At 49.0% G+C, this 69,774-nt stretch overlaps 1 protein-coding gene and 10 pseudogenes across 11 annotated transcripts; 6 read left to right on the top strand and 5 right to left on the bottom strand.

The window, feature by feature from the left end:
• The first annotated feature begins 1,683 nt into the window (after positions 1-1,683).
• On the top strand, positions 1,684-1,998 carry LOC306955916 (feather keratin 1 pseudogene; annotated as a pseudogene). Its single transcript has one exon. The product of its transcript is annotated as a feather keratin 1 pseudogene (transcript).
• A 3,893-nt stretch (positions 1,999-5,891) lies between these two features.
• On the bottom strand, positions 5,892-7,205 carry LOC306955848 (feather keratin 1 pseudogene; annotated as a pseudogene). The gene is made up of 3 exons: positions 7,155-7,205; positions 6,577-6,729; positions 5,892-6,227 (listed from the first exon to the last, which is right to left on the bottom strand). The product of its transcript is annotated as a feather keratin 1 pseudogene (transcript).
• A 2,287-nt stretch (positions 7,206-9,492) lies between these two features.
• LOC306955938 (feather keratin 1 pseudogene) lies at positions 9,493-9,807 on the top strand (annotated as a pseudogene). Its single transcript has one exon. The product of its transcript is annotated as a feather keratin 1 pseudogene (transcript).
• Positions 9,808-13,701: 3,894 nt separating this feature from the next.
• Positions 13,702-15,015, bottom strand: LOC306955849 (feather keratin 1 pseudogene; annotated as a pseudogene). Its single transcript has 3 exons — positions 14,965-15,015; positions 14,387-14,539; positions 13,702-14,037 (listed from the first exon to the last, which is right to left on the bottom strand). The product of its transcript is annotated as a feather keratin 1 pseudogene (transcript).
• Positions 15,016-17,302: 2,287 nt separating this feature from the next.
• Positions 17,303-17,617, top strand: LOC306955921 (feather keratin 1 pseudogene; annotated as a pseudogene). Its single transcript has one exon. The product of its transcript is annotated as a feather keratin 1 pseudogene (transcript).
• A 3,882-nt stretch (positions 17,618-21,499) lies between these two features.
• Positions 21,500-21,814, bottom strand: LOC306955866 (feather keratin 1 pseudogene; annotated as a pseudogene). The gene has a single exon. The product of its transcript is annotated as a feather keratin 1 pseudogene (transcript).
• A 3,582-nt stretch (positions 21,815-25,396) lies between these two features.
• LOC306955850 (feather keratin Cos2-3 pseudogene) lies at positions 25,397-26,569 on the top strand (annotated as a pseudogene). The gene is made up of 3 exons: positions 25,397-25,516; positions 25,716-25,868; positions 26,234-26,569. The product of its transcript is annotated as a feather keratin Cos2-3 pseudogene (transcript).
• An 8,821-nt stretch (positions 26,570-35,390) lies between these two features.
• On the top strand, positions 35,391-35,705 carry LOC306955779 (feather keratin 3 pseudogene; annotated as a pseudogene). The gene has a single exon. The product of its transcript is annotated as a feather keratin 3 pseudogene (transcript).
• Positions 35,706-39,550: 3,845 nt separating this feature from the next.
• On the bottom strand, positions 39,551-41,306 carry LOC306955851 (feather keratin 1 pseudogene; annotated as a pseudogene). Its single transcript has 3 exons — positions 41,159-41,306; positions 40,244-40,341; positions 39,551-39,886 (listed from the first exon to the last, which is right to left on the bottom strand). The product of its transcript is annotated as a feather keratin 1 pseudogene (transcript).
• A 2,723-nt stretch (positions 41,307-44,029) lies between these two features.
• Positions 44,030-53,703, top strand: LOC306955852 (feather keratin 1 pseudogene; annotated as a pseudogene). Its single transcript has 2 exons — positions 44,030-44,047; positions 53,374-53,703. The product of its transcript is annotated as a feather keratin 1 pseudogene (transcript).
• Positions 53,704-66,537: 12,834 nt separating this feature from the next.
• Positions 66,538-67,282, bottom strand: LOC306955714 (feather beta keratin-like; the record flags this gene model as incomplete). Its single annotated transcript, XM_079547070.1, has 2 exons — positions 66,538-66,842; positions 67,204-67,282. The coding sequence occupies 2 exons, from the start codon at positions 67,280-67,282 to the stop codon at positions 66,538-66,540; spliced, it is 384 nt and encodes a 127-aa protein (XP_079403196.1).
• Between the last annotated feature and the right edge of the window lie 2,492 nt (positions 67,283-69,774).

A 69,774-nucleotide genomic window follows, 5' to 3' on the forward strand; every position in this document is an offset into this window, starting at 1 on the left:
CCTTACTGAACTCCAGCAAGAATATATCCTGTTCTCTTCCCTGTCCACCAGGCTTTCTGTTTCACTGCAGACACATATCAGCTTGATCCAACCATGACTTCTCCATGGTGAATCCATGCAGATTACAGCATCCGATACCTTCTAACTACGTGTGCCAGGAAACAGTTTTTCAGGGTGCACTGCTCCAGCAGCTCCATACGACTGAAACGTACAGTCCAGTAGCTCCCTCGCATCTGCTTCTTGGTCTTCTTAAACAGGACTGATATGCACCTTCCCCCATTCTTGGAGGCACTTCTCCCAGTCACCAACCTACGTTGGTGATGAAGAGTGGACAGCTCCCTCAGCACTCATGAGTGCATCTCATCAGGGGACAAATGAGCTGAAGGTGTTAGAAATATGCAGTTTGCTCAGGTTTTCCTTGACCCAAAATTACATCTCGATAGCTCCCGTTTTTCAGCCTGGCCTCTGAGCCATGCGATTCCTAAAAACCACGCTTGCTGGATAAGAAAGAAAGAAAGAAGACAATCAGGACCTCAGCATTTTTGCTGTCCCGAGAAGCCAGGTCTCCTACTTACTTCAGGAGAACACTCACATGTTCTCTTATTTTCCCGTAACCACGGAGACCCCAATTGAAGCCTCTTTTGTTGCCCTTGATGTCCTTTGCCAGATTGTATTCTATCAGCCCTTAGGCATTCCCCACCTGATCACTGGCTGCATGGACACTATGGCTTTATTCCGCCCAGGTTACCATCCGTGCTTCCATCCTCCACATGCTTCATATTTCTTCATATTTTTGTTTTTGAGTATTTCCAGCAGCTTTGCTTTCCCCCGTGTAGGCCACCTGACACTTTTACCTGGCAGAAATCTTGGTGGCTGGAGGTTCTGGCTTGCTGCACTATTGCCTGTGACTGTCAGTCTTCAGTGAGAGGAGGGGAGTTGAGAGAACCGTGTAGCATGTCTGCAAGGATGAGAAGGTGCTAAGCTGCAGATGGTAGTGCGGTGAGGAGATGGCTCTCTTCCTACTAAGGCAGTTGCCAACCATTCCTCGGGTCTCTCGCCGGAGCACTTGAAAGAAGCTATCTTGGCAAAATAGTCATGACAGGAATGGGGAAATCAAATGGCAGAGTCAGGGGAATTAAAACCACCAAGTCTGCCATTAGGAAGGATTATTTGCATTTGAGGTGAGTCTCTGGGAAAATTACTGCTTGCTTAGAGTGACTGCTGGCCTCAGGCGGCACACAAGCAGTATAAAAGTGGGGCCATCTCCTCTCTCAGTCATTCGCTCCTCTTGCCTCCATCTCCCAGGGAACGAGGTGAGTGCAAAGCCCTTTCACAACCTCTTCTTCTTTGGGGATTTCTCTGGACATACAAGTGTCTCCACGTAATGTTGCGTTTTGGGAAAGCAGCCTACTGTGCTATGGGGAATGGGGCAGCACGTGCGAGCTGGAGAGATGCTGGGTCTTGCACGAGCTGTGCTACGGGCTAGGCATGAACTCGGTAGCGATTGGCTGTACCATTGGAGCTTTAGGGAAGAACTGGAAAACAGATTTCCTTACACAGCCTCCATACCCCCAGCCAGCACAGTGCCTCGGCTCTCTCCTGCTGGGATGGCGGGATGCTCCTGTCTCTCTTCTGTGTCCTCCTGACCCTCTGTGCCAACAGGTGCCCCTCCAGACACAAGACATGTCCTGCTACGACCAGTGCCTGCCACGCCTGCCCTGCCAGCCCTGCGGCCCCACCCCTCTGGGCAGCAGCTGCAACGAGCCCTGCGTCAGGCAGTGCCAGGACTCCAACGTCTTCATCCAGCCCTCTCCCGTGGTGGTGACCCTGCCCGGACCCATCCTCAGCTCCTTCCCGCAGAACACCGCCGTGGGATCCTCCACCTCCGCTGCCGTTGGCAGCATCCTCAGCTCTGAGGGCGTGCCCATCTCCTCTGGAGGCTTTGGCCTCTCTGGCATTGGCAGCCGCTTCGGTGGCAGGCGGTTCTTCCCCTGCTAAATCTGTTGCTGATGGCCCTGGAGGAAGATCCCCAGGATGCACAAAGTCTTTGTGGGACTTGAGACCAAGCAATGGAGCTAGTTCGATTGCACTGCAAATGTGATCCATGTCTTCCTTCCTTCCCCCTTTTCTCTCTCTCATTTCCTTCCTGTGCCATTAGTGATCACCATCTGCTCCTCTGGACAGTCAGACCCACAATACCAGCGTAGGGAGGACAGGATGGCCCTTCTCCCGCTGTGGAAAGGGCGGATGGATGGATGGATGGATGGATGGATGGATGGCAGTTCACCCATTAGATTCATGCATTGCGGGCTGTCATGTGTTTGTGGTGCTTCCTGAATGTGTGGCATCGTTTCTCTCTTTTGCCTCAATAAATTTGACTGCATCCTAATCATTGCCCGTGTTGTTATCCGTTCTCCTCTGGAGCCTGTGCCATGATGTCTCTGGGGAGAGATGTTTCTCTGTAGCCATTCTGGGAAGTGGTTCTGACTGCTGATCTGAGCAATTGGTAAGATAACTCAGGAATGTTCACTTGAACCCAGGGGCTGAAAGGCCTACTGCCTGCCTTGTCACGGGCATAGATTGATCTAGTTAAGTCCGTGACAGCTCTGAGAGTACGAAAGTTGTACGTGGAGTGAAGTCTGGATGGCATCAAGCCAGCAGCCAACCAGGGCTTTGACAGAACCTGTGTGATGGTGGCCAGCTGTGTCCTGTGACTATTCTGCAGGTCCCTTTCCTTGGCTGCCAGTCCCTCTGCAGCCTTTGCTGCTGGACACTGCACTTCGTTGGAGAGCTCCCGAATGGCCCCATAAGCCAGTGCAACGTCCCACATATGCAAAAAAGAACCCGCCAGAGTCTCGGTCGCTCCTCACTGTCGGTGATATAGAGATTACAATAGGAATAGGAGTAGGAGAAATGAGAAGAACTCACGTGTCAAAATAAGTACAGGGTAAGAAGCGAAGGAAAAACTAAAGCGGGAAAGGAAGGGGTGTGAAGACGGCCACTTGTCAGATCCTAGCAGTACAGCCCACTTCTGAGGAGTGGCTCCTTTGGGAATTACTCTCCCCGGTTTAATTGCTGTGCACAATTTGATGTGTCATGCAATATCCCAAGGGTCAATTTGGGCCATCCCCTGATGTGCTGTCCTATCATAGTCTTCTGTCCATTGTGGTGGTTTCTGACTGATAGCCAACAGAGGTTGATGGGACCACTCTCTCACTCGCCGTCCTGAAAGAAATAGGGGAGTGAGAAACCTGAATGGGAAGAGAAGGCTCAGGGGTTGAGATAAGATGAAGATAATTAAAGGCAAGCGAAATGGGGAAGCAAGCAGAGGCTTACTCTTAGAAGTAAGCAAAGAGAGAGAAAACAGGTATGTTCTTCTTCCCACCAGGAAGTGATATTCAGGCATGTCTGGGGATGCACGGCATCCAATTCCTTAGGAGTGGTAGGAGAGGGCAGATGTTTTTGCAAGAAGACTCTCCTGTCCTCCTTCTCTTTGCTCAGCCTTTCTTGCTCAGTGTAATGTGCCATGGCCTGGAATTGGCCTTGGATCTTTTGGCGTCAGCTGCCCTGTTGAAGCCTCCTCCCCACTGCTTGCCATCCCCCAGCATACGGGCTTTGATCTGAGATTGGAGAGAACCTTGATGCTGTGCCTGCAATGCTCTGCAAGATGCAGTGGTATGATATCGGTCAGAGATTCACAGATTTTCAGGGGTTGGTACTACATCTGGAAATCATCCGTTCCAAGCCCCTTGCTAAAGCAGATTCCCCACAGAAGGTTGCTGAGGAAAGTGTCCAAGACTCTGACTCACAAGAACGGGAGGAAGGAGGACCCGAGGAACTAAAGGCCGGTGAGTCTCACCGCTGTGCCTGGGAAGATCATGGAACAGATCCTCCTAGAAGACGTGAACATGAAGAAGGCACATGAGGGATGAGTGGGTGATGGCAGATAGCCATCATGGCTTTGCCGGAAGAAGGTTTTGTCTGACCATTCTGATGGCCTTCTGTGATGGAGTGATGTCATTGGTGAAGAAAGGAGAGTGGCCAATGCCATCTACGTGGGTTTGGGCAAGGCCTTTGACGTGGTCCCCCCTCCATATCCTTGTGTCTGAATGGGAGAGATACGGTCTTGTGGGGTGGACTATTCAGTGGGTAAGGTAATTGGTTGGTAGGCCAAAGACAGAGGGGTGTGGTGAATGGCACTATATCCAGGGGGAGGCTGATTATGAGCAGTGTTCCCCAGGGGCCTGTGTTGGTTCTGGCACTCCTCAACATCTTCATCGATGACCTTGACGATGGGCTCGAGAGTACCCTCAGCAAGTTTGCCAATGACACAAAGCTGAGTGGTGTAGCTGACGTGATAGAAGGAAGGGAAGCCATGCAGAGGGATTTTGACAAACTCAGCAGGTTGCCCGTGTGAACATAATGAGGTTCAACACAGCAGAGTGCAAGGTCTTGCGTGTGGGTCAGGGTAACCCCAAATACGTGTAGAGAGTGGGAGAAGAACTCTTTGAGAGTAGCCCTGTGGAGAAGGTCGTGGGTGTCCCGGTGGATGAAAATGTAAACATGAACCATGAGTGTGCTCTTGCAGCTTGGAAGGCCAATGGTATCCTAGACTCCATCAGAAGAGGGGTGGCCAGCATGGATGGTGAGATGGTTGTTCCTCTCTACTCCGCCCTCGTAAGACCCCACGTGGAGACCTGTGTCCAATGCTGGGGCTCCCAATACAGGAAAGGTGTGGAGCTGTTGGAGAGGACCCAGAGGAGGGCCCCAGAGATGATTAGAGGACTGGAGCAACTCCAAGACAGGCTGAGGATGCTGGGCTTGTTCAGCCTGAAGAGGAAAAGGCAGTGAGAAGACCTCATTGCAGTCTTCCAGTATTTAAAAAGGGGAATTATGAACAGGAGGGGAATCACCTTTTTACAAGGGTAGACTGTGATAGGAAAAGGGGGAGTAGTTATAAGCTCAAGGAGGGAAGGCTTTCATTGGATGTCAGGGGGCAGTTCTCTCTTTCCGAGAGAGTGATGAGGTGCTGTAACAGGTTGCCAGAGGATGCTCCATTCCTGGAGGTGCTCAAGACCAGGTTGGATGGGCCCATGGGCAACCTGTTCTAGTCCCAGATCTGGAGGTTGGTGGCCCTGCCTGGGGCAGGGCTGCAGAACGCGCTGATCTGTGTGGATCCTTGTGACCCAAGCCATTCTGTGATTCTATGATTCTGTGGCAGAGAGGCAGCAAAGCTTGACCTGAAGGCCAGGGAAAGTGTGGGACTTGTGGACGCTTTTGTCAAGTGGTAGTGGCAGTTCTCTCCCATGGGAGCCAACTGCTCACTGTTTTCCAGCTTAGTCCTGGTGGGGAAAGGGTCGCCACGTGCCTCACACGATCTCGGAAGTCTCCAGAGCAGCTGATGATGTCCTGCTGTCACCTGGAGTGTTTGCAGAGTAGAGTGATGATGCAGAGGCACAGACTGAGATGCGGCACAATTTTATTGAGAGAAAAGAGGGGAACAAAATTGCTCCAAGGGGTGGCCAACATTCAGGAATAAGCAGGGACAGAGTCGGCACTGTGTGGCCATGGTGGACGTCCCACCTGCTGTCCGTCTGCCTTTTCGGCAGAGGAAGAAGGGCCATCCTGTCCTCCCCGAGCTTGATTCCTGGGGTTGACAGACCAGAGGGGCGTAAGTGACAAACAAGGCATCAGGAGGCAAAGGAGAGAGTGGAAGAGGGGAAAGGCAAACATGGACAATGCTTCCGGAGCGTCCATGGTGGATCTGTTCATTTGCAAGAGTGTTAGCATTGCTTGTAGCCTACGAAAACAAGATCCTGATGGTCCAGTGCAGATCTGTGAATAAATTCTGGGTCCTGGGAGGTCTTTCTCCAGGGCCGCTGCCAGCAGCTTTAGCAGGGGAAGCACCGCCTGCCACCGAAGCGGCTGCCAATGCCAGAGAGGCCAAAGCCTCCAGAGGAGATGGGCACGCCCTCAGAGCTGAGGATGCTGCCAACGGCAGCGGAGGTGGAGGATCCCACGGCGGTGTTCTGCGGGAAGGAGCTGAGGATGGGTCCGGGCAGGGTCACCACCACGGGAGAGGGCTGGATGAAGACGTTGGAGTCCTGGCACTGCCTGACGCAGGGCTCGTTGCAGCTGCTGCCCAGAGGGGTGGGGCCGCAGGGCTGGCAGGGCAGGCGTGGCAGGCACTGGTCGTAGCAGGACATGTCTTGTGTCTGGAGGGGCACCTGTTGGCACAGAGGGTCAGGAGGACACAGAAGAGAGACAGGAGCATCCCGCCATCCCAGCAGGAGAGAGCCGAGGCACTGTGCTGGCTGGGGGTATGGAGGCTGTGTAAGGAAATCTGTTTTCCAGTTCTTCCCTAAAGCTCCAATGGTACAGCCAATCGCTACCGAGTTCATGCCTAGCCCGTAGCACAGCTCGTGCAAGACCCAGCATCTCTCCAGCTCGCACGTGCTGCCCCATTCCCCATAGCACAGTAGGCTGCTTTCCCAAAACGCAACATTACGTGGAGACACTTGTATGTCCAGAGAAATCCCCAAAGAAGAAGAGGTTGTGAAAGGGCTTTGCACTCACCTCGTTCCCTGGGAGATGGAGGCAAGAGGAGCGAATGACTGAGAGAGGAGTTGGGCCCGCTTTTATACCACTCCAGCAGTGCCCCAGGCCCACCGTCTCTTTACGCACACTGTAATTTTCCACAAGACTCACCTCAAATGTAAATTCTCCCTCCTAATGGCACAGGTTGGGTTTTTGTTTCTGTCAACCCTGACATTTCATTTCCTTCTTTCCGACCTTCACAAATTGGCTGCGCGGACACCTTTCAAGTTCCAGGATGACAGGCACAAGGAGTTTCCTTGCAGAAACACGTCACTAGGGGTGACAGATGCATCCCAAGTGCCCGAGGCATTCTGTGCTACAGGCACAGTACGTGTCTCAGGGGAAATGTCATGACTTATTTGTAACCACCTTATCAGCAAGGAAGGCATGTGCTCCTACCAGTGCAGCCCCTTTCAAGACACCCAGAGCCTTTGTTGCCTGCATTCCCATTTGGTCCTTCTCCCTCCCTGCCTGTCCCTCAGGCTGCTCATTCCCTCGAAAGGCAGGTGGGCAGTTCTGCTGCTTGCAAAGGCCTTTGCACACTGTTCTAGGAACACGATCGAATGTTCACTGGCCATCATGCACTCCCGTGGCAGTTTCTTGGTCATCGGTCTACCCATGCCATAAGCTTTTTTGTGGAACAACATTTCCTTCCCGAGCCTTGTTCTTTCACCAAAAGTCCCATGGAATCTGGCCACTCCTCTAGAGTAGATGGCTGTGCTGGTTTTCTTGTCAGCGCCTTGCTCCGTCTCCTCTAGGAATGGAGTTACTCCATGCGCGGAGGATCCCCCCATGGTGCTCAGGTCGGCAGACAGCACACACAGGGTGCCAAATGGGTGGCTCATAGCCCATCCAAAATCAGATTCAGAATTGCCAAGTGTCAGGAAAGTCTCTTCAGTAGCTTGGCATCTCAAGGTATTCTCTTGGTACTCTTGGAGCGCATCCCAGCTCCCTCCATGCCCGCAGGGCAGGGAAGTACTTAGTATGGGAGATCTTTTGTGGTGATGGCCTTTTTGATCACATCCGTTCCACAAACATCCCCAGCCATCTGACAGTTCTGGCATCTACCAGGTTTCACTTGTTTGACGAGAGGACACATGCCTCTCCAACAGAGCTGTTTTTTCACGAGGCAGAGAAGGCCTCATTCAGAACACTGTTCACTATTCTTCAACAGCCTCACTATGGCCATCTTATTGAGGACAGTTCCAGAAGCCTTACTGAACTCCAGCAAGAATATATCCTGTTCTCTTCCCTGTCCACCAGGCTTTCTGTTTCACTGCAGACACATATCAGCTTGATCCAACCATGACTTCTCCATGGTGAATCCATGCAGATTACAGCATCCGATACCTTCTAACTACGTGTGCCAGGAAACAGTTTTCAGGGTGCACTGCTCCAGCAGCTCCATACGACTGAAACGTACAGTCCAGTAGCTCCCTCGCATCTGCTTCTTGGTCTTCTTAAACAGGACTGATATGCACCTTCCCCCATTCTTGGAGGCACTTCTCCCAGTCACCAACCTACGTTGGTGATGAAGAGTGGACAGCTCCCTCAGCACTCATGAGTGCATCTCATCAGGGGACAAATGAGCTGAAGGTGTTAGAAATATGCAGTTTGCTCAGGTTTTCCTTGACCCAAAATTACATCTCGATAGCTCCCGTTTTTCAGCCTGGCCTCTGAGCCATGCGATTCCTAAAAACCACGCTTGCTGGATAAGAAAGAAAGAAAGAAGACAATCAGGACCTCAGCATTTTTGCTGTCCCGAGAAGCCAGGTCTCCTACTTACTTCAGGAGAACACTCACATGTTCTCTTATTTTCCCGTAACCACGGAGACCCCAATTGAAGCCTCTTTTGTTGCCCTTGATGTCCTTTGCCAGATTGTATTCTATCAGCCCTTAGGCATTCCCCACCTGATCACTGGCTGCATGGACACTATGGCTTTATTCCGCCCAGGTTACCATCCGTGCTTCCATCCTCCACATGCTTCATATTTCTTCATATTTTTGTTTTTGAGTATTTCCAGCAGCTTTGCTTTCCCCCGTGTAGGCCACCTGACACTTTTACCTGGCAGAAATCTTGGTGGCTGGAGGTTCTGGGCTTGCTGCACTATTGCCTGTGACTGTCAGTCTTCAGTGAGAGGAGGGGAGTTGAGAGAACCGTGTAGCATGTCTGCAAGGATGAGAAGGTGCTAAGCTGCAGATGGTAGTGCGGTGAGGAGATGGCTCTCTTCCTACTAAGGCAGTTGCCAACCATTCCTCGGGTCTCTCGCCGGAGCACTTGAAAGAAGCTATCTTGGCAAAATAGTCATGACAGGAATGGGGAAATCAAATGGCAGAGTCAGGGGAATTAAAACCACCAAGTCTGCCATTAGGAAGGATTATTTGCATTTGAGGTGAGTCTCTGGGAAAATTACTGCTTGCTTAGAGTGACTGCTGGCCTCAGGCGGCACACAAGCAGTATAAAAGTGGGGCCATCTCCTCTCTCAGTCATTCGCTCCTCTTGCCTCCATCTCCCAGGGAACGAGGTGAGTGCAAAGCCCTTTCACAACCTCTTCTTCTTTGGGGATTTCTCTGGACATACAAGTGTCTCCACGTAATGTTGCGTTTTGGGAAAGCAGCCTACTGTGCTATGGGGAATGGGGCAGCACGTGCGAGCTGGAGAGATGCTGGGTCTTGCACGAGCTGTGCTACGGGCTAGGCATGAACTCGGTAGCGATTGGCTGTACCATTGGAGCTTTAGGGAAGAACTGGAAAACAGATTTCCTTACACAGCCTCCATACCCCCAGCCAGCACAGTGCCTCGGCTCTCTCCTGCTGGGATGGCGGGATGCTCCTGTCTCTCTTCTGTGTCCTCCTGACCCTCTGTGCCAACAGGTGCCCCTCCAGACACAAGACATGTCCTGCTACGACCAGTGCCTGCCACGCCTGCCCTGCCAGCCCTGCGGCCCCACCCCTCTGGGCAGCAGCTGCAACGAGCCCTGCGTCAGGCAGTGCCAGGACTCCAACGTCTTCATCCAGCCCTCTCCCGTGGTGGTGACCCTGCCCGGACCCATCCTCAGCTCCTTCCCGCAGAACACCGCCGTGGGATCCTCCACCTCCGCTGCCGTTGGCAGCATCCTCAGCTCTGAGGGCGTGCCCATCTCCTCTGGAGGCTTTGGCCTCTCTGGCATTGGCAGCCGCTTCGGTGGCAGGCGGTTCTTCCCCTGCTAAATCTGTTGCTGATGGCCCTGGAGGAAGATCCCCAGGATGCACAAAGTCTTTGTGGGACTTGAGACCAAGCAATGGAGCTAGTTCGATTGCACTGCAAATGTGATCCATGTCTTCCTTCCTTCCCCCTTTTCTCTCTCTCATTTCCTTCCTGTGCCATTAGTGATCACCATCTGCTCCTCTGGACAGTCAGACCCACAATACCAGCGTAGGGAGGACAGGATGGCCCTTCTCCCGCTGTGGAAAGGGCGGATGGATGGATGGATGGATGGATGGATGGATGGCAGTTCACCCATTAGATTCATGCATTGCGGGCTGTCATGTGTTTGTGGTGCTTCCTGAATGTGTGGCATCGTTTCTCTCTTTTGCCTCAATAAATTTGACTGCATCCTAATCATTGCCCGTGTTGTTATCCGTTCTCCTCTGGAGCCTGTGCCATGATGTCTCTGGGGAGAGATGTTTCTCTGTAGCCATTCTGGGAAGTGGTTCTGACTGCTGATCTGAGCAATTGGTAAGATAACTCAGGAATGTTCACTTGAACCCAGGGGCTGAAAGGCCTACTGCCTGCCTTGTCACGGGCATAGATTGATCTAGTTAAGTCCGTGACAGCTCTGAGAGTACGAAAGTTGTACGTGGAGTGAAGTCTGGATGGCATCAAGCCAGCAGCCAACCAGGGCTTTGACAGAACCTGTGTGATGGTGGCCAGCTGTGTCCTGTGACTATTCTGCAGGTCCCTTTCCTTGGCTGCCAGTCCCTCTGCAGCCTTTGCTGCTGGACACTGCACTTCGTTGGAGAGCTCCCGAATGGCCCCATAAGCCAGTGCAACGTCCCACATATGCAAAAAAGAACCCGCCAGAGTCTCGGTCGCTCCTCACTGTCGGTGATATAGAGATTACAATAGGAATAGGAGTAGGAGAAATGAGAAGAACTCACGTGTCAAAATAAGTACAGGGTAAGAAGCGAAGGAAAAACTAAAGCGGGAAAGGAAGGGGTGTGAAGACGGCCACTTGTCAGATCCTAGCAGTACAGCCCACTTCTGAGGAGTGGCTCCTTTGGGAATTACTCTCCCCGGTTTAATTGCTGTGCACAATTTGATGTGTCATGCAATATCCCAAGGGTCAATTTGGGCCATCCCCTGATGTGCTGTCCTATCATAGTCTTCTGTCCATTGTGGTGGTTTCTGACTGATAGCCAACAGAGGTTGATGGGACCACTCTCTCACTCGCCGTCCTGAAAGAAATAGGGGAGTGAGAAACCTGAATGGGAAGAGAAGGCTCAGGGGTTGAGATAAGATGAAGATAATTAAAGGCAAGCGAAATGGGGAAGCAAGCAGAGGCTTACTCTTAGAAGTAAGCAAAGAGAGAGAAAACAGGTATGTTCTTCTTCCCACCAGGAAGTGATATTCAGGCATGTCTGGGGATGCACGGCATCCAATTCCTTAGGAGTGGTAGGAGAGGGCAGATGTTTTTGCAAGAAGACTCTCCTGTCCTCCTTCTCTTTGCTCAGCCTTTCTTGCTCAGTGTAATGTGCCATGGCCTGGAATTGGCCTTGGATCTTTTGGCGTCAGCTGCCCTGTTGAAGCCTCCTCCCCACTGCTTGCCATCCCCCAGCATACGGGCTTTGATCTGAGATTGGAGAGAACCTTGATGCTGTGCCTGCAATGCTCTGCAAGATGCAGTGGTATGATATCGGTCAGAGATTCACAGATTTTCAGGGGTTGGTACTACATCTGGAAATCATCCGTTCCAAGCCCCTTGCTAAAGCAGATTCCCCACAGAAGGTTGCTGAGGAAAGTGTCCAAGACTCTGACTCACAAGAACGGGAGGAAGGAGGACCCGAGGAACTAAAGGCCGGTGAGTCTCACCGCTGTGCCTGGGAAGATCATGGAACAGATCCTCCTAGAAGACGTGAACATGAAGAAGGCACATGAGGGATGAGTGGGTGATGGCAGATAGCCATCATGGCTTTGCCGGAAGAAGGTTTTGTCTGACCATTCTGATGGCCTTCTGTGATGGAGTGATGTCATTGGTGAAGAAAGGGAGAGTGGCCAATGCCATCTACGTGGGTTTGGGCAAGGCCTTTGACGTGGTCCCCCCTCCATATCCTTGTGTCTGAATGGGAGAGATACGGTCTTGTGGGGTGGACTATTCAGTGGGTAAGGTAATTGGTTGGTAGGCCAAAGACAGAGGGGTGTGGTGAATGGCACTATATCCAGGGGGAGGCTGATTATGAGCAGTGTTCCCCAGGGGCCTGTGTTGGTTCTGGCACTCCTCAACATCTTCATCGATGACCTTGACGATGGGCTCGAGAGTACCCTCAGCAAGTTTGCCAATGACACAAAGCTGAGTGGTGTAGCTGACGTGATAGAAGGAAGGGAAGCCATGCAGAGGGATTTTGACAAACTCAGCAGGTTGCCCGTGTGAACATAATGAGGTTCAACACAGCAGAGTGCAAGGTCTTGCGTGTGGGTCAGGGTAACCCCAAATACGTGTAGAGAGTGGGAGAAGAACTCTTTGAGAGTAGCCCTGTGGAGAAGGTCGTGGGTGTCCCGGTGGATGAAAATGTAAACATGAACCATGAGTGTGCTCTTGCAGCTTGGAAGGCCAATGGTATCCTAGACTCCATCAGAAGAGGGGTGGCCAGCATGGATGGTGAGATGGTTGTTCCTCTCTACTCCGCCCTCGTAAGACCCCACGTGGAGACCTGTGTCCAATGCTGGGGCTCCCAATACAGGAAAGGTGTGGAGCTGTTGGAGAGGACCCAGAGGAGGGCCCCAAAGATGATTAGAGGACTGGAGCAACTCCAAGACAGGCTGAGGATGCTGGGCTTGTTCAGCCTGAAGAGGAAAAGGCAGTGAGAAGACCTCATTGCAGTCTTCCAGTATTTAAAAAGGGGAATTATGAACAGGAGGGGAATCACCTTTTTACAAGGGTAGACTGTGATAGGAAAAGGGGGAGTAGTTATAAGCTCAAGGAGGGAAGGCTTTCATTGGATGTCAGGGGGCAGTTCTCTCTTTCCGAGAGAGTGATGAGGTGCTGTAACAGGTTGCCAGAGGATGCTCCATTCCTGGAGGTGCTCAAGACCAGGTTGGATGGGCCCATGGGCAACCTGTTCTAGTCCCAGATCTGGAGGTTGGTGGCCCTGCCTGGGGCAGGGCTGCAGAACGCGCTGATCTGTGTGGATCCTTGTGACCCAAGCCATTCTGTGATTCTATGATTCTGTGGCAGAGAGGCAGCAAAGCTTGACCTGAAGGCCAGGGAAAGTGTGGGACTTGTGGACGCTTTTGTCAAGTGGTAGTGGCAGTTCTCTCCCATGGGAGCCAACTGCTCACTGTTTTCCAGCTTAGTCCTGGTGGGGAAAGGGTCGCCACGTGCCTCACACGATCTCGGAAGTCTCCAGAGCAGCTGATGATGTCCTGCTGTCACCTGGAGTGTTTGCAGAGTAGAGTGATGATGCAGAGGCACAGACTGAGATGCGGCACAATTTTATTGAGAGAAAAGAGGGGAACAAAATTGCTCCAAGGGGTGGCCAACATTCAGGAATAAGCAGGGACAGAGTCGGCACTGTGTGGCCATGGTGGACGTCCCACCTGCTGTCCGTCTGCCTTTTCGGCAGAGGAAGAAGGGCCATCCTGTCCTCCCCGAGCTTGATTCCTGGGGTTGACAGACCAGAGGGGCGTAAGTGACAAACAAGGCATCAGGAGGCAAAGGAGAGAGTGGAAGAGGGGAAAGGCAAACATGGACAATGCTTCCGGAGCGTCCATGGTGGATCTGTTCATTTGCAAGAGTGTTAGCATTGCTTGTAGCCTACGAAAACAAGATCCTGATGGTCCAGTGCAGATCTGTGAATAAATTCTGGGTCCTGGGAGGTCTTTCTCCAGGGCCGCTGCCAGCAGCTTTAGCAGGGGAAGCACCGCCTGCCACCGAAGCGGCTGCCAATGCCAGAGAGGCCAAAGCCTCCAGAGGAGATGGGCACGCCCTCAGAGCTGAGGATGCTGCCAACGGCAGCGGAGGTGGAGGATCCCACGGCGGTGTTCTGCGGGAAGGAGCTGAGGATGGGTCCGGGCAGGGTCACCACCACGGGAGAGGGCTGGATGAAGACGTTGGAGTCCTGGCACTGCCTGACGCAGGGCTCGTTGCAGCTGCTGCCCAGAGGGGTGGGGCCGCAGGGCTGGCAGGGCAGGCGTGGCAGGCACTGGTCGTAGCAGGACATGTCTTGTGTCTGGAGGGGCACCTGTTGGCACAGAGGGTCAGGAGGACACAGAAGAGAGACAGGAGCATCCCGCCATCCCAGCAGGAGAGAGCCGAGGCACTGTGCTGGCTGGGGGTATGGAGGCTGTGTAAGGAAATCTGTTTTCCAGTTCTTCCCTAAAGCTCCAATGGTACAGCCAATCGCTACCGAGTTCATGCCTAGCCCGTAGCACAGCTCGTGCAAGACCCAGCATCTCTCCAGCTCGCACGTGCTGCCCCATTCCCCATAGCACAGTAGGCTGCTTTCCCAAAACGCAACATTACGTGGAGACACTTGTATGTCCAGAGAAATCCCCAAAGAAGAAGAGGTTGTGAAAGGGCTTTGCACTCACCTCGTTCCCTGGGAGATGGAGGCAAGAGGAGCGAATGACTGAGAGAGGAGTTGGGCCCGCTTTTATACCACTCCAGCAGTGCCCCAGGCCCACCGTCTCTTTACGCACACTGTAATTTTCCACAAGACTCACCTCAAATGTAAATTCTCCCTCCTAATGGCACAGGTTGGGTTTTTGTTTCTGTCAACCCTGACATTTCATTTCCTTCTTTCCGACCTTCACAAATTGGCTGCGCGGACACCTTTCAAGTTCCAGGATGACAGGCACAAGGAGTTTCCTTGCAGAAACACGTCACTAGGGGTGACAGATGCATCCCAAGTGCCCGAGGCATTCTGTGCTACAGGCACAGTACGTGTCTCAGGGGAAATGTCATGACTTATTTGTAACCACCTTATCAGCAAGGAAGGCATGTGCTCCTACCAGTGCAGCCCCTTTCAAGACACCCAGAGCCTTTGTTGCCTGCATTCCCATTTGGTCCTTCTCCCTCCCTGCCTGTCCCTCAGGCTGCTCATTCCCTCGAAAGGCAGGTGGGCAGTTCTGCTGCTTGCAAAGGCCTTTGCACACTGTTCTAGGAACACGATCGAATGTTCACTGGCCATCATGCACTCCCGTGGCAGTTTCTTGGTCATCGGTCTACCCATGCCATAAGCTTTTTTGTGGAACAACATTTCCTTCCCGAGCCTTGTTCTTTCACCAAAAGTCCCATGGAATCTGGCCACTCCTCTAGAGTAGATGGCTGTGCTGGTTTTCTTGTCAGCGCCTTGCTCCGTCTCCTCTAGGAATGGAGTTACTCTATGCGCGGAGGATCCCCCCATGGTGCTCAGGTCGGCAGACAGCACACACAGGGTGCCAAATGGGTGGCTCATAGCCCATCCAAAATCAGATTCAGAATTGCCAAGTGTCAGGAAAGTCTCTTCAGTAGCTTGGCATCTCAAGGTATTCTCTTGGTACTCTTGGAGCGCATCCCAGCTCCCTCCATGCCCGCAGGGCAGGGAAGTACTTAGTATGGGAGATCTTTTGTGGTGATGGCCTTTTTGATCACATCCGTTCCACAAACATCCCCAGCCATCTGACAGTTCTGGCATCTACCAGGTTTCACTTGTTTGACGAGAGGACACATGCCTCTCCAACAGAGCTGTTTTTTCACGAGGCAGAGAAGGCCTCATTCAGAACACTGTTCACTATTCTTCAACAGCCTCACTATGGCCATCTTATTGAGGACAGTTCCAGAAGCCTTACTGAACTCCAGCAAGAATATATCCTGTTCTCTTCCCTGTCCACCAGGCTTTCTGTTTCACTGCAGACACATATCAGCTTGATCCAACCATGACTTCTCCATGGTGAATCCATGCAGATTACAGCATCCGATACCTTCTAACTACGTGTGCCAGGAAACAGTTTTCAGGGTGCACTGCTCCAGCAGCTCCATACGACTGAAACGTACAGTCCAGTAGCTCCCTCGCATCTGCTTCTTGGTCTTCTTAAACAGGACTGATATGCACCTTCCCCCATTCTTGGAGGCACTTCTCCCAGTCACCAACCTACGTTGGTGATGAAGAGTGGACAGCTCCCTCAGCACTCATGAGTGCATCTCATCAGGGGACAAATGAGCTGAAGGTGTTAGAAATATGCAGTTTGCTCAGGTTTTCCTTGACCCAAAATTACATCTCGATAGCTCCCGTTTTTCAGCCTGGCCTCTGAGCCATGCGATTCCTAAAAACCACGCTTGCTGGATAAGAAAGAAAGAAAGAAGACAATCAGGACCTCAGCATTTTTGCTGTCCCGAGAAGCCAGGTCTCCTACTTACTTCAGGAGAACACTCACATGTTCTCTTATTTTCCCGTAACCACGGAGACCCCAATTGAAGCCTCTTTTGTTGCCCTTGATGTCCTTTGCCAGATTGTATTCTATCAGCCCTTAGGCATTCCCCACCTGATCACTGGCTGCATGGACACTATGGCTTTATTCCGCCCAGGTTACCATCCGTGCTTCCATCCTCCACATGCTTCATATTTCTTCATATTTTTGTTTTTGAGTATTTCCAGCAGCTTTGCTTTCCCCCGTGTAGGCCACCTGACACTTTTACCTGGCAGAAATCTTGGTGGCTGGAGGTTCTGGGCTTGCTGCACTATTGCCTGTGACTGTCAGTCTTCAGTGAGAGGAGGGGAGTTGAGAGAACCGTGTAGCATGTCTGCAAGGATGAGAAGGTGCTAAGCTGCAGATGGTAGTGCGGTGAGGAGATGGCTCTCTTCCTACTAAGGCAGTTGCCAACCATTCCTCGGGTCTCTCGCCGGAGCACTTGAAAGAAGCTATCTTGGCAAAATAGTCATGACAGGAATGGGGAAATCAAATGGCAGAGTCAGGGGAATTAAAACCACCAAGTCTGCCATTAGGAAGGATTATTTGCATTTGAGGTGAGTCTCTGGGAAAATTACTGCTTGCTTAGAGTGACTGCTGGCCTCAGGCGGCACACAAGCAGTATAAAAGTGGGGCCATCTCCTCTCTCAGTCATTCGCTCCTCTTGCCTCCATCTCCCAGGGAACGAGGTGAGTGCAAAGCCCTTTCACAACCTCTTCTTCTTTGGGGATTTCTCTGGACATACAAGTGTCTCCACGTAATGTTGCGTTTTGGGAAAGCAGCCTACTGTGCTATGGGGAATGGGGCAGCACGTGCGAGCTGGAGAGATGCTGGGTCTTGCACGAGCTGTGCTACGGGCTAGGCATGAACTCGGTAGCGATTGGCTGTACCATTGGAGCTTTAGGGAAGAACTGGAAAACAGATTTCCTTACACAGCCTCCATACCCCCAGCCAGCACAGTGCCTCGGCTCTCTCCTGCTGGGATGGCGGGATGCTCCTGTCTCTCTTCTGTGTCCTCCTGACCCTCTGTGCCAACAGGTGCCCCTCCAGACACAAGACATGTCCTGCTACGACCAGTGCCTGCCACGCCTGCCCTGCCAGCCCTGCGGCCCCACCCCTCTGGGCAGCAGCTGCAACGAGCCCTGCGTCAGGCAGTGCCAGGACTCCAACGTCTTCATCCAGCCCTCTCCCGTGGTGGTGACCCTGCCCGGACCCATCCTCAGCTCCTTCCCGCAGAACACCGCCGTGGGATCCTCCACCTCCGCTGCCGTTGGCAGCATCCTCAGCTCTGAGGGCGTGCCCATCTCCTCTGGAGGCTTTGGCCTCTCTGGCATTGGCAGCCGCTTCGGTGGCAGGCGGTTCTTCCCCTGCTAAATCTGTTGCTGATGGCCCTGGAGGAAGATCCCCAGGATGCACAAAGTCTTTGTGGGACTTGAGACCAAGCAATGGAGCTAGTTCGATTGCACTGCAAATGTGATCCATGTCTTCCTTCCTTCCCCCTTTTCTCTCTCTCATTTCCTTCCTGCGCCATTAGTGATCACCATCTGCTCCTCTGGACAGTCAGACCCACAATACCAGCGTAGGGAGGACAGGATGGCCCTTCTCCCGCTGTGGAAAGGGCGGATGGATGGATGGATGGATGGCAGTTCACCCATTAGATTCATGCATTGCGGGCTGTCATGTGTTTGTGGTGCTTCCTGAATGTGTGGCATCGTTTCTCTCTTTTGCCTCAATAAATTTGACTGCATCCTAATCATTGCCCGTGTTGTTATCCGTTCTCCTCTGGAGCCTGTGCCATGATGTCTCTGGGGAGAGATGTTTCTCTGTAGCCATTCTGGGAAGTGGTTCTGACTGCTGATCTGAGCAATTGGTAAGATAACTCAGGAATGTTCACTTGAACCCAGGGGCTGAAAGGCCTACTGCCTGCCTTGTCACGGGCATAGATTGATCTAGTTAAGTCCGTGACAGCTCTGAGAGTACGAAAGTTGTACGTGGAGTGAAGTCTGGATGGCATCAAGCCAGCAGCCAACCAGGGCTTTGACAGAACCTGTGTGATGGTGGCCAGCTGTGTCCTGTGACTATTCTGCAGGTCCCTTTCCTTGGCTGCCAGTCCCTCTGCAGCCTTTGCTGCTGGACACTGCACTTCGTTGGAGAGCTCCCGAATGGCCCCATAAGCCAGTGCAACGTCCCACATATGCAAAAAAGAACCCGCCAGAGTCTCGTCGCTCCTCACTGTCGGTGATATAGAGATTACAATAGGAATAGGAGTAGGAGAAATGAGAAGAACTCACGTGTCAAAATAAGTACAGGGTAAGAAGCGAAGGAAAAACTAAAGCGGAAAGGAAGGGGTGTGAAGACGGCCACTTGTCAGATCCTAGCAGTACAGCCCACTTCTGAGGAGTGGCGCTCCTTTGGGAATTACTCTCCCCGGTTTAATTGCTGTGCACAATTTGATGTGTCATGCAATATCCCAAGGGTCAATTTGGGCCATCCCCTGATGTGCTGTCCTATCATAGTCTTCTGTCCATTGTGGTGGTTTCTGACTGATAGCCAACAGAGGTTGATGGGACCACTCTCTCACTCGCCGTCCTGAAAGAAATAGGGGAGTGAGAAACCTGAATGGGAAGAGAAGGCTCAGGGGTTGAGATAAGATGAAGATAATTAAAGGCAAGCGAAATGGGGAAGCAAGCAGAGGCTTACTCTTAGAAGTAAGCAAAGAGAGAGAAAACAGGTATGTTCTTCTTCCCACCAGGAAGTGATATTCAGGCATGTCTGGGGATGCACGGCATCCAATTCCTTAGGAGTGGTAGGAGAGGGCAGATGTTTTTGCAAGAAGACTCTCCTGTCCTCCTTCTCTTTGCTCAGCCTTTCTTGCTCAGTGTAATGTGCCATGGCCTGGAATTGGCCTGGATCTTTTGGCGTCAGCTGCCCTGTTGAAGCCCTCCTCCCCACTGCTTGCCATCCCCCAGCATACGGGCTTTGATCTGAGATTGGAGAGAACCTTGATGCTGTGCCTGCAATGCTCTGCAAGATGCAGTGGTATGATATCGGTCAGAGATTCACAGATTTTCAGGGGTTGGTACTACATCTGGAAATCATCCGTTCCAAGCCCCTTGCTAAAGCAGATTCCCCACAGAAGGTTGCTGAGGAAAGTGTCCAAGACTCTGACTCACAAGAACGGGAGGAAGGAGGACCCGAGGAACTAAAGGCCGGTGAGTCTCACCGCTGTGCCTGGGAAGATCATGGAACAGATCCTCCTAGAAGACGTGAACATGAAGAAGGCACATGAGGGATGAGTGGGTGATGGCAGATAGCCATCATGGCTTTGCCGGAAGAAGGTTTTGTCTGACCATTCTGACGGCCTTCTGTGATGGAGTGATGTCATTGGTGAAGAAAGGGAGAGTGGCCAATGCCATCTACGTGGGTTTGGGCAAGGCCTTTGACGTGGTCCCCCCTCCATATCCTTGTGTCTGAATGGGAGAGATACGGTCTTGTGGGGTGGACTATTCAGTGGGTAAGGTAATTGGTTGGTAGGCCAAAGACAGAGGGGTGTGGTGAATGGCACTATATCCAGGGGGAGGCTGATTATGAGCAGTGTTCCCCAGGGGCCTGTGTTGGTTCTGGCACTCCTCAACATCTTCATCGATGACCTTGACGATGGGCTCGAGAGTACCCTCAGCAAGTTTGCCAATGACACAAAGCTGAGTGGTGTAGCTGACGTGATAGAAGGAAGGGAAGCCATGCAGAGGGATTTTGACAAACTCAGCAGGTTGCCCGTGTGAACATAATGAGGTTCAACACAGCAGAGTGCAAGGTCTTGCGTGTGGGTCAGGGTAACCCCAAATACGTGTAGAGAGTGGGAGAAGAACTCTTTGAGAGTAGCCCTGTGGAGAAGGTCGTGGGTGTCCCGGTGGATGAAAATGTAAACATGAACCATGAGTGTGCTCTTGCAGCTTGGAAGGCCAATGGTATCCTAGACTCCATCAGAAGAGGGGTGGCCAGCATGGATGGTGAGATGGTTGTTCCTCTCTACTCCGCCCTCGTAAGACCCCACGTGGAGACCTGTGTCCAATGCTGGGGCTCCCAATACAGGAAAGGTGTGGAGCTGTTGGAGAGGACCCAGAGGAGGGCCCCAAAGATGATTAGAGGACTGGAGCAACTCCAAGACAGGCTGAGGATGCTGGGCTTGTTCAGCCTGAAGAGGAAAAGGCAGTGAGAAGACCTCATTGCAGTCTTCCAGTATTTAAAAAGGGGAATTATGAACAGGAGGGGAATCACCTTTTTACAAGGGTAGACTGTGATAGGAAAAGGGGGAGTAGTTATAAGCTCAAGGAGGGAAGGCTTTCATTGGATGTCAGGGGGCAGTTCTCTCTTTCCGAGAGAGTGATGAGGTGCTGTAACAGGTTGCCAGAGGATGCTCCATTCCTGGAGGTGCTCAAGACCAGGTTGGATGGGCCCATGGGCAACCTGTTCTAGTCCCAGATCTGGAGGTTGGTGGCCCTGCCTGGGGCAGGGCTGCAGAACGCGCTGATCTGTGTGGATCCTTGTGACCCAAGCCATTCTGTGATTCTATGATTCTGTGGCAGAGAGGCAGCAAAGCTTGACCTGAAGGCCAGGGAAAGTGTGGGACTTGTGGACGCTTTTGTCAAGTGGTAGTGGCAGTTCTCTCCCATGGGAGCCAACTGCTCACTGTTTTCCAGCTTAGTCCTGGTGGGGAAAGGGTCGCCACGTGCCTCACACGATCTCGGAAGTCTCCAGAGCAGCTGATGATGTCCTGCTGTCACCTGGAGTGTTTGCAGAGTAGAGTGATGATGCAGAGGCACAGACTGAGATGCGGCACAATTTTATTGAGAGAAAAGAGGGGAACAAAATTGCTCCAAGGGGTGGCCAACATTCAGGAATAAGCAGGGACAGAGTCGGCACTGTGTGGCCATGGTGGACGTCCCACCTGCTGTCCGTCTGCCTTTTCGGCAGAGGAAGAAGGGCCATCCTGTCCTCCCCGAGCTTGATTCCTGGGGTTGACAGACCAGAGGGGCGTAAGTGACAAACAAGGCATCAGGAGGCAAAGGAGAGAGTGGAAGAGGGGAAAGGCAAACATGGACAATGCTTCCGGAGCGTCCATGGTGGATCTGTTCATTTGCAAGAGTGTTAGCATTGCTTGTAGCCTACGAAAACAAGATCCTGATGGTCCAGTGCAGATCTGTGAATAAATTCTGGGTCCTGGGAGGTCTTTCTCCAGGGCCGCTGCCAGCAGCTTTAGCAGGGGAAGCACCGCCTGCCACCGAAGCGGCTGCCAATGCCAGAGAGGCCAAAGCCTCCAGAGGAGATGGGCACGCCCTCAGAGCTGAGGATGCTGCCAATGGCAGCGGAGGTGGAGGATCCCACGGCGGTGTTCTGCGGGAAAGAGCTGAGGATGGGTCCGGGCAGGGTCACCACCACGGGAGAGGGCTGGATGAAGACGTTGGAGTCCTGGCACTGCCTGACGCAGGGCTCGTTGCAGCTGCTGCCCAGAGGGGTGGGGCCGCAGGGCTGGCAGGGCAGGCGTGGCAGGCACTGGTCGTAGCAGGACATGTCTTGTGTCTGGAGGGGCACCTGTTGGCACAGAGGGTCAGGAGGACACAGAAGAGAGACAGGAGCATCCCGCCATCCCAGCAGGAGAGAGCCGAGGCACTGTGCTGGCTGGGGGTATGGAGGCTGTGTAAGGAAATCTGTTTTCCAGTTCTTCCCTAAAGCTCCAATGGTACAGCCAATCGCTACCGAGTTTATGCCTAGCCCGTAGCACAGCTCGTGCAAGACCCAGCATCTCTCCAGCTCGCACGTGCTGCCCCATTCCCCATAGCACAGTAGGCTGCTTTCCCAAAACGCAACATTACGTGGAGACACTTGTATGTCCAGAGAAATCCCCAAAGAAGAAGAGGTTGTGAAAGGGCTTTGCACTCACCTCGTTCCCTGGGAGATGGAGGCAAGAGGAGCGAATGACTGAGAGAGGAGATGGCCCCACTTTTATACTGCTTGTGTGCCGCCTGAGGCCAGCAGTCACTCTAAGCAAGCAGTAATTTTCCCAGAGACTCACCTCAAATGCAAATAATCCTTCATATTGGCACAGGTTCTGCTTTTTGTTTCCGTCAAATCTGTCATTTCATTTCCCCATTCCTGTCATGAATATTTTGCCACGTTAATTCTTTCATGTTTTCGTGTGAGAGACCCGAGGAATGGTTGGCAATTGCCTTTGTAGAAAGAGAAACATCTCCTCATGCTACTAAAATCTGAAGCCACTCCTAAGGTTTCTCTTCCTTACATACGTGCTACATGGTTCTCTCTACTCCCATCTGTGAAAGAAAAAAAACATTTTTCTGTTTTGTCTCAAATCTTGCTTTGTGTGGTTTTTCTGGTCATAAGACTGACAACTGAATTATCTAGGGGGGTGAGTGCTGGGTGTCACAGTGCCACAGTACCTCTGCTTATGGTTGCAAAGATAAGCAGAAGTGGGACAAGCTGTCTTTTTCAGGGAGCAGTTTGAAGGAGCTTACTGCTGAAAAGGTGGTAATGCTTGCGTGTGGCAAGGAAGGCACCACTTCCTGCTGGTTTATCTGTTGGGTCAGGTATGTCACACTAACAGACAGAAAGGAAGTCTAAAAAAAACCCAGAGATGGGGGATAAAAGGACCTCACTAAGCTAAGGACTTTGGAGAACTCCCAAAGAAACCTTTGACAGAGAATTCCCTGAGGGGAAATCCTCTTTCGATTTCCTGCCAGGGTCTACTTGCAGTGAAGTTTCCTGGCTTTCTCCCAACCCCCACAGTGACCAGACGAGTTCCTGAGATCAGTGTTCCTACTGCGAAACTTGCTGGTCCCTCAGTGGTGACTGTCTCACTCTTGCTTTCTACAAAAACTCCTTGTTTTTATTTCATATCTCTTTCCTATCACCTGTCTTCCCTTCCCCATATCCCTAAGCAACTAGGATTTGTAATAAACTGGTTTGGCTAACGTTTGTCCTGTTCTATCTTAATCTCACCATCGGGTACATATTATAAGGAACTTCTTCTCCCTCCTATAAATTGGTGTGAGACACCATCCTCTCCAATCCCACAGTCACTGGCCATTGTGCAGCAGGCTCCACATTTCCAGCCACCTTGGTATCTGCTGGACGGTCAACTCATCAGGGCATTCGCAAACCAGGAGATTTGTCATCTGATTTGACACTAGCTTCCTTCTCCAGGACAGAGGAGCTCCATCTGAGACGTGGTGTTTTTCAGGACCCCATCCTCACTGAGTATGATGGGCTTATGTTGAATGTGAATGTGAAAAGCAGCACTGGCTTCATTGTTTATGAAATGCAGGTGTTCAGTGTCCTAAAGGAAGCCAAGAGGACACAGCAAGATCACAAACCTGGAATTCTGGAGAGCAGACTTTGGCCTTTTCAGGAATTTACTTGGTAGAATATTCTGAGATAAGATCCTGGAGAGAAGAGGAGCCCAAGGAAGCTGGTTAATATTCAAGGATCACCTCCTGGAAGCTCATGAGTGAAGTATCCCAAGAAAGATACTTGCATTGTGGAACAAAAAACTGTTGGCCAAATGCAATCTGAAGATTATGAAGCTTCTGGAGGATGGCAGCAAAGATGTGTAGTCTGAGGGGAATACAGCCATAATGTCTGTCCAGCCAGAGGTCAAGAGAGGGAAGCTAAGGACCTGATAGAATTCAGTCTGGCAAAGGACACCAGGGGCAGCAAAAAAGACTTCAAAAAAGATCTTAAAGGAAAAAGGAAAATAAAAGAATGTGTGAGTGTTCTCCTCATGGAAATGGGTGACCTGTAAATCGGGCATTGAAAATATTGAGACAATGATTGTCTTCTTGTTTCTTACTCGTCCAGCAAGTGTGGCTTTCAGGAATCCCCTGGCTCAGTGGCCAGGCTGAAAAACGGGAGCTTTCAAGATGTACCTTTGGGGCAAGGAAAGCTTGAGAAAACTGGATATTTTTAATACATTAGGCTTATTTGCTCCATGGTAAGATGTGACCATGAGTGCTGAGGGAGCTGTCCATTCTTTATCACCAATGTAGGTTGGTGACTGGGAGAAGTGTCCCAAAGGCTGGGGGAACATGGATATCACGCCTGTTTAAGAAGACCAAGAAGCAGATGCGAGGGAGCTACAAGGACTCTATGACTCATTCCTATGGAGCTGCTGGAGCAGTGCATCCTGAGAATTGTTTCACGGCACATGAAGGGTGAATGTATCAGATGCAGCAATCAGCATGGATTTACTGTGGAGAAGTCATGGTCTGATATACCTGATAAGTGTCTACAATGACCTCGTAGACGGGAAAGAGAACAGGACATATTCTTGCTGGAGTTCAGTAAGGCTTTTAACATTGTCCTCAATAAGATGGTCATACTGAAGCTATTGATGAGTGGTCTGAATGAGCCCTCCTCAGCCAGACCAAAAAACACCTTTGTTGGGGCAACATGTGTGCTCTCCTCCAATGAGCAAGGACTGCTGGGTCCTGGCGCTGTTGGGTAGTTGGGGATGTTTGTGGAATGCGTTGTGATCAAGAAGGTCATTGTTACAAAACTCTCCCCAACACCATGAAACAGGCAAGGTATAATTGCTGCATGAAGAAAACACTTTCCTGCCCTGCAGACATGAGGGGAGATGGGATGTGCTCCAAAAGTGCAAGAGAATATGTACAGAAACCAGGCTTCCTGAAGAGTGTCTCCTGAGAGAAAGCAATTTTGAATCTAATTTTGGATTGGCCATGAGCCACCCTTTTGGCATGAGGCCTCCCCAGCAGGCGTGTTGTTTGCAGGCCTGAACACCACACTGGGAAGAATCCTACTCAAATGTGGAAAATCCATTCTTGAGAAGAGGGGAACCTGCGCCCTGTCCTGAAAAGCAGCACATCCATCTACTCTAGAGACCAGATTCCACAGGGCTTTTTGGGTAATAACAGGGCTCAGGAAGGCAGTGTTCTACTTACATCAAACAGCTGATGGCATGGGTTGGCTGATGACCCCAGACACAGTCATGAGAGCAGAATTATCAGTCAAGCAAACATGTTCCCAGAACAAACACCTTTGTGTGGAAAAGAATTTGCAAGGCAGCAAAACTGCCCAATTGCCTTTCCAGAGAGATGAGCAAGGAGGGAAAAGGGCAGAATGAGTTCCCAGACAAAGAAGGCTCAGAATGTCCTAGACAGGGCTGCACTGACAGGAAGATATGCCTTGCTTGCTGATAAAGTGGTTACAAATAAGGTCATGACATTTCCCCTGAAACACGTACTGTGCCTGTAGCACAGAATGCCTCGGGCACTTGGGATGCATCTGTCACCCCTAGTGACGTGTTTCTGCAAGGAAACTCCTTGTGCCTGTCATCCTGGAACTTGAAAGGTGTCCGCGCAGCCAATTTGTGAAGGTCGGAAAGAAGGAAATGAAATGTCAGGGTTGACAGAAACAAAAACCCAACCTGTGCCATTAGGAGGGAGAATTTACATTTGAGGTGAGTCTTGTGGAAAATTACAGTGTGCGTAAAGAGACGGTGGGCCTGGGGCACTGCTGGAGTGGTATAAAAGCGGGCCCAACTCCTCTCTCAGTCATTCGCTCCTCTTGCCTCCATCTCCCAGGGAACGAGGTGAGTGCAAAGCCCTTTCACAACCTCTTCTTCTTTGGGGATTTCTCTGGACATACAAGTGTCTCCACGTAATGTTGTGCTTGGGAGAGCAGCTGCTCTGTTACAGGGAATGGGGCAGCATATGCAACATGGGGAGATGTTGGGTCTTGCCAGATGTGTCTCTTGAGGAACGGGATAGGCATTGACCTGCCTGAGCCTGACCACTCTTGTCTGTTTCTATGGAGCTATGGGGAGAGAGAAGGACCGTAGGCTTCTTTACAAGGCGTCCATACCCCCAGCCAGCACAGTGCCTCGGCTCTCTCCTGCTGGGATGGCGGGATGCTCCTGTCTCTCTTCTGTGTCCTCCTGACCCTCTGTGCCAACAGGTGCCCCTCCAGACACAAGACATGTCCTGCTACGACCAGTGCCTGCCACGCCTGCCCTGCCAGCCCTGCGGCCCCACCCCTCTGGGCAGCAGCTGCAACGAGCCCTGCGTCAGGCAGTGCCAGGACTCCAACGTCTTCATCCAGCCCTCTCCCGTGGTGGTGACCCTGCCCGGACCCATCCTCAGCTCCTTCCCGCAGAACACCGCCGTGGGATCCTCCACCTCCGCTGCCGTTGGCAGCATCCTCAGCTCTGAGGGCGTGCCCATCTCCTCTGGAGGCTTTGGCCTCTCTGGCATTGGCAGCCGCTTCGGTGGCAGGCGGTTCTTCCCCTGCTAAATCTGTTGCTGATGGCCCTGGAGGAAGATCCCCAGGATGCACAAAGTCTTTGTGGGACTTGAGACCAAGCAATGGAGCTAGTTCGATTGCACTGCAAATGTGATCCATGTCTTCCTTCCTTCCCCCTTTTCTCTCTCTCATTTCCTTCCTGTGCCATTAGTGATCACCATCTGCTCCTCTGGACAGTCAGACCCACAATACCAGCGTAGGGAGGACAGGATGGCCCTTCTCCCGCTGTGGATAGGGCGGATGGATGGATGGCAGTACATCTACCAGCTTCATGTCCTGCAGACTGTTGTCTGTTCCTAGTACTTCTAGCATGTTTGATGTTGTTTCTCTTGTCTCATTAAATTTGACTGCATCCTAATCACTGCCTTTGTTGTTACCCATTCTCCTATGAAGTTTGTGTCGTGATATCTTGGGACAGGGATGTTTCTCAGTGATTATTCTGTGAAGTGGTTCTGTCCACAGGTTTTTTTTGACAGGGCAATGCTCAGTGCTTTCATCTCTGATATTGTATTGCTAGTGGGGGTGGCCACAACCCAGGTGCAAGACCTTGCATTTGGATTTGTTAAATCCCATTATGTTCACTTGAGCTCACAGTTCAAGACTGTCTAGGTCTCTGGGATGGCATCTTGTAGCATTAGTGTGTCAACTGCAAGACACAGCAAACTGATGCAGATTGCTGAGGGTGCACTTGACCATACTGCCAATGTCACTGATGGAGATATTAAAGAGTATCAGTCCCAGCACCAGCCCATGGGGGACACCACTCATCACCAAACCCAATGCAGATATTGGGCCACTGACCACCACTCTCTGGACTCAATCCTGCAGCCAGCTTTTCTTCCACTGAACAGTCCACCAACCAAATCTATGTCTTTCCAATTTGGAGAAAGTTTGTATTTCCTTTTGACTCTGTCCAAAGGCTTGTTGTGCAGCAATCCACTCAAAGTATTTTGCCTTTTGAGTCTCTTGACCCAGAGAGCTCTCAAGCTGACTGTGGGCTGGATGGTGCATTCTCCAGAATCCCACAGGGCCACGGATAGCTTTCTTCCTTAATAGCAAGAGGGGGAATAGATGCTACCTTCTTAGTCAAATCCATGGTGATACAGCAATGTGAATTCACCCTAGAAATGAATTTTATGTCAAAACCAACCTTCAGAAGATGAATGGATGATTTTTGTCCATTTCTCAAAATCATCCTCTGATGTGTTACCCTACAGGATATCAATGTGCAGGTGTTCAGGAGATTCCCAGCTATTCCTGTGCAGTCTTGATCATCAATGTGCATCAATGTGCAGGTGTTCAGGAGATTCCCAGCTATTCCTGTGCAGTCTTGATCAAGCAGTGGCAAATGGTAGGGTATGCTCCACCCCTTGGGCAGTCGATTCCAGGTTTACAGACAGCTGTTGGAATACCCCTATCACTGCAGCTAGACTGCTGAGTTCTCTGCTTTGGTGTCATGGTACATCAGGGTACATGGTACAGTTACATGGTAACATCAGGGTACACGGTGCACTTGTGCTCACCAGAAGCTTCTACACACCTGAGAGTCTTAGGTACCAATTCATCAGATCAGTGTAGTCCAACAAATTCAGTTGTCCATTTCCTCTTCCTGGCTGGAAGCAGGTACCCCTTGTTCCTGATTGGAGTATCCACCACGTATTTCTTCCAAATGCGAAGCAGAAGTCCCTTCACTAAAGGGGAAACTAGGTAGGAAACTGTAACATTCTGGCATTGCAGTGGACCTACAGAAATAAGAATATGAGAATAGGAGTGAGGGAGCACTGGATCAGGCAATTCAGAGAGGTTGTGGAGTCACATTTTCTGGATATATTCAAGACCCATCCAGATGTCTACCTGTATGACCTGCTGTGGGGAAAATACTTAAACTGGGTGGTTGGTCTCAGTGCTCTCTTGAGGGGCCTTCCAATTCAGTGAATATCCCCATGTGGAAGCAACCCAGGTCTTCTTTCAACCATGCTGTTAATATTTAAGGATTCCATACTTGTTTGGGGTGAAGTTCAAAATCATGGGAGGAGACAGCAGCGGCACACACCTGTCCATATCCCCCCACAGACTTGCCATCCTCTTTCACATTGCACTGGGGATGATTCTGGGGTAGTGCTCATAACTAACTCTTTAACCCTAGATAAACAAAACAATGCCTTCTGGAGAACAGGCAATAGGAGAATGTTGCCCAAGGATGTTCACAATAGTCCAAAGCAATTGCAGTTGCCCACAGAGAACAGAGGGGGAGGTACCACTTCTGATATCTTCTACCAATTGACTGCCACAGGAAAATAACAAGACTGTGTTACTTAATGTTCAATGTTTCTTAATCTCAGAGATGGTATAAATGTAGGGCATGAATACCAGATTAAACTCAAGACTGATGCTGAGAAAGACAGACACAAAATCTCAGATCTGATGTATAACAAACAAGAGAATGTGGCACAGATCACAGAAAACAGGATGGTAGAGAACAATCTCAGGAGCAAACCAGAAAAGACTATGATCAGCAATCATTAAAGGAGTATGATAATTGTAGTTTACCCCTCTGGTGCTGTGATAAAATCTGTAGCTATCTCAACCCACAGGAGAAACTGGGCTGTTGTGGGGCCTGCTGTGTAGAGGTGCAGAGGGGCAAACAGAGCAGGAACTGATGCTGTGCTAGAAGTGTGCTTGTGATGTGCTATGCCTGCTGTTTCAGCCACACCTTTGATAGACTGCACAATATGGGCTGCGGTGAAGAAAATTAGCTCCATTGCAGCTATATGGAGTGCAGCCTAGTTCTCTAACTCTCTTTCCTGCCTTGCTCTGGGGCCATTTTCAGCATAAGCTTCCTGCAACTCCAGGCTCCTCACTCAGGTCCATACTGGCCATCTCCTGCAGAATGTGCACTGAGGCCTTGAGGGCACGTCAGGACAGAGAGGCAGTGAAGCTGGACCTAAAGCCAAGGATACTGTGGGACAGATGGACACCTGTCTCACTCGGTCTTCAGTGGCAGCCAGGACTCGAATATTTCTCACGTCCCTGAACTGTGCATCCATAAAGCTCTAGGTGGGGACCTAGGGGAGTAAATCCTCCCCCAGTGTAAGGGCATAGCAAGTCCAAAGCAACCTCATGAGACCAAATGTGTATAAGTCCATGGGGCCAGATGGTATGCATCTCAGGGTTCTGAAAGAGCAGGCTGAGATGGATTCTGAGCTGCCCTCCACCATAATTGAAAAGTTGTGGCTGTCAGTTGAGGTACCATGTGAATGGGAAAAAGGGTCATGCCACTCCCATTGATAAGAAAGGGAGTAAGGAGGATCCAAGGAACTACTGGCCAGTGACTCTCACCTCTGTACCTCACCTGGGAAGATCATGGAACAGATCCTCCTGGACAACATGCTTGATCACATGAGGAATGAGCGTGTGATCTGAGACAGCCAACAAGGCTTATCCAGGGAAAGTTCATGCTGGACAAATCTGGTGGCCTTCTGTGACGGAGTGATGGCATTGGTGGACAAAGGCAAGGTGACCGATGTCATTTACCTGTATTTGAGCAAGGCCTTTGACAAGGTCCCTCACCACATCCTTACCTCCAAATTGGAGGGATGTGGATTTGATGGGTTGACCACCCAATGGATAAGGAATTGATTGAAAGGCCACTGACAGAGGGTGGTGATTAATGGTTCTGTGTCCAGGTGGAGGCTGGTAATGAACGACATGACCAGGGGTCTGTCTTGGGACCAGTGATCTTTAATATCTTTATCAATGACATCAATGATGGAATTGAGTGTGCTCTCAGCAAGTTTGCTGTTGACACCAAGCTGAGTGGTGCGGTTGACACAGTAGAAGGAAGGGAAGCCATTCAGAGGGACCTCAACAGATTTGCAAGGTGGGCCCAGGTGAAGCTAATGAGGTTCAGCATGGCAAAGTGCAACATTTTCTACTTGGCCAGAGGAATCCTAGGCATATATACAGACATGGTAGGAGCAGTCTTTGAGAGTAGCCCTGCAGAGAAGGACCTGGGAGTCCTGATGGATGAAAAACTTAACATGAGCTAGCAGTGTGCTCTTGCAACTCAGAAAGCAAATGGTACCCTGTGCTAAATCAGAAGAGGAGTAGCCATCAGGGGGAGGGAAGCGCTTGTCCCTCTACTCTGCCAATGTGAGGCCCCATCTGGAGTACCGTGTCCAGGTCTGGGGCCTCCACTATAGGAAAGACAGAGAGCTGCTGGAGAGGGTGCAGAGGGGAGCCATGAAGATGATCACAAAGATGACATAGTTGAGCACCTCCACTACAAAGACAGGCTGAGGGAACAGGGCTTGTTCAGCCTGGAGAAGAGAAGGATGCAGATTGACCTCACTGCAGCATTTCAGTATGTAATGTAAAGGGAGTCTATAAACGGGAGGAGAGTCAACTCTTTGAAAGGGTAGAAAACAGCAGGACAAGTGGAAATGGTTTTAAGTTGAGGGAAGGAAGAATTAGGTTGAATGTCAGGGGGAAGTTCTTTACTATGAGAGTGGTAAGGGGCTGGAACAGGCTGCCCAGAGAGGTTGTGGATGCCCCGTCCATCCCTGGAGGTGTTCAAGGCCAGGTTGGATAGGGCCCTGGGCAGCCTGGCCTAGTATTGGGGAGGATGGTGGCCCTGCCTGTGGCAGCAGGTTGGAGATACAAGATCCCTGAGGTTCCTTCCAATCCAGTGATTCTGTGATTCTGTCCCTTGCAATCCATGCCATTCTATGATTCTATGATTCTATGATTCTATGATGATTAACAGTGCTCTCCATAGTGAGCCACCTGCAAAATGTTCCAGGCTACAACTGGTGGGGAAAATGTGCTGATTACCCGTGTGTTGCACACCCTTGCTGCAGTCTTCAGAGCAATAGATATCCTGCTGGTACCTGGAATGTTTACAGAGTAGAGTGATGCATAGGCACAGACTGAGATGCAGCACAGTTTTATTGAATCAAAAGAGGGAGAGGAAGTTGCTCCAAGAGGAGGGCCTCATTCAGGAAGCACCAGGAACAGAGATAACACTGCGAGGCGATGATGGATGTCCCACTAATTGCCCATCTGCCTTCTCCTCTGAGGGAGAAAAACAGTCGTGTCCTTGTGGGCTGGATTCCCGGGGTTGATAGACCAGAAGAGCGTAGGTGACAAAAAAGGTGTCAGGAGGAAATGGGGAAAGTGGAAGAGGGGAAAGGCAGACACGGGCAGCGCATTCTGAAAGCCTATGCTGGACCTGTTATTTCGAAAGAGATTTTGGCACTGCTTGGCCTCTCTGAAAGAAAGATCCCAGTACTACACATCAAGCCTGCTACCAACTCCTGGGTCCAGAGAGGTCTTCCGATAGGGCTGCTGTCAGCAGCTTTAGCAGGGGAAGCACCGCCTGCCACAGATGCCGCTGCCAATGCCAGAGAGGCCAAGGCCTCCAGAGGAGATGGGCACGCCCTCAGAGCTGAGGATGCTGCCAACGGCAGCGGAGGTGGAGGATCCCACGGCGGTGCTCTGCGGGAAGGAGCTGAGGATGGGTCCGGGCAGGGTCACCACCACGGGAGAGGGCTGGATGACGACGTTGGAGTCCTGGCACTGCCTGACGCAGGGCTCGTTGCAGCTGCTGCCCAGAGGGGTGGGGCCGCAGGGCTGGCAGGGCAGGCGTGGCAGGCACTGGTTGTAGCAGGACATGTCTTGTGTCTGGAGGGGCACCTGTTGGCAGAAAGGGCGGAGCAAAAGCAGGGCAGAGTAAGAAGCAGCCTGCCTTCCCAGCACACGTGTTCCAAGGCTCAGTGCTGACTGGAGATGTGGAGTCTGTGCAAGGAAACCCGTGGCCTTCTCCTTACGTGTGGCCCTGCCAAGAGTGACCAGGCACATTCAGGCTGCTGCCTGGCCCATAGCTCAGGAGACACCTCCGGCAAGACCTAGCGTCTTTTGACACGTCACCAGCTGCCCTTTTCTGTCTCCCTGCACTAGTTGCCTTCCCAAGACCCAACAGAGGCTGAAGGCACTTGCATGTGCAGAGAAATTCCGGAGGAGGACAGAGTGAGGAAAGGGCTTCAGACTCACCTTGTTCCTGGGGTGATGGAGGCAAGAGGAGCGGATGAGAGGGAGAGAAGATGGACCCGCTTTTATACTGCACAGGCACCGCCCCAGGCCTACAGTCACTCACAGGAGACTCACCTCACATGCAAATTATGCTTGCCAGTGGTGCAGGTTGTGGTTTGTTTCCCTCATTTCCATTCCTCATTTCTGAAATGCCCATTCTTCCAGGCTGACCTCTTTCAGGTGTTGGTGTGAGAGACCTAAGGATTACGCCAGGACAACAACAACTCCAAAATGAACAGAACTGGATGAAGAAAATGCTGCTTGCCAAACACAAACGCAGCAATGCGAAGCTTCGTGGGGAAGAAAGCACAGTTGAGTAATGTGAGAGGAATGCAGCCATAGTGTGTGCAGTCAGGAATCAAGTGAGGAAAGCCATAGACCTAATAGAATTCAGTCTGTCAAGGGACGTGAAGGGCAACAAAGAGGGTTCCTACACCGATCTCAGTGGTGAAAGGAAAATAAGGTGGGTGTTGTCCCCATGGGAATAGGTGTCCTGTTTAGTGTGGACAGCAAAAATGCTGGGGTCCTGATTGTCGTCTTTGTTTCTTTCTTATCCAGCAAGTGTGGCTTTCAGGAATTCCATGGCTCAGAGGCCACGCTGAAAAGCTGGAGCAATCGAGATGTGGCTTTGGGTCAGGCAAACCTCGAAGAATCTGGATCTGTGGAACACATTAGGCTTATTTGCTCCATAGTAGAATGTACCCATGAGTGCTGAGGGAGCTGTCCCCACCACTTGATCAATGTAGGCTGGTGACTGGGAGAAGTGTCCCAAATACTGGGCAAAAGTATGTGTTACTCCTGTTAAAGAAGACCAAGAGGGTGGAAGCAGGGAGACAGGGGACCAGGGCCGTCAGGTCAGTCTCTTGGTAGGAGGCGGAACAGTGCATTCTGGAAAAACTTGGAGCTTGGAACCCATTTCCGTGCTCATGCAGGATGAAAACACCTGCAGTGTCACACACAGCGTGGATTCACGATGGAGAAGTCATGGATTGATGGAGGTGATTCATCAGAAAGAAACAACAAGCCTGAAGGATGTGGGAAGAGGACTGTGTACTTTCTTGCTGGAGTTCAGAAGGGCTTTTGACATTGTCCTCCATGAGATGGTCCTAGTGGAGCTGTGGAAGAATGGACTAAATGAGTGCTCCTGAGCACGGAGAAAAAAACAGCTCAGTTGAAGAGGCAAGCAAGTTTGCACAGATGAGCCAGGGCTGCTGGATCCCAGAAGTGTCAGGTGGCTGGGGATGGTCGTTGAATGGAAGTGATGAGCGTATGTTCACAAGTCTCTCCTAGACTCAATCAAAGAAGGAATGCATTGTTGCTGCATGAGCAAAACACATCTCTGCCCTGCTGACATAGAGGAGATGTGTTCTGGTGCAGAAGTGCTAGCTAATGTTTTTGTTCCTATGGAACACTTTCTGAAGAGACTATCCCTGTGCAAGGCAATTTACAATCTACTTTTGCATTGGCCACGGGTGACCCTTTTGGCATGGGTCCTCCCTATCTGTGCACACTGTCTGCAGGCCTGAGCATCACTCGCACCAGGCAATCCCTCCCCCGAGAGGAGGAGGAGCAAGGAACTGCAAAGGAAACCAGCACAGCCATCAACTCAAAAGGACGGACCTTATTCCGTGGTGTTTTTTAGGTAACAGCAGGGCTCTGGAAGGCAATAGTCTCCTTCCACAGAAGAACTGATGGTGTGATATCGTTTCTGTGCCTGGAGACTGTGATGAGAGTGTACGATGCGAAATAAACACAGAAATGTCTCTTGAGAAGAGTAAGCTGTGGGAGAAGACATTTGCAAGCAGCAGAACATCCCAGCTGGCTTCTTAGGGAATGAACAGAGGCTTGTGGAGTAGTCTGAGAGACAGCAAAATGAGTCCTCGGGCAAAGCAGGTCCAGGGTATTCAGAAGTGGGCCGCACTGACATGAGGATGTGCCTGCCTTGCTACAAAGGCGGTTACAAATGAGGTCCTGACATTTCCCAAGACACACATGCCATTCTGTGCCTGAAGCACAGCATACGTCTTCTACCCGCATTGACGTGTTTCTGCAAGGAAACTCCTTGTGCCTTTCATCCTGGAACTTGAAAGGTGTCTCCGTGGACCAATTGGGAAGGTCAGAAACAGGAGAATGAAATGACAGGGTTGACGAAACCAAACCCACAACCTGTGCCATTAGAAAGGATAATTTGCATTTGAGGAGAGTCTCTTGAACAATTACTGCCAGAGTACAGTGACTTTGGCCCTGCGGCAGGGCACGAGCTGTATAAAAGAAGGCCCATCTCCTCTCTCTCAGTCATCCATACCTCTCGCCTTCATCTCCCTGGGAACGAGGTGAGTCTGAATCCCTTTCACCATCGTCTGCTTCTCAGGGATTTCTTTGCGCGTATACGTGCCTTTATCCCCCAAGGTTGGATCTTGGGGAAGCAGGTTGCCCTGAGAGAGGGAAGGGGGCAGCCAGTGTGGCGTGATGTTGGGCATTACCTGAGATGTCTCCTTAGCTGTGAGCTAGTCAAGGACCAAGCTGTGCCTGTCTGCTCTTGGCCAGAACACTGAGGTCAAAAGGGAAGGAGAAGCCCATGGGCTTTGTGACACATCCACCGTATCCCCAGCCAGCACTGTGCCTTGGCTCTCTCCCTTCCTGAGATGGCAGGCAGCTTCTCACTCGCTTCTGAGCTCCTCCTGACCCTCTGTGCCAACAGGTGCCCCTCCAGACACAAGACATGTCCTGCTACAACCAGTGCGTGCCACGCCTGCAGTGTCGGCCCTGCGGCCCCACCCCGCTGGCCGACAGCTGCACCGAGTCCTGCGTCAGGCAGTGCCAGGACTCCAACGTCGTCATCCAGCCCTCTCCCGTGGTGGTGACCCTGCCCGGACCCATCCTCAGCTCCTTCCCGCAGAGCACCGCCGTGGGATCCTCCACCTCCGCTGCCGTTGGCAGCATCCTCAGCTCTGAGGGCGTGCCCATCTCCTCTGGAGGCTTTGGCCTCTCTGGCATTGGCAGCGGCATCTGTGGCAGGCGGTGCTTCCCCTGCTAAAGCTGCTGGCCATGGCCCTGGAGAAAGACCTCCATAGCCCATGAAGTTTGGAGAAGACCTGAGAGAGAGCACCGGGGCGAATCTCATCTCTCAGAAAACATGCTCCATGAGTTCTTTTCCCCTCGTTCATCCTTTTTTTTTTCTTTTCTTTTTTTTTTTCCTGTGTCCTCTGCGCTCACTGTCAACTTTCCTGGACTGTGACTGCCATTGAATCAGCCTCGGAATGTCTGACGGGCCCTGTGCCATCCACACAAAGGGCAGATGCACAGCTGGAAGCATGGCTGCCATGGCCATGCCGTTCAGACTCTCCTCTGCCCCCGGTGCTGCTGGCAGCAGGGCCTCCCCTTGCATGCACCGAGTTTTCAAATTTTCACTCATTAAAGATTTAATGCATTTGAATCTGCACCTGTGTGTTATCCTTTCCCTTGCAAAGGCTGCCCAGTGAAGGGTAGGGGAGAGATGTTTGCAAGTGCTGGTTCTGGGAAAGGGTTCTTCCTTCTCCTTTGAACAATTGGTACTACAGGCTGGCTTCTATTATCGTAGGCATGGCTGGGGTGTAATCACTTTACCCTCCGGTTTCTAAGCATTCTGGCTCATGTAGTAGCGGTCTCAAGGGTCTTTACTTGGACCAGCACTTTCTAACAACTTTTCAGAGATGTGTTTGTCTGGGGTAACACAGCAGAGGAAGTTTTTGAGAAAGGTAAGAAAACAGTGCAAATTCTTCTAATGGTCAGTTTTGATGTAAAGCGAGGGGAAGTCAGTGGTTCCAAGGAAGAGGTCCGTTTCTTCAGAATAAAACTTCAGGTAGCACTGTCCACATCGCTATGGATGAGAGCAAGAAGGTAGCAACTATGTCCCCAGCAGCTTTTAGGAAAGAAAGGCAAGCCTTCCCATGGTATTTCCTGTGGGGTCCTGGACAATGCACCTTTCAGCCCATAGTCAGCTTGAGTGCCCTCTATATGGAGGGAGTTCAAAGAGGGCCTTCTTTGTCCGGGGTCCTGAGCATCATCAAGCCTTTGAACAGATTAAACATGAGGAAACATTTGTGCAGTTGTTGTTGGGCCTGTCCGTGCAGCACCAGCTCTGCAAAGTGAGCTTTCTAGCACCACTGCGGAGAATGGCCTCACCTGGAGCCTCTGGAAGAAAGCCCAGGAGAAACTAGTGCAGCACTGACTGATGGAGCATTGGAACAGGCTGCCCAGAGAGGTGGTGAAGTCTCCTTTTCTGGAGATATGCAAAAGTCTCTTGGATTCTTTCCTCTGCAACCCAGTGTAGGAAACCTTCTTTAGCAAGGGACTTGGACTCCAAGTGGAGTGGATGATCTCCAGTGGTCCCTTCCAACCCCTGTGCTCTGTCATTCTGGGATTGATATCACACCATTTTTTTGTCCCTTGCAGAGCAGTGCAGGCACAGCATCGAGGCTTTCTCCAAACTCTCTCCAACAAAAGGCTGTATGCTTGGGGAAGGCAAGCTGTGGGGAGGAGGCCTCAAGGGGGCAGCTGACCTCAAGAGACTCAAGGCTGAGAGGTGGATTGTGGTTTTGGACTAGAAGCTTCTAAGAGCAAAGTTTGGCCTTTCCTAAGCCTTCTTATGAAATGCAGCATAGGATGCTTTTCCAGAAAGCGTCTGCGGCATAGACTAGCAGAAGCTATGTCAAATCGCATGCTCAAAAGCAGAAACTGGAGTGTTCTGAGTAACCCAAGAGAAGGCAAATCTGCAGGGCAGACATAGGAGAGGGCCGAATGACAAGGATTATTTTAATCCTTAGCACAGGGCAGAGCAAAGATTATATAAAGTTAACCTGTCAAATGAACGCAATAACCTTAAGAATTATTGCCCTTCTACCTCTATGGAGAAATACAACATATACTTAAAAACAAGAGATTGGAAGCGGATCTAATATTGAAATATTCCTTAGTGACTGCGTGGAGAAGATTGTGAGCCTGGGATACTCAAGCAGTGAGGAACTAGGAGAAATGGTAGCATGCATTTTTAGAAAGGTAAATTGCGGGGTGTGTTCTGCTGAGAAGGCGTGCAGTTTCTCTTTTGTCTCGAGAGTGTGTGTCTACCACTGCAATTGGGAAGGAAATACACTGCTTCCCTGTGTTCCTTTCTGGAGTCGAAATTATTGACTGAGAGTGTTTCCCACCTAAGGGGTACTACACACCATGTGACATCACACCAACAATGAAGGTGGAGAAGGGGAAGGAGGAAGGGAGTGTCTCGTTAGGAAAACTTCTGTCTTTTCTAACAACTCCTGTGCTTATGGACTCCCTGCATCCCATAGCGTGATAGAATATCACTAGTTGATGGGAAGTAGAGAGTGCTTCCTTTCTCTTTCTGCACTACCATGCAGCCCCCAACTGGACTCTGTTGCAAGAAAGACACAGGGCGAGTGGGGTGAGCTGTGTGGTGCTATTGGTAGTAGGGCTTTTCCTCCACCTTCCTTACTACTTGCTTCACGTTGCTGAGCTTATTGATAAAAAAGAAGTAGTGTGAACAGCAAAGTGGATAGCACCCACTGAACTGTACTGGATCCTTTTATGCAGCCCTAATTTGACTCATGAGGGTACAGCCAATTGACGGAGACCAGCTCAAGACGCCAGGGACAGACGGGCACTTTTTTTCAGGCCAGCCAGGTCTGTTTTGCTTAACAGTCTTCCTCAGCCAATCCTGTTGTTCATGGCTCCGAGAAACTTGCTAAAAAGCAGTGTTGAGAATAGAGACCGCTGAGATTTCTTCCCTTTTGTTCAGAAACCCTTTGAGAAGCACCTGCCAGGATCACTGCTGAGAAACATCTCTCTTCCCAGCCTTCATTGGAAGGGAAGGAGTAAGACAGACATGCTGACTGGGATGCAGGAGATGTTTGGTGGGTGAATATTTGGAGACAAGCTCATTGCAAGGGGAGGCCCTGCTGCCCGAAGGACCAGGGAGCCTGCGCTGCGTGACCACGGCAGCCATGCCTCCAGCTGTCCTTCTGCCTCATCCACAGACAGCATAGGGCCAGTGGGTCCTCCCTAGGCTGACTGGGTGGGGCACGCAGTCCAGGGGAGACATGCTGATCAGTGAGGACTGGGGATGGAAAAGAGAGAGTAAGAGAGGGGAATGGTAGAAATGGGTCACATTTTCTGAACGACCAAGCGGGCCCCAGTGCTCTCTCTCAGGACTGCTACAAGCTTCACAGCCTTTGGAGGTCTTTCTACAGGGCCATTGCCAGCAGATTTAGCAGGAAGGACCCTTTTGCCACAGCGGTCACTGTCAAAGCCAACAGCACACTTTTCCAGGCTGGGCCTGATGGGGAAAAGGTGACGGGTCCCCAGCTGTCACACACATTTGCTGAAGTCTTCAGAGCGGCAGACATCCTGCAGACACATGGAGCGTTTGCGGAGTAGAGTGAGTGATGCAGAGGCGAGGCACAGACTGAGATGCACCACAACTTTATTGAGTCAGAAGAGGGAAAGAAAGTTGCGTCAAGGGGAGGACATCAAGCAGGAAGCAGCAGGGACAGAGTCTGCACTAATGGACATGGTGGATACCCCGCCAGGCGTCCGTCTCCCATTCTTCAATAGTGCGAGAAGTACCAACAGCTCCTCCCCCGGCTGGTCTTCTGGGTTTGACAGACGAAAGGAGCAGAGGTGGCAACTATGAAGTCAGGAGGTAAAGGCGGGAGTGGAAGAGGGGAAAGGCAGACACGGGCAGCGCATTCTGAGAGTTCATGCTTGCCCCGACGTTTTGCAAGAGGTGTTGCGTGGTCCCTTGGAAAGGAAGATCCCAGTGCTCTCTCTCAGGGCGGCTATGAATTCTGCGTCCCAAGAGGTAATCCTCCAGGGCCATGGCCAGCAGCTTTAGCAGGGGAAGCACCGCCTGCCACAGATGCGGCTGCCAATGCCAGAGAGGCCAAAGCCTCCAGAGGAGATGGGCACGCCCTCAGAGCTGAGGATGCTGCCAACGGCAGCGGAGGTGGAGGATCCCACGGCGGTGCTCTGCGGGAAGGAGCTGAGGATGGGTCCGGGCAGGGTCACCACCACGGGAGAGGGCTGGATGACGACGTTGGAGTCCTGGCACTGCCTGACGCAGGGCTCGTTGCAGCTGCTGCCCAGAGGGGTGGGGCCGCAGGGCTGGCAGGGCAGGCGTGGCAGGCACTGGTTGTAGCAGGACATGTCTTGTGTCTGGAGGGGCACCTGTTGGCAGAAAGGGCGGAGCAAAAGCAGGGCAGAGTAAGAAGCAGCCTGCCTTCCCAGCACACGTGTTCCAAGGCTCAGTGCTGACTGGAGATGTGGAGTCTGTGCAAGGAAACCCGTGGCCTTCTCCTTACGTGTGGCCCTGCCAAGAGTGACCAGGCACATTCAGGCTGCTGCCTGGCCCATAGCTCAGGAGACACCTCCGGCAAGACCTAGCGTCTTTTGACACGTCACCAGCTGCCCTTTTCTGTCTCCCTGCACTAGTTGCCTTCCCAAGACCCAACAGAGGCTGAAGGCACTTGCATGTGCAGAGAAATTCCGGAGGAGGACAGAGTGAGGAAAGGGCTTCAGACTCACCTTGTTCCTGGGGTGATGGAGGCAAGAGGAGCGGATGAGAGAGAGAGAAGATGGACCCGCTTTTATACTGCACAGGCACCGCCCCAGGCCTACAGTCACTCACAGGAGACTCACCTCACATGCAAATTATGCTTGCCAGTGGTGCAGGTTGTGGTTTGTTTCCCTCATTTCCATTCCTCATTTCTGAAATGCCCATTCTTCCAGGCTGACCTCTTTCACGTGTTAGTGAACATGAAGTAGCTCAGTTGAAGAACTCACACAAACAAGCAAGTTCTGCTTGGTCCCAGAATTTTCTGTTGGTTGGGGTTGTTCATGGTATGTAAACTTCCTTTGCAGCTTCCATGAACGATGGAGTTCTTAGCTTTCTGCTTCTGTACTTCCAGTCTATATGCTAAAGAGCTCCTTTGCTCTGAACAGTACACTTTCTTGCCCCGATTGTCTTCAAGCCTGCTTCACCAGACACTGCTTATTGCCTGTGTTGCTGTGTTGGCAGATTTGCAGCTGTGTTCATACATGTTCACCCAAGGCTTCCCCTTTTAGGGGAAATTTGCTTGTTTGTTTGACCTCATCCCATTTTGTTGGAGCCTTGATTTCATATGAGAATCCATATTGTGAGCTGTTTTTCAAAAGGATAATGTTGCCATTCCAGTTCCAGTGATTAATCATAGAATCATAGAATCATAGAAAGGTCTGTGTTGGAAGGCATCTTTTAGATCATCTAGTTCCAACCCCCTGCTATAGACAAGGATTCCTCCCTGTAGACAAAGTCACTCAAAGCCCCATCCAGCCTGGCCTTGAATGCCTCCAGGGATGGGGCATCCACAACCTCACAGGGGTTGTTCCAGTTTCTCATCACCCTCACAGGAAAGAAATTCTTCCTAATATTTAGTCTAAATCAACCCTCTTCCAGTTTACAGCCATTTCCTCTCATCCTGTCTCTATTTTCCCCCATAAGAAGTCCTTCCACAGATTTCCTGTAGGAATGCTTCAGGTACTGAAAGGTCACTATAAAGTTCTCCCAGAAAATTCTCTTCTCCAGGCTGAAGAGCTCCGACTCTCTCATCCTGCCTCATAGGGGAGATTCTCCAGCCCTCTGATCATCTTTGTGGCCCTTTTCTGGACCTGCTCCAACAAATCCATGTCCTTCTTGTGTTGCGGATCCGAGAACAGGATGCAGTAGTCCAGGCAAGGTCTCACAGGAGCAGAGTAGAGCAGCAGAATCACCTCCCTTGACCTCCTAATCATGCTTCTCGTGGTGCAACCCAGAACACATTTGGCTTTCTGGACTGGAAAAACACTGCTGGCTCATGTTGAATCTTTCATCAACTGGCACCCTCCAAATCCTTCTCCTCAGGGCTGCTCTCAAGCATTACTCAGAAAGCTATATGGAGTCTGATCCTTCCATACAGTTAAAGAGTGCTATATTGACAAGCAGCAAACCCAAAGTCCTGACCACTTGTGAAAAACATGCTGACCATCCTCTGAGCTGCCTGAACTGCTGGAGTGTTGGCAAGAAGGTCACGGTGAAAGGGGATAGCCACTGGGGCTGCCTGGTGCTATGTGTCAAGGCACGACGTGGTTCTCAGTACTGGTTTTCCCTGGGAAAAGATGAAGTTGTCCTGGCTGGTGGAGGAGTCCCCCCTATAATATACTCAGGCTTGCGGACAGCACAAACTCTGGTTTGACTGCTCAATGTCAAAAGGCTGGTCATGGCCACTCCAAAATTAGACTGTGACTTGCCATATATAGGGAGAGTATCTTCAGGAAACTTGCACTCTTGGAGCATGTCCCTGCTCCTTCCATGTCTTCAGGGCATGGAAGTGTATTGTTCATGCAGCCTCCCTGATGGAGTCTGGGAGATGCTTTTATGCCAAGGGTCCTCCTGAGCACACTATCTTCATGAACGCTCCAGATATGTGCAAGTGTGAGGTCCTGTCAGCCCTTGCTCCTTGGTCAGGAGTTTGCTTGCTTCCCCAGTAGTGTTGGATTTTTCTCTGGGCTAAGGAGGGCTTTGGAACATAACAGGGGAGATGTGCAGGCACTCTAATGCTGGGAGACAACTTAGACCCTTCTCTGTTTTCCAGGTGATAAGGCAGTTATCATTCAACCCATTTCTTTCCTTTCACAAAGCATTCATGTAACTTTCTAAACACAGCTCCATCTCTTTGGCCACAAAGTGAGGCCTGTGTATCCATAAACTTCTATTCTTGATGTCTACCCTGTATGTAGACCTTCTCAGAGGAAGTCCAGTGAGTTTAGGACCGTAGCGTAGTTCAGTCCCTAGTCTGTGGTGATTCAAGAGATTGTTCCTTCCTAGTTGTAGGAACTGTCATCTGCCTTCTATCTGTCATCCGCCATCTGCTAAAATGCCATGAGTTTCCTTCATTCCTCCAGCATGTTAAGGTCTCTCTGTTTGGCAGCATTGCCCCAGAGCTGGTTTCCTATTGCTGCCCTCTACCAACTTGATGGAAGCAGATTCTGCCACCACCCCCAAGTCATTCTACTCGTTCAGTAATACAGCTATTTACACCATCATATCTGCAGTTGGATATGAGATTCTTGCAAGAGACAGCACTGAAAAACTGAAGAGGTGCTGACCAGCTTGTTCTTACCTAGGAAGTCCTTTGGCTCTGTTCTGAAGATGGTTGAGACATCTACCTTTCTCCCACAGACTTGTAAAGGAGATAGAGAGAGGCCTTGCAAGGATGTTGGGCATCTCCTTCCACTCCCTTGGCTGCTGCACCATGTATTCATCTGGATTGTTATTTCTTTGACTGTCTTTCATCTGTTCCCCATAATTCTAGAGTTCATTTCCTTCTTGAACTGTTTCACAGGGCACAGAGTCTGATGAGACCTTGTAGTCGAAGACTAAGAGGACTATGGATAGTACAGGATAAGCTTCCTGGATTCCATGACTTTGAAAAGCAGCTAAGAGCAGTCTTGCACTGACATTACTCACCTACCTCATGTTCATTCCATCAGGTCCCATGGACTTGTATCAGCTTAGTTTGTTTAACCATTTCCATGCCTGATCCTGCTCTACCTAGAACAGCTTTCCTTGCTACAGACTTGCAATGTTGTGAGGAGCTTGGCTTCTTCCTACAAAAGAAGTCACCAGTTATTACCCTACAGCCCATTGAGTCCTTCCCTGTTCCCTGCTTTAATGCAACCATCCCAGTACCTGATGATCCTTTTTGAGCTCACTGTGATCTTTACTTCCTAGGTTTATCATAACAGCACTTGAAAGAAAATAGCATAGTCAGATAGGCATGTTAGAAATGAGGAAATGAAATGGCAGAAGTGATGAAAAACAGAAAAAAAAATAATTGGAGCTGAGGTATGCTGGAAAACTAATGCCAATGTAGAGTGACTCTGGGCCTGGGGTGGTGCCAGAGTGGTAAAGATGACAGAGGTGGTTAAGAATAAGGTCATGACATTTCCCCAGGCAAATGTCTCCTGCCTGCAACACAGAACCCCTCCAGCACTTTGAAAATGTCTTCTAGCCATACTGACGTGTTTCTGCAAGGAAATTCCTTGCACCTCTCATTCTGAAACTTGAAATGAGTCATCATGGCCAAACTGGGAAGGTCAGAAATAAGGAAATGAAATGGCAGAATTGACAGAAACTAAAAAATGAACTTGTGCCATTAGGAAGGACAGCTTGCATTTGAGATTATTCTTCCGGAAAATTGCTTCTTGTGTGAAGTGACTATAGGCCTGGGGTGGTGCTGGAGTGGTATGAACATGGGTCTATCTCCTTATTCTCTCACCCACTGCTTTTGCCTTCATCTCCCTGGGAACAAGGTGAGTGAAGCCCTTTCAACAACTCCTCTTCCTATAAGATTTCTCTGCACATATGAAACCCTACAAACAGTCTTGGAATGACAGCTGCCTTGTTAGAGGGAAGGGGGCAGCTGTTGTGTGGCATCAAGTGATGCTGGGTCTTGCATGAGCTGTTTCCTCTGCCACAAGATAGGCAGCAACCTGTCTGTGCCTGATTGCTCTTGGCAGGATCAATGGGGTCAAAGGGAAGGAGAAGACCATGGGCTTCCTTAGAAAGCCTCCATATCCTCAGTCAGCACTGTGCCTTGGCTCTCTCCTGCTGGGATGGCAGGATGCTCCTCTCTCTCTCCTTCCTTTGCATGGCCTTCTGTCCCAACAGGTGCCCCACCAGACACAAGACATGTCCTGCTACAACCAGTGCCCACCATGCCTTCCATGTGTCCTGTTGCTTGACTCCACTGGCCAACAGCTGCAACAAGCCTTGTGTCAGGCAGTGCCAGGACTCCAACATCTTCATCCAGCCCTCTCCCGTGGTGGTGACCCTGCCCGGACCCATCTTCAGCTCTTTTACAAGGAACACCACCATGGGATCCTCCACCTCTGCTGCTGTTGGCAGCATCCTCAGTTCTGAGGGTGTACCTATTTCTTCTGGAGGCTTTGGCTTCTCTGGCTTTGGCTTCTCCAGGTTCATCAGCCTCAACTGTGGCAGGAGGTGCCTTCCCTGCTAAAGCTGTTGGCCACTGCTCTCAATAATGTTCCCCAATGGACCCTGAAGTTGGTAGAGAACTGGAGACAAAGTTTTGGGATCTTGTTTTCCATGGGTTTGATGATATATAGCACCCCTTGCAATAGGAAAAGGGTAGGTCTAGCCTTGGCTAGGAACAAGCTACTGGCCCTTCTCCTTTTGTGGAGTGAGCAGGTGAATAGCTGGCTGTATAGCAGAGACTCTCATCTTTCTGTGGCGCCTCTTCCACTGTGGCCTCCAGTCACAGGAAAATTTTTACTTCTTTAAGTTAATTAAAGTTCTGCTTCATACTATCCTGGGCCTCTATACTTATTTTTCCCTTTAAAGACACTCTCCTACTTAAGCCTGGAGAGAAACACATTATTCTTCAGTAGTTCCGGAAGTGTGTTGATGGCACTGGTTTTGATGAGCAATAGTTAACACAGACTTGCATTGATTATGTTTAGTTGTGTGTACATTTTACTCTCTCTCTTCTCTCTCTTTTTTTTTTTTTTTTTTTCCCTAAGAAGTGACTTTCAATGCAGATATCTTGGGTGTCAGTACTAAGATCACTAAATTTTATCACCTTTGTCAGTGACATAGTTGGATTGAGCATGCATTTCTGAATTTTGCAGATGACACCAAGCTACATGTTGCTGTCAACTTGTTGGAGGGAAGGAATGGGAATGCCATCCAGAAAGATTTTGCAAAGCTCAAGAGGTGTCATATGTGGATCTCATGCAGTTCAACAAGACCAACTTCAAGGTCAACACCCGGATCATGGCAACTCCAAACATCAATACAGGCTGAATGATGAGTGTATGAAAAGTAGCTCTGCCGAGAAGTACTAGGGACTACTTGTGGATAGAATACTTGAGATGAGCCATAAATATGTATTTGCAGCCTAGAAAGCCAACAGTATTGGCTACACCAAAAGAGGGATGGCCACCAGGGTGAAGAGGGTGATTGTCCCCCTCTACTTTGTCCTTGTGAGGCTCCATCTTGGAATACTGTGTTCAGGCCTGGGGCCAGCAGCACAAGGAAGTTTTGGAGCTTTTGGAGTGTCCAGAGGAGGGGCATGAGGATGGTCAGAGGTCTGGATCAGGTTGAGAAATTTGGGGTTACTTTGATTATAGAAGACCCTGAAGAGACCTTATATCAGACTTTCAATACTTAAAGGAGGACCACAGGACAGGTGAGAGACTCTATCAGGGACTGTAATGCCGTAATGACAGGACAGGAGGACAGGACGAGGGGTAATGGTCTTAAACTAATAAAAAAAAAAAAAAAAAAAAAAAAAAAAAAGAGTTTAAATAATATATTAGAAACATGTTTGGTTTTTTTTTTCACAAAGAAGAAGTTGTTGAGGTGCTGGAACAGACTGCAAAGAGAAGTTATGGATGCGCCCACTTTATGAGTGTTCAGATTGGATGGGATTTTGGACAACTGGATCTAGTAGGAGGTGTCTGTGCTCTCGGAAGGGGTTTGGAACTATATGATTTTTAAGGTCCCTTCCAGTCCAAACTATGCTGGATTCTATTATTCTTTTTAGGACTGGACAGAACTATCCAATGTAACTCCAACACTACTATTCACTTTGCTGTACATGTTGCTTCTTTTACTCTAATAAACTCAACATTGTGAAGCAAGAAGTAAGGCAAGGGGGAAGAGTGTGTCATAGAGAAGGCAGGAGGCCAGAAATTCCTAGGAGAACACAGGAAAACTCATTCTAAGAACTAAGCAGATCAGATATGCAGGGCAATGAGAAGACCAGCTCCAAAACAAAAGCTTGATAACAATAAGGATCACAGATCTTGTTATCTTGCATTTTGTGACCTCTTCTGCCCTTCTACAGAGCTTCCAAAACATATCCAGAGAAGTGCCTAGTTCCTTGGCTGGGAAGCTGAGCCATTTGTCTAGTCCTGTCCCTAGCTGACAGTCACACAAAGATGGTCCAATGGCCATAAGGTCATAGCATAAATCAGGGTAGAAAGAATGCCTGGAAGTCTATATGTCCAACCGCTTGCTCCAAGTGTGCCATTGCTTGACAGTTCTTGTGTCCCTTTTCCTCCTATTCTGTGCAAACCTTAAGTCTACTGTCTCTTGTCTTCCAGTACTGTCACAGCACTGAGCCTTGTTCTGTCTTCTGGAAGTCCTCACTGCATCTACTACAAATGTGCTCTTAGATCTGCCATCAAAGCCTGCTCTTTCCCATGCAGAGCAATCCCACAGCCACTTCTCACTGGTTAAGTGCTCAAGGCCCTTGACTACTCTGCCTAAGCTGAGTAGAACTTGCTCTGCCTAGTGAATGTCTTTCTTTCAGCACAGCCCCAAGCTGGGCTTAGTATTCAAGATGATGTCAGATAAGAGCTGAATATACTGGGTTTATCACTTCCTAAAAGTTCGTGGTTATGCATGAGGTCATGTAGCCCAGGATTCTCTTGATGTTGGTGTCTGGAGAAACTGTTGGGAATCACATCTTTTTTGGTGAGTTGCCACAAAAGCAGTTCTTTCTGGCCTTTCCTTTGATCTGCTGTTATAGAGGGCTTGAAATATGTACAATTGCTGAATCATTAAGGCTGGAAAAGACCTCTAAGATGGCCATGACTAACCTAGTATTAACCTAGCATTGCCAAATCTACCACTAGATCATGACCAGAAGCACCACATCTACACATCTTTCAAATAACTTCAACTTGTTCCAATGCTTCACAAAGAGACATGAAGTCTGGGGTACAGCAGGAAAACTGCCAGTAAGGACTCACAGGGGTGAGCAATTCAGTAGCTCCAAATCCATAGATGCAAACCTCTCTGGAACCTTTGTTGCTGGCAACTGAACAATTTGGGAGACCATTTGGATGCCCCTTTGAAGCATTCAGAATGCTTCCCTGAATATCCTCCTGCCCGTATTCTCTTCCTGACCTCCCCTGCCCATAGATTTTACGAGGATGCCCAAGGCAGAGGTGGAAGTAGCAGGACATGAATTGCCCATATAGCTCAGTGGTGTTCTGACTGAAATAAAAAACATATGAGCACCCACAAGTTGCATGCTCACTCACAATCAGCAGGGGAGATAAAAGTAAAAACAAAGGTAAGAAAAACACTACGTCTGCATAAAGATAGTTTAAAAAAAAAAAGAAAAGAAAAGAAAGAAAAAAAAATGGAAGGGTAAACAAAAAGAAAAAACAGTGATGTCACATCAGTGTTTCCCTACCACCTGCCAGAAGGAAGATGAATGCCCAATCAGACTCTAAAGAACCGTTACTTGGGAATGACTGCTCCCTGTTTTATAGACGAACACGATGTGATGTGGCACACAGTATTCCCGTGGTCAATTTGGGTCACCCTCCACACTGTATGTCCTTTTAGTCTCTTTCTGACTCCTAGTCAGTTCTGTGCAGGTGCAGAATGGGAAACTGAAAAGACCTTGATGTTGTGCTAAAACCTTTTTGCGCTTCCTCTGCTGTTTAACAACACCTTTAGAACACAACATCATATGGGCTGTGGTGAAGAAAAATGTCTCCGCCTTAGCCAGTCCCAATACAGCCCGGTTCCCAAACTCCCTCTACTGACCTGCTCTGGGACTGTTTTCTGCCCAGTACCACTGTGTCAAGAGCAGAAGGAATTGCTGCTCCTGCTCTGCCCTCTCTCTCCTCAACAAGCTTCTGGAGCTCATGCCCTCGCAGGGCTTCCTGAAGCTCTGGCTCTGCAGTCAAGACCAAGAGTGAACATCTTCTGCATGGTGTACATCGAGGCCAAGGAGGCACGTCAGGACAGAGAAGCAAAAGGGTAGGTCTGAACGCCAGGGACACTGCAGGACTCATGGGCGCCCCCCTCATGCATGAGTGACAGTGATTTCTAAGAGAGCCAACAGCGGTGTCACCACCTTTAGGAAAGGTGTAGTGTTCCAATGTGCAAAGACACCTATTGAAATCCATAGAGCAGCACATTTCCTCCTGGCAGGTGTTGTCTGGAGTGTCCCCTGGGGAAGGACAAAGCAGAGGCACAAGCTGGAATGCAATAAAACTTTAATGTGGGAGAAAAAGGAAATGAGGTCACTCTGAGGGGAGGTCCTGGTGCAGGAAGCAGCAGGGGCAGATGACAGTCTGCACTGTGTGGCATGCTGAACACGCTGACTGCTGTCCATCTACCTGTTCCACACAGACAGAAGGACCAGCAGGTCCTTTTCGAAACACTACTCGGCCCTTTTTTACAAGATCCCAATGCTCGTTTCCCAGGATGTTACCATCTCGGTCTCTGGGAATCTTCCTCCAGGACCATCACCAGCAGCTTTAGCACACACGCCTGCCACAGATGCGGCTGCCAATGCCAGAGAGGCCAAAGCCTCCAGAGGAGATGGGCACGCCCTCAGAGCTGAGGATGCTGCCAACGGCAGCGGAGGTGGAGGATCCCACGGCGGTGCTCTGCGGGAAGGAGCTGAGGATGGGTCCGGGCAGGGTCACCACCACGGGAGAGGGCTGGATGACGACGTTGGAGTCCTGGCACTGCCTGACGCAGGGCTCGTTGCAGCTGCTGCCCAGAGGGGTGGGGCCGCAGGGCTGGCAGGGCAGGCGTGGCAGGCACTGGTTGTAGCAGGACATGTCTTGTGTCTGGAGGGGCACCTGTTGGCAGAGGGGTCCGGGGGAAGAATCGAGCTGAATGAGGAGCAGTCTGCCAGCCCTCACTGAGAGAGTTAAGGCACATGCTACCTGTGGAGCTGGAGGCCATGTAAGGATGCCAGCAGGTCTTCTCCTACACTTTGGTCCTCAAGGGCCTGGCCACTACCTGTCACTTTCAGTTAGGTCTCCTTCCAGACCATAGGTCAGGAGACACCCCAGCTAAGATCCAGCATCTCTCTGTTACACACCTGCTGCCCCACTCCTTCCCCTGTATTTAGCTGTCACCCCAATACCCAAAGTAAGATCGAGGCACAAGCACGTGCTGAGAAATCCCCAAGGATGGTGGTGAGTAGAATGAGGAGGAGTGTGGCCTTCAGACTCACCTTGTTCCCAGATCAGTGGAGGCAAGAGGAGCGGATGTGAGAGGGAGAAGAAGGGCCTGCTTTTATACTGTTCTGATGCAGCCTCAGGCCTAAAGTCACTTTAACGTGGGTAGTAATTTGCCAACAGACTCACCTCAAATGCAAATTCACCTTCCTAATGGCATAATCTTTGCTTTGTTTTTTTTTCTCAGTCTGCTAAGGCATTTCATTTCCTCATTTCTGACCTACTCATTTGCACACAGAGAGTCCCTTAAGTTCTGGGATGAAAAGTGCATAAATTTACCAGGCAGCAACACTACCGTCCTGGCAGATATCATAACCCAAGCCCTTTGATGGCAAGCAGGTGTTAGACGTCAGTGGAAGTATCTTGTTCTTCTTTGCAACTTTGTTGCAAAAGTGTACATATCCTCTGATCTGTTTTTTTCTGCAAATTCGCCTTCCTAATCACACAGGTTTTGTTTTGCTTGCTGTGAACTCTGCAATTACATTCCTCATTTCTGACATGCCTATTCTGTCATGTTGACTTTTTTCAGGTGTTGTTTTGAGAGACTCCACAATTAAGCAAGTAAAGTCACATTTGCATAGGCAGAAAAGGAGCCCCATGTGTTGGAATGGTCATTCCCCCCATTCTGGGGTCAGGGCATGGCTTGTGACACCATGCGGGAATGATTAACAATGTTAATCATTGATGATGTCCATCATTTTTAAGCGTTACTGTACTCAAAAGAACACTCAAGCTTCTATTCCTTAAGGACGTGTGGTAAGCCAAAGAGGCTTGTGGTTCATTATATTGGTCTCCATCTCTCTGTATTAAGATTTGGGACACAGTCGAGGTGTTGGCTGAGCAAGGCTTTGTTTTTATTTATTAAAATATGGGTGAGAAAGAGAGAAAAAAATAAAGAAGAGAGGAAATAGAGAAAAAAATGGAAATGAGAGAAAAGCAAGTCATCGCTGCAGATCCCTTGATGTCCTGAAGATCCATCCTCCTTCTTGTTCTTCTGGAGGTGGTTGAGGATTTGGTAGGATGAGCCCCACAGGCAGTGGGGTTGTCAATGCTTTTGATGTCATATGAAGATCCCTTACAATTGGGCCAGGAGTTATTGCCAGGCAGAGAGTATCCAGAATCATGTGCCATGCACATGCTGCTTCTCACTTTGCATGGTGGTTGTGGAGGGCCTTGGTTGTGTATGGGGGCAACAAACAACAACCCAAGACCACCTTAAGCAAAACAACTAACTCTTGGTTTCCTCTCGCAAGAGTGTTACAGTATAGTTTTCATTCTGAGGCCTCCACAAGATTGTTAGTTTTGTCTCTAGACAACAGTTAGATGCAAGTCCATCTCTTAACCAATCAGCAAGAATTCATAGTGTTACATTCTGTATAGTGTTGTCACAGAGTCTGAACCAGAAAAAAACATTGCACTTCATTCCCACAGACATACCACTTGGATCTTCCTTTTGCCTCTCTCTTGGCTCACTCTGACATTCACTGGCCATTGCCTTCACTGGCATCCAGGCTCTCCCAATGGATGTCCTACTCTTGGTCTTGTTAGCTCTAGGGAGAAAGCTTGCCAGTCTGTCTGAGAATGCAGTCTTGGCGTTCGGAAAGCCAGTGCCCTACTGAAGTTGAGTCAGGCAAAAGACAAGAAAAACATCAAGAAGAACTTCTTGGCAGATAAGTAATAAAATCAAGGTTAAGGCAAAGGGAGCTGCAGTACTGAAGAGGTGTCTTACTAGGGGACAAGGCACAAGGAAGAAGTGGAGGTGCTCAAAAGATTCTTGGCCATGGTTTTAACGTGAAGATTTGATCCAGGCAAAGTTTGACTTTCTTTTAGTAGAGGATCAACAGACTGGAGTTTAACTGGAGTTTAATGAATCTATTACACCTAATAGCACGCACACAAGTGATTGGCAGATGTCACTGCAAGGCTGCTCTTAACTGACTTTCAAAGTCATGAAAAGCAAAGAGTATACAAGCAGGTGATAGTGAGTGGTCAACATGGATTTAGGAAGAGGAAGTCAGGCCTGGACTGCCTCACAGTTTTACTACTGTCAGTCAAACTCAAACACAAAAGTATGAAGATTCCGAAGGATGGAAGTAGTGTCAGGTAACCTGGGAAGAGTACAGCCACAATGTCCAGGCAGATAGGGATCAAGTAAGGAAAGAGAAAAGCCTGATAGACTTCTCTTCTGATAGAGAAAGGCCATCAAGGGCAACTAGAAGGGCTTCTACAAGTAATTCAGTGGCAAAAGAAAAGCTAGAGAATATACGGATGCTCTCTTCAATGAAACAGCAGACCTGGTTACTTGGGACAGTAAAAAAGGTTAATTACTGAATGCCTTCTTTGTCTCTTATCCAGAAAGACTGACATTAAGGAATCCAAGGGCCCAGAGACCAGGGTGAATGGTTGGATGTAGCAAAATGTACATTTGGTGGAAGAGGATTAAGTCATGGAATATTTGAGCAAAATGGACATTTGTAAGTCCATGGATCTTGATGGGATGGATCAGTAAATGCTGAGGGAACTGACAAATGTAATTGCAAGACAACTATTAATAACCTTTATTCAACTGCAGGAGTTGGAAGATGTGCCTGGAAACTGGAGTAACTAGCAGAGACTGTACCAGGAGTTCAAAAAGGTGAAAAAATAAGCAAATATCTAACCAGAAGGAGAAAATTTTGGGGAGGGCATTTGCAAGCAGCAGAACACTCCAGCTGCCTATGAAGGGAAAGAACAATGACAGATGGAGCGGGTGTGAAGGTAGGCATGGAGGGAGAAGGACAGAATGCATTCACTGGAAAAGGAGTCCTGGAATATCCAAAACAGATCAGAGGATATGTACACTTTTGCAACAAAGTTGCAAAGAAGAACAAGATACTTCCACTGACGTCTAACACCTGCTTGCCATCAAAGGGCTTGGGTTATGATATCTGCCAGGACGGTAGTGTTGCTGCCTGGTAAATTTATGCACTTTTCATCCCAGAACTTAAGGGACTCTCTGTGTGCAAATGAGTAGGTCAGAAATGAGGAAATGAAATGCCTTAGCAGACTGAGAAAAAAAAACAAAGCAAAGATTATGCCATTAGGAAGGTGAATTTGCATTTGAGGTGAGTCTGTTGGCAAATTACTACCCACGTTAAAGTGACTTTAGGCCTGAGGCTGCATCAGAACAGTATAAAAGCAGGCCCTTCTTCTCCCTCTCACATCCGCTCCTCTTGCCTCCACTGATCTGGGAACAAGGTGAGTCTGAAGGCCACACTCCTCCTCATTCTACTCACCACCATCCTTGGGGATTTCTCAGCACGTGCTTGTGCCTCGATCTTACTTTGGGTATTGGGGTGACAGCTAAATACAGGGGAAGGAGTGGGGCAGCAGGTGTGTAACAGAGAGATGCTGGATCTTAGCTGGGGTGTCTCCTGACCTATGGTCTGGAAGGAGACCTAACTGAAAGTGACAGGTAGTGGCCAGGCCCTTGAGGACCAAAGTGTAGGAGAAGACCTGCTGGCATCCTTACATGGCCTCCAGCTCCACAGGTAGCATGTGCCTTAACTCTCTCAGTGAGGGCTGGCAGACTGCTCCTCATTCAGCTCGATTCTTCCCCCGGACCCCTCTGCCAACAGGTGCCCCTCCAGACACAAGACATGTCCTGCTACAACCAGTGCCTGCCACGCCTGCCCTGCCAGCCCTGCGGCCCCACCCCTCTGGGCAGCAGCTGCAACGAGCCCTGCGTCAGGCAGTGCCAGGACTCCAACGTCGTCATCCAGCCCTCTCCCGTGGTGGTGACCCTGCCCGGACCCATCCTCAGCTCCTTCCCGCAGAGCACCGCCGTGGGATCCTCCACCTCCGCTGCCGTTGGCAGCATCCTCAGCTCTGAGGGCGTGCCCATCTCCTCTGGAGGCTTTGGCCTCTCTGGCATTGGCAGCCGCATCTGTGGCAGGCGTGTGTGCTAAAGCTGCTGGTGATGGTCCTGGAGGAAGATTCCCAGAGACCGAGATGGTAACATCCTGGGAAACGAGCATTGGGATCTTGTAAAAAAGGGCCGAGTAGTGTTTCGAAAAGGACCTGCTGGTCCTTCTGTCTGTGTGGAACAGGTAGATGGACAGCAGTCAGCGTGTTCAGCATGCCACACAGTGCAGACTGTCATCTGCCCCTGCTGCTTCCTGCACCAGGACCTCCCCTCAGAGTGACCTCATTTCCTTTTTCTCCCACATTAAAGTTTTATTGCATTCCAGCTTGTGCCTCTGCTTTGTCCTTCCCCAGGGGACACTCCAGACAACACCTGCCAGGAGGAAATGTGCTGCTCTATGGATTTCAATAGGTGTCTTTGCACATTGGAACACTACACCTTTCCTAAAGGTGGTGACACCGCTGTTGGCTCTCTTAGAAATCACTGTCACTCATGCATGAGGGGGGCGCCCATGAGTCCTGCAGTGTCCCTGGCGTTCAGACCTACCCTTTTGCTTCTCTGTCCTGACGTGCCTCCTTGGCCTCGATGTACACCATGCAGAAGATGTTCACTCTTGGTCTTGACTGCAGAGCCAGAGCTTCAGGAAGCCCTGCGAGGGCATGAGCTCCAGAAGCTTGTTGAGGAGAGAGAGGGCAGAGCAGGAGCAGCAATTCCTTCTGCTCTTGACACAGTGGTACTGGGCAGAAAACAGTCCCAGAGCAGGTCAGTAGAGGGAGTTTGGGAACCGGGCTGTATTGGGACTGGCTAAGGCGGAGACATTTTTCTTCACCACAGCCCATATGATGTTGTGTTCTAAAGGTGTTGTTAAACAGCAGAGGAAGCGCAAAAAGGTTTTAGCACAACATCAAGGTCTTTTCAGTTTCCCATTCTGCACCTGCACAGAACTGACTAGGAGTCAGAAAGAGACTAAAAGGACATACAGTGTGGAGGGTGACCCAAATTGACCACGGGAATACTGTGTGCCACATCACATCGTGTTCGTCTATAAAACAGGGAGCAGTCATTCCCAAGTAACGGTTCTTTAGAGTCTGATTGGGCATTCATCTTCCTTCTGGCAGGTGGTAGGGAAACACTGATGTGACATCACTGTTTTTTCTTTTTGTTTACCCTTCCATTTTTTTTTCTTTCTTTTCTTTTCTTTTTTTTTTTAAACTATCTTTATGCAGACGTAGTGTTTTTCTTACCTTTGTTTTTACTTTTATCTCCCCTGCTGATTGTGAGTGAGCATGCAACTTGCGGGTGCTCATGTGGATTTTCTTTTTAGTCAAAACACCACTGAGCCATGTGGGCAATTCATTCTTTTTGTTGTTGTTGTTGTTTTTTTGTTTGTTTTTTTGCTAACTATCTTTATGCAGACATGGGTGGCCGCAATCCTGCTGCCAATCAGGGCTCTGTGAACCTGTTTCACCATGCCCAGCTGTGTCTTCACAAGCACCTCTCCAGCCTTTGCTGCTTGTGATTGTGGAGCATGTGATGCATCTCCTCCTGCCTTCAGTCTCTCCCTGCCATTTTCTGCCCAAATTCTTTTCCTCAGGAAACTTGGATAGAAACAGAAGGAAAAGGGAAGGAATATGTACTGCCTGTGAATTTGTGTAGTGCGTTGACCACTGAAGGACCTTGGTATACATCAATTCCTTCCTTACTTCCCACCCTCCATGTGAAGCAAACTGAAGTGAGACCCAGCTCACCCACTCTCCCTCCATTTTCTACATGGGCCTCCCAGCCCAGGAGGAGGAATTCTCACCTCTGTTTTCCCCACTCTCCTTCTCCACTTCTATCCTCTTCCATGATCTTATGTGCCTGCTGCCCTCTCAGGGAAGTTCTGGCTCCTCATTCAGGGGCAGCAGTGGCAACCTTCTGCTGTGCAGTGATGTCTAAAAGCAGTATCAGGACAGAGAGGCAGCAAAACTGGGACTGAAGTCCACTGACAGTACAGAACTCATAGATACTTTCCTCATGTAGAATCACATGATTTGAGTTGCAAGGTACCTTAAAGATCATGCAGTTCTAATCTGCCTGCCATGGGCACAGTTGCTAACGACTAGAACATGTTTCTCAGAACACCAGCTAACTTGGTCTTGAACACCTCCAAGGGATGGGTCATTCACATCTTCTCTGTGCAACCTATTCCAGTGTTTCATCACCCTGTGACTAAAGAATTTCCTCCTGATATCTAATCTAAATCTTCCCTCTTCTATTTAAAAATTCTCTGTTGTCTCATTACTTTCAGACCATGAAAGAAATCAATGTCTTTCCTATTTATAAGCTCTCTTGAAGTGTTGGATAGTTGCAATGACATCTTTCTGGAGACTTCTCCATACTGAACAACCACAGCTGTTTCAGCCTTTATTTGTAGGAGAGTTGCTCCTTTAAAAGGAAGTAAAAAATAACTTCTTTCTTCTTTTACTTATTCTATTTTGTTCTGCTTGCTTGTTTTTATTTTCATTTAATTAAAATGTCTTTATCTCAATAAGGGGGGAATTGGAAGGGAGAGTGAGAGAACAGTGTGGTGGTGTTTTGCTTGCCATCACAACTTGAAGCTATGCAATTGCTACGCACATCAGATGAGGTGAGGTAAACTTTGGCCAAGCAAAGAAGTTCTGTCCTTAGATCTCACTGCAGAGCTGGCTTATGCTTGCTTTCCAGATGACCTCCTGAGCTGGGAAGGGAGAGTCATAGGATACTCCCATTCTGGTTTTCATAACAGTGGAAAAATGCAGGAAGATCAGTTCTTTTGCCTTTCCAGTGAGAGTGGAAAAGGGAGGGGAGTGAGGAGGAAAATATTCAGGACAGAATTTGAGAGAAAGCCTTGTATGTTTGTGAAGAGGTGACTGGGCTTTGAAAGAGAGAAGTATTTCACAGACACTGCTTGGCAGATGGATGTTAAATCCCAAACAGTGAGGTACTTCTTGTATCACTAATGGAAGCTTTCTAGTAATATCTTTGTTCCTCAAGAGCTATAAGCCATCCCACATCAAGCTGATAAAAGGTCTCTGGTGCCTCTGATGAACTGACTATTTATACTCCTGAGTAATGCTAGTTTAGCAGTTGTCTCATTGCAGCTTAGCTCCTCTGTGAAAGCACATTGGCAGCTATTATCTAGTGTTCCCTCATCTTCTAAACCAGACATTCAGAGATCTCCATCCAAGCATTACAGCTTTAAGGCACGAAATGTATGCATTATTTATTGAAAGTGTGCCTCTTCAAGGATGTAGACAGGTAGGGAACTTGGAAAAGAATGAATTCAGGGATTTCTAGATTTCTAGATGCAATGGGAGCCTGATGTTGTGCGGCAAAGGTCAAAGCTAAGAGGCAATATTCTCCAAAATTCTGCCTAACCTTCTTTATACTGATATAATACTTGCTTCACAGATAAGGCTGTTTCAGACATCAATCATAGAATCATAGAATCATAGAATCGTTCAGGTTGGAAAAGACCTTAAAGATCATCAAGTCCAACCACGACCTAATCAAACAACCATAACAACCCTCTGCTAAATCATGTCCCTGAGCACCACATCCAAATGTGTCACATCCCGACAGATGTGATCGACAAAATCACTGCTATGTCTCCACCCACTAGCAAAAGAGAGACACAATCTTTTCTGGGTGCAGTGGGCTTTTGGAGAATGCACGTTCCAAACTACAGCCTCATTGTAAGCCCCCTTTATTATGTGACGCGAATGAGAAATGAGTTTACATGGGGCCCTGAGCAGCAGCAGGCTTTTGAACAGATTAAACAGGAGATAGCCCGTGCCGTGGCCCTAGGGCCAGTACGGACGGGACAGGGTATAAAGAACATCCTCTATACTGCTGCTGGAGAGAACGGTCCCACTTGGAGTTTGTGGCAAAGAGCCTCAGGAGAGACCCGAGGCCGACCCCTGGGATTCTGGAGTCGAGCCTACAGGGGGTCGGAAGAAGGCTACACTCCAACTGAGAAGGAAATCTTAGCCGCGTATGAGGGGGTTCGGGCTGCTTCTGAAGTAGTCGGTACTGACACACAGCTCCTTCTGGCACCTCGACTGCCAGTGCTGAACTGGATGTTTAAAGGAAAGGTTCCCTCCACCCATCATGCTACTGATGCCACTTGGAGCAAGTGGATTGCACTGATTACACAACGAGCACGGATGGGGAACCTCAGCCGTCCAGGAATCCTAGAGGTCATCATGGACTGGCCTGAAGGTAAAAAGTTTGGAACACCACCAGGAGAAGAAGTATCGCGTGCTAAAGAGGCCCCACCATACAATGAACTACCAGAGAATGAAAAGAAATATGCCCTGTTCACAGATGGATCGTGTCGTATTGTGGGAAAGCATCGCAGATGGAAATCTGCTGTGTGGAGCCCCACACGACAAGTTGCAGAGGCCACTGAAGGGAAAGGAGAATCAAGCCAATTTGCAGAGGTAAAGGCCGTCCAACTGGCCTTAGATGTCGCTGAACGGGAGAGGTGGCCAGTGCTCTATCTCTACACTGACTCATGGATGGTAGCAAATGCCTTATGGGGGTGGTTACAGCAGTGGGAGCAAAATAACTGGCAAAGAAGGGGTAAACCTATTTGGGCTGCTGAACTGTGGAAAGACATTGCTGCCCGAACAAAGACTATAGTTGTAAAGGTGCGCCATGTAGATGCTCATGTGCCCAAGAGTCGGGCTACTGAAGAACAGCAAAACAACCATCAGGTAGACCGAGCTGCCAAAATTGAGGTGGCTCAAATAGACCTGGACTGGCAGAACAAGGGTGAATTATTTCTAGCTCGATGGGCCCATGAGACCTCAGGTCATCAAGGGAGAGATGCAACATACAAATGGGCTAGAGACCGAGGGGTGGACTTAACTATGGATGCCATTGCACAGGTTATTCATAACTGTGAAACATGTGCCATCATCAAACAAGCCAAGAGGATGAAACCTCTCTGGGAGGAAGGGCGATGGCAAAAGTACAAATATGGGGAGGCATGGCAGGTTGATTATATCACCTTGCCACGATCTCACAATGGTAAGCATTATGTGCTTACTATGGTGGAGGCAACCACTGGGTGGCTCGAAACATATGCAGTACCCCATGCTACCGCCCGAAACACCATACTGGGTCTCGAGAAACAAGTCCTGTGGCGACATGGCACCCCAGAAAGAATTGAATCAGATAATGGGACTCATTTCAAAAATTCTCTTGTAAATACTTGGGCCAAAGATCATGGCATTGAGTGGATTTACCATATTCCCTATCATGCACCAGCCTCTGGTAAAATAGAACGATACAATGGGTTGTTAAAAACGATGCTAAAAGCACTGGGTGGTGGAACATTTAAGCACTGGGAGAAGCATTTGGCAGAAGCCACTTGGTTAGTCAATACCAGAGGATCTATCAATCGTGATGGTCCTAACCAATCCAGTTCCCTACATACCGTAGAGGGAGATAAAGTCCCTGTTGTACATGTAAAGAACATGTTAGGAAAGGCAGTTTGGGTTCTTCCAGCTTCTGGAAAGGGCAAACCTCTCCGTGGTACAGTTTTTGCCCAGGGACCAGGATCCACTTGGTGGATAATGCAGAAGAATGGGGATGTCCAATGTGTACCACAAGGAAACTTGATGCCGGGGGAGTGCAGTCAGTAATTCTATGTGTATATATATATATATATATATATATATGTATAGCCATGTGTGAGTAATGCATTTTAATCATTTTTTGTTTGTTTGTATATATGTATATATATTTTAAGCATGATGTAACGATGTAGAATAAGGGGTGGAATGTCATGGTTCTATGTTTTTGTTTTTGTTTTGTTTTTTGTTTTTGGGTTTCAGTATTCCACATCAAAACATCATGTAGTGTACGGGGCATTAAAGTATCACTGCCCCAATTCCAAGTACCTATCCCTGTACATTACAGCAGTCACGGGATCTGGTCCTTCCGGGTGGGGGGGGGCGCTCTCTTGCTGCCTTGCAGTGGGTGCTGGAGGGTGCTTTCCTAGCCGTTCCAAGCTTTTCAGGTTTGACTCGGTTCTGGGAACTCTCTCTCTCTCTCTCTCTCATCTTGTCTGATTTATTAATCTCAATTTCAATTAAATTGTATATATTGTGTTATCTTGTATTCCAATATTATAGTAAAATAAGTTTTCCTCCATAGATTGTTGCCGCTGCTCTTTTCCTCCCTTCCTTCCTTCCCATTTTTGTGGGACTGGGGTGGGGGGGGAGGGCAGAGGCCTGTCGCCCCTGTCACGGACATAGATTGATCTGGTCAACTCCGTGACAGTTTTTAAACACATCCACAGATGGTGACTCAACCACCTCCCTGGGGAGCCCATTCCAGTGCTTAACAACCCTTTCTGTAAAGAAGTGTTTCCTGATATCCAACCTAAACCTCCCCCGGTGCAACTTGAGGCCATTTCCCCTTGTCCTGCCACCAGTGAGAAGAGACCAACCCTACTCCTGCTTTAAGCACCTTTCAGGTATTTGAAGAGAGCAGTAAGGTCTCCCCTTAGTCTCCTTTTCCTCAGTTCCTTCAGTCTCTCCTCATATGCCATATTCTCCAAGTCCTTCACAAGCCTTCTTGTGAAGGTCCCTTCTTTGGACCTGCTCCAGCATCTCAATGTCCCTTTTGTACTGAGGTGCTGAACTGAAAAAACTGAACACAGTACCTGAGGTGAGGCCTCACCAATGCAGAGTACAGGGGCAGGATAACTTCCTTAGTCCTGCTCACCACACCATTCCTGATACAAGCCAGGATGTCATTAGCCTTCTTGGCCACCTGGGCACACTGTTGGTTCATATTCAGTTGGCTGTGCATCAGTACATCAAAGTCCCTTTCCAACAGGCAGCTTTCCAGCCACTCTCCCCCAGGCCTGTATGGTCACCTGGGGTTGTTGTGACCAAAATGCAGGACCCAATACTTGGATCTATTGAAACTTATACAGTTAAAAGAGAAAATTAAAGTTAAAACAGAGAAAAAAAAATATTCAGACTGGGATCATCTAGTCTGCCTGCCCATGACTCATCAAAGTTTGCCAGTCCCTGTTTGCACTCTACAACTTCCTGAAGGGAGGTTGTGGTGCAAAAGGGTCTGGCCTCTTCTCCCAGGCAAATAGTAGGACCCGAGAAAATGGCAAGAAGTTATACCAGAGGAGGTTTAGGTTGGATATTAGGAGAAACTTTTTCTCTCAAACGGTGGTCAGGCACTGGAATGGCTGCCCAGGGAGGTGGTGGAGTCGCTGTCCCTGGCAGTGTTCAAGAGCCGCCTGGATGAGGAGCTACGAGAGATGGTTTAGTAGATTGTGGCACTGATAGGAATGGGAGGGTGGTTGGACTGGATGATCTTGCAGGTCGTTTCCAACCTTGTGATTCTGTGATTCTGTGATTCCCACAGGTGTTGCCCAGAAGAGCCACATTCCAATTTTGCCTCTAGAGGGTGCCAAGCAATCTTCCAAAAAGAGGAAGTAAAGCCTGCAAGTTTCCATCTTCCATCACTTCTACCAGTCAACTTCCAAACCTCAATCTAAAAGGTAGAACAAAACCATCTTCCTGCTACTCAGGCAGAGCTCCTAGGACCACTCTACTCTGTGCTGATGCAACCTCACCTCAAATGCTGTGTGCAATTTTGGGCAAGGTAGTGAAAGGTCTACAGGAGAAGATGTATGAGGAGTGACTGAGGTCACTTGGCTTATCCAGATTAGATGAGAAAGCTGAGACATGACTTCATTGCGGTCTACATCTTCCTCATGAGGGCAAATTATCATGGAGTTTCTGGTCTCTTTTCTCTTGTGACCAGCAATAGGATCTAAGAGAACAATGTAAATCTGTACTGGGGAGATTCAGGCTGGATATTAGGAAAAGGTTCTTCACTGAAAAGGTTTTCAGGCACTGGCTCCCCAGGGAAGTGGTCACAGTGGCAAGAATGCTATGTTTGCACGGCAGTCAGAGACGTTTGGTTTGATTTTAGTGTGATCCTGAATGGAACCAGGAGTTGGAATTGATATTTCTTGTGGGCCTCTTCCAACTCAGTATATTCTCTAATTCTATGATCCCAGGCCTTTAGCCATGAGGCTCTCTAGAAAGACCAGTAGAGGTTAAATATATTTGCTTATCCAAAGCAATAGTATAAAGATGAGCCTTTGCAATATCCCAAGTTCATCCAGGTCTGTATAATGGTCAAAGCCCTTCAAAACTCATAAGAGCTCTGAACATTCTCACAAGCACTCATACCTTTCAGAAGTGTGGAATATGAAAAAGGTCAAGTGATCCCTGATGATAGAGAACACTGGGCCTGCAAAAAATCTGCACACCACAGCACCAGACCGATGTCCTCAGTCTGCATTCAACCCCTCCAGCTGGAGGACTCATCTCCCAGTGGCACTGATGAGCTGTCCCATAAATCCTTGAGCCACCTGCCCCGTCTATGAAAAGGAACATTCAAGGTGGAGCAGAAACAACTAAAAGAGGAAAAGAAAAAGCATCAGTGCCGACATTTTTCTCTCGCTGCAACAGGAAATTTTGACACCAGAAAAGTCATGATCACTGTCAATTCTGCCAACACAAGACAGCCACATACTACCACATCTCCCACAATGCTTTTAGAGGTGACTGTTTCATACAAGGGTATGAGTGCCTGTGAGGAGCAGATCAGAGTCCTCAGTGACCAAGAGGATTTTGAAAGGCCATGATGCCTTTCCTTTCTGCCTAGATGAGCCACTTGGAAGTCACTTGCCATGGAGGACATGCAGAAGCTTCCAGATACAGAAGCATGTCCCAGTGCCATTGCTACCTCTCACTGTGGCTGGGAAGATCATCTCCTCTGTAGGATGTTGGTTGAGTTCTCTATCTGCTGGATGTGCTCGAAGGCTGGGGAGAGCATTCTGTGCAGAGACCCAGCAAGGCAGGCCCTGGATGTGGGAGCCAGGGAAATTTTTCTTAGTTTCAAGAACAGTGTTTGAAACAAGCTCACTGCCTGTGTCTCACTGTCTGGCAATGGACATGGGTCTCCTCTGACCCTACAGGATCTTCTCGAAGCAATAGATTTCTGGCAGCCTGGGAGAGTGTCCAGAGAGGAAAGTACCACACAGAGATCCAGACTAGGATCTTTAGATCTAGTCCTAGCAGAAGAACTTTAAGGATTTGAACAAGGGGAACAAGGACTTCTGAGAGGGTGCCGTGATACGGGGAACATCAGGAGTAGGTAGGAATCATTGATCAGAGGGGGCTTTGCATTGGGCATCTAACTGCCCACACCCTGGAGGGACTGGCTTAGCAGGAGCTCACAGTCCAGGAGAGCAGAAAAAAAGGGAGAAGAGAGAAAGAGAAGAGGGAATTAGGCATGGGCCTTGTTTTCAGAGAGCTCCTCTTTGAAGGAGGAGGTTGACCTCCCCTTGCCTTCCTTTACAGATGGAGTTGTGTATGCTCAACCCCTCTGAAAGCAATGGCTGGAATGCCTGTTCTCAGTTCATTAGCATATCCTGGATTCTTCTGCAATTTTGTTCTCTTCCCTTGCCTTTTCTTCCATCAGCTATTGAAGAACTGGGGTTAGGATATGGTGTGAAAAACGGGAGGTATTATATTACATGGTAAAATCCCAGGCTGCACACATACAAAGAAATACAGAGAAACAATGGCAGGTGGGGAACCCAAATAATGCCCTCAGCCAGCTAATCCCACAGACATCACAGGAGACTGGTCAACGCACCAAAGGCACATTTTCACACATAAAAACAGTCAAGGGAAACTGAAATAAGTAGTGGGTGGAATGGACACCCTTGTCCTCAGTGCAGTTTTATGTGGTTTGGATATGAGACCCATCAAGATGAGTTGGCTCAGATTGAGAGGGATTATATTTTAGCACTACTGGGCACATTATAGGATGCCGAGTAAAAGCATTCTGGGATTTCTCAGGACTTACTATGAGGCATTTAGGGGAGGAAAAAAATGGAGAAAAATACAGACGTAAGGGGAAAAAAGGACTGGTCTCATGTAAATGGATGATCAAAAAACTTGCCTGACCATGTCCTATCTATGTCCTATCCTATTACATTTCATTCCCATTTGTTCCCAAATATGAGGAAATCTATACTCCATGTAAATACGTAAATAAGTACCAGCAACTGGTGTGTGACCTTGTGTGAGGTGCCTTATACCATGTGAGCAGCACTTGGTGCTTTTAGGTGGATGCAAGGGCTAGCTCCAGGGTAGACTACATTTTTAGCTAAGCTTCTCCAGTGATTCACATTATACACGTGTTTCCTCCCACATTACCTTCTGATCAGCCTAAGGGAGGAACAGGATGATGATCTTAGTGCTATTCTATTTTTACAGGAATGCTAAGTATATCTGCCTGTGTTGATTTAATTGGTGTGCTACATATATATGTATATGTTTGCTATATGTATAGTAAACACATGTGCTTCTAATATATGTGTGTAATTACTAGGAATATATCCCTAGCCTAGCTACTGGTTGCATCTGGGTGTGGTGGTGAATTAAGTTAAATCTATCTGATGACTTGTCAGAAGTGGTGTTCCCCAGGGGTTATGACTGGAGTCAGACTTGTTTAGTATCTTTATTTATAATGTCTGGGGGGATTCAGTGCACCCTTCTTTCTTTCCGTAGGTTGAATGTGGATGGAAATGTGTGAATACTGTTGGAGCAAATGCTATGGGACCCTGGATATGGATCAAACCATTGAAAACCTGTAGAAAAAATAAAGGGAATGTGAGAAGCTAAAAAAGTTGATTCAGCTCATCTGACTTCATCAACCCTTGATGATTCGCTCAGATTGAACAGTTTGTAGAAGGCAAATTACACTCCGAAAGTTATTGCTTCATCTAAATGCATCTCTCCAGTTGGGATAAAGCCAGGTCTTGGCTAAAATGAGTGTGAGTAGAAACTGATCCCAAATAAAAGTAAAAAATCAATGGAATTTGCTACTCATCTGTTTATTCATTCTTCCCTTGTGTCTAACATTGCTGTTGATTCTATGCAGTTCACTTCACCACCATCTTTCTTTCTGCATCCACTTACTCTTTACTATTTCTGCATACATTTACTCCCTACCCTTGTAGACCGCAGCACATATTCCCAGATCTAACTGCCAGGAACATCTGGATGTCTGGGATAGTCAATGTCATCTCAAAATAAATGATGCACTCCCAGTCATGCAGGAAGCTGTGTTCAGCCAGGGATCTCCACTGAATAAAAGTGAAACCAGTGTTAAGGTCTGAGTGATTTTCTCAGTGGTAATGTGTATGATTAAAGGAATACAACACCCAGTCAAGGATATCATAGTCAGGAAAACTGTGCCATACTTGCCCTAAGGACAAGCTCACATTCCAACACAAATTGCTTTGCTAATTTCTCTGATAAAGAGAAAGTCAACATTTTACTTAAGCTCCTACATGTAGTGTTTCCAACCATTCTGGTAGCCTCTAAGAAGAAAAAGCAAGCCAGGAAAAGACATTGTCATCTTTTCTTAGTTGGGCACATATTTCTCCAAGGCCCTCTTCTCCATCTGCCATTGCGTACTGCATGTTCAGCTTCTCTTCCTTTACCTGTTCCCTGCTCTCACAGCCTCAGCCTCCCTTCCTTCACCAGTGCCCTGTGACCAAGTTGTCCATGTTGGAGACAGCCCCTTTCACACTCCCCTGCTCCCAATATCACTGCAGATGGTTCTGCTCCCATTGCTGACTCCAACAGGTGTGTCTTCAGGCCCATGGTTGAGTGGTGGCTCCTGATCACTCTGTACTCCATGTTCCTTGCACCATCCCTCCCTTTGCTCCTACCCCACCTTGAATTCATCAATCCAATCTTCATCCAACTCTTTCTGATTTTTTTTTTTTTCCATTCCTCTCTGTAACTCTGTAATTCATGCAATCATTCCTTACATTTTGCTTCTTTCAAGCTCTTCTTCAACAATTTCACCTTTCTATCTGTGATATATGCACTAATCTCTTCACCATTAATGCACACATCATTTAGTGCACATGTAGCTGTCATCCTTTGGAATCTCTTACAATCTTTGTATGCTCCTCACCATTTCTCCAAGATTTGTCATCATAAACAATAGGCAGAGGTGGGTACAAAGAAGTTTTTGTATTCCAGGCAATGGCTGTGAGCAGAGCCCAGGTGCAGCAGAAGCTGTTGGCAGAGATCAGTGAGGACGCCCAGCATTAACACCACCTACTCACATCCCAACATTACTTTGTTTACTATCCATTTGTACCATCCATCCCTGGTCTGACCACCCCAGTTGACAGTACCAGTTGTCCAAGACACAAAACTGGTTGAAACTACATCAACAGGATGGCTGTTGGTTGCAGAAGACCTATTCTGGGAATAGAAAAGGGTCTATTTAAACACTCATCTGACACCCACCAAGAGCAAAGACATTCTCCCTGGACAGCTCTGGAGGCTACATACAGTGGAAAGAAACACCAAAAGCCCAAAGTGATATGCAGAAATCTTTAATGAATGTTTAAAGAAGAAAATGAGGTCAATCTGAACAGAGGTTCTGCAGTGCAGGATTCACCTGATCCTGTGGTAGACTTCATGCAGGGCATGTGCCTGGCTTTCCAGCAGAGGATAGGCTGGCTCAGGGTAGTCCCAACACACAGAGAAGCACAGACGGGAGAAAAAAATGAAAATGGAAAGAGGTAGGTGGTGGAATAGAAGAAGAGACATGAGCCAGGCTTTTAGAAAGGCCAGTCTTCCTTCTTCCTGTCAGCATTTTCTAGAATAGTTGAGGATGATCAGGTATTCTGAAAGCAGTGGCCTGAATATTCCTCCTTTATCTGGTAGTTTTTGGAAGAACTTCCCCAGAATCATGGTCAGCAGCTTTATCAGGGGTAGCACCTTCTGCCACAGGAGCGGCTTCCAAAACCAGAGAGGTCAAAGCCCCCTGAGGTGATGGGCACACCCTCAGAGCTGAGGATGCTGCCAACAGCAGCGGAGGTGGAGGATCCCACAACGGTGTTCTGCGGGAAGGAGCTGAGGATGGGTCCGGGCAGGGTCACCACCACGGGAGAGGGCTCGATGACAACGTTGGAGTCCTGGCACTGCCTGACGCAGGGCTCATTGCAGCTGCTGGCCAGAGGGGTCGGGCCGCAGGGCCGGCATGGCACACACTGGGTGTAGCAGGACATGTCTTGGGATTGAAAGTAAACCTAGGAGAGAATTATGAGGAAGCACAGTACATGACTATGTGAAGAGCAAGTGGATACCCTCTCACAAAGGAGCCCAGGCAGCTACTATGAATGGAGATGAAGACATCATGTCACATCCCTTTATCATGCCAGAGCCCTACAAAGAGTAGCCTGACCCGGGGAGGCTCACAGAGTGCATAAATCACAAGCCATATAAGCAGTGTCCCAGTCACTCTCAGCAGACTTATCCTTCTCCCACAGCAAGAGGGTCCAATCCCCAGCATAGGGCAGAATAACTATTTGATAAGAAGGCCACTGAGGCAAAATCTCGCTTTGCAAGAGGACAGAGGGCTTTACTCTTACCTGGTTCCCAAGGAGAAAGAGGCAAGAGAAGTGGATGGGAGAGCTGGGAATTGGGCTGCCTTTTATACTGGTCCTTCATTGCTGCTGGCGCAGAGGTACTCTTAGCAGAGGTAATAATTTTCTGACAAGCTCACCTTAAATGCAAGCCATCCTTGCTAATGATATGAGCTGTGCTTTAGTTTCCTGCAGTGTTGCCTTTTCATTTCCAGATTTATGCCATGCCCATCCTCTAATGAAGGCTTTTTTTGAGTGCTGAGATGAAAGGCCCAAGGATTTTTAGGGCAGGATTGCACTGATGAGACAGAAAACTCAGCTCAAGTGTTGGACCGGTCCTGAGCAGGTAAATGTCATCAGCTTGGTTCACTACAGTGGGGCTCTTTGAAGTGCCATCCTCAGGGTAATTTCCAGCAAGCATCATCTGAATACCCAAGTCTTCCTGTGCGTGAGAATGTGCCATGTCCTTTTTTTCCCCTGTCTCCTCATCTCGCTTTGATGGCCATTTTTTTTTGGCCTTCCCATAGGTGCAGGTTTCCTGCTGGTTTTTAACCCCACATCCCATGTAACACTCTGGAAAAAAGTTCTTGATTCTTTGACTTGTCTCCTCTCTATGCTATCTGTGAATTCACAGAAAATGTCATAGAATCATAGCATAGTTTTGATTGGAAGGGATCTGAAAGATCTCTAGTTCCATCCACCTCTATAAGCAGGGATACTTTCCACTAAATTGGGTGGTTCAGAGTCCTGTCCAGCATGACTCTGAATATTGCCAGGGATGGGGCATACACAACTACTCTGGGCAACCTGTGTAATTGAAGAATGTATTCCTAATATCTAACCTGAATCTACTCTTTTTTACTTTAAAGACATTATACCTTCTCCTATCATTACACTCACTGATAAAGAGTTGTTTAGACAGAAAATGACTATACTGCACTTGTAGGAGAGAGGCTAGAATATATTTATTGATATAGTATAGATAATATATAGTTTTATATATATATAGATTTAACAAATCTTTATTGTAACTAAGGCTCAAGTTAACGAGATTCGAGATGGCTGGACACACATTTATTTACTACATAGAGGGTAGGGTTAAACACACACATACATCCACACACATACTCTGTGAACAGTGCTCTTGTCATACTGAATCTTACTGGTGCAGCAAAGAGTTGGCTCTGGAAACAGCTGTTCTGGAAGCTGACTATGTTAGCCATGATGGCTTCTAAGAAATTTCAGCTGAATTTTTCTTTCTGTTGGAACAAACATTTATTGGAGAGGTATGGATTTGAAGGATGGAATGTTCTGAGGATTAAGAATTGGTTGACTGGATGCAGCCAAAGTGTTGTGATTAATGGTTCTGTGTCAGGGTGGAGTTCTGTCACAAGCTGTGTCCCTCAGGGGTCAGTCTTGTGACTGGTGCTCTTCAACGGCCAGCAGGGAAGAGGGAGGTGATTGTCTCCCTCGTCTCAGCTGTTGTGAAGCCCCATCTGGAGTACTGTGTCCATACCTGGGGCCCCCAGCACAGGAAAGATGCATAGCTCTTGAAATGAATCCAGAGGAGGGCCACTAAGATGGTCAGAGGGCTGGAGCACCTCTCTTATGAGGAACGGTTGAGGGAACTGGTGGGATTATTTAGCTTAGAGAAGGGAAGGCTCCGGGGAGATCTCTTTGTGGCCTTCCAATATTTGAAGGGAGCATATAAAAAGGAGAGGGATGGCTGTTTACGAGGGTGGATAGTGATAGGACAAGGGGGAATGGTCTTAAACAGAGACAGGGGAGGTTTAGATTGGATATTAGAAGGAAGTTCTTCACCCAGAGGGTGGTGAGGCACTGGAACAGGTTGCCCAAGGAGGCTGTTGATGCCCCATCCCTGGAGGCATTCAAGGCCAGGCTGGATGTGACTCTGGGCAGCCTGGGCTGCTGGTTGGCACTCCTGCACATACCAGGGGGGTTGAAACTGGATGATCATTGTGGACCTTTTCAACCCAGGCCATCCTATGATTCTATGATTCTATGATTCTATCATAGTGAAGATGTGTCAGAAAAAGGGACAGAACAAGGGAAAATCAGAAGGAAAATAGATTGAAGAAAGGAGATTTCCTGTTCCTGAGAGGAATGGGGAGGTAGAAAAGTAGCTTCAAGAAAGGATCGAGCTGTTTTGAAGGCCACTGGGAGGGGGATTTTAGTTCTGTCCTCATGCTTGGAAAGTACCAGATGGGTGAGAGAAGGTTCAAAGATTTGAGAAAAGCAGGAAATCAAGTAGACAAAAAAATAGATTTGTTGATTTGTGGGTACACTACTAAGTCGTTCCAAAATGAGAGTCTAACTTTTTATTTTTCTAGCTGCTACATACTGGTAATGACTGTCTAGGAGATTAATCTTTACCATTTCCTTCATATTTGTTACTTCCCAGGTGTTCTGAAGAACAAATGCCATTACTTAGGTTGCCAAAGACTGGGAGACCCATTGAAGACTTAGTTGTCACTAAGGGTGCAGACAGAGGGTCTACATTATCATTCTCTGTTAACAGTCTCACATCTTCTGTGCTTCCATGTCTACTCTCACAAT

The sequence above is a fragment of the Tetrao urogallus genome, assembly GCF_951394365.1.
Source record: "Tetrao urogallus genome assembly, chromosome: 26".
NCBI classification, from domain to species: Eukaryota; Metazoa; Chordata; class Aves; order Galliformes; family Phasianidae; genus Tetrao; species Tetrao urogallus.